At 43.5% G+C, this 72089-nt stretch overlaps 2 long non-coding RNA genes across 2 annotated transcripts; one reads left to right on the forward strand and one right to left on the reverse strand.

Moving 5' to 3' along the window:
- Positions 1-23319: 23319 nt before the first annotated feature.
- On the reverse strand, positions 23320-37011 carry LOC122225060. Its single transcript, XR_006205097.1, has 3 exons — positions 35418-37011; positions 27889-28061; positions 23320-23641 (listed from the first exon to the last, which is right to left on the reverse strand). It is a non-coding gene; the product is annotated as an uncharacterized LOC122225060 (long non-coding RNA).
- A 140-nt stretch (positions 37012-37151) lies between these two features.
- On the forward strand, positions 37152-42409 carry LOC122223732. The gene is made up of 3 exons (XR_006204444.1): positions 37152-37408; positions 39174-39300; positions 42138-42409. It is a non-coding gene; the product is annotated as an uncharacterized LOC122223732 (long non-coding RNA).
- The last annotated feature ends 29680 nt before the right edge of the window (positions 42410-72089 follow it).

Consider the following 72089-nt stretch of genomic DNA (forward strand, 5'->3'; position numbering starts at 1 on the left):
CACCCCTCATCCAGGTACTGAAAAAGACCTGTCAAATAGTCAAGTATATCCCCTGAATATTCTTGAATCCATCTTTGCAGGCACAAAGCATCTTGTCTGCATTATTGTGGTAGTCTCTAATTTGTGCCCTTGCTGTTTTTATGCCCATTAAATTCTTCCATCCCACTTTGGCCACAATTGTTATTCCTGCGAATATGATCATGCCATTTCCTTTTTAAATCCCTTCAATAGCTCCTGGCTGCCTCCAGGATAGTGGTCACGGCTCCTTGTCAAGCAGTGTTTCTTCTTTGCCTATTCTCTGCTCATCTGTGCAGCCTCATATCCTGCCAGCCTCTCCAACACGCCGGCCCTGTCGCCATCTTGAATTGTCTCCTGTTTTTCAGACCCACCATTGAGTGTATTCCTCCAAGCCTTTGATTATATTATTCTTTTTTTCTAGCCTTTTCCCCTACCTAATCTATAGGGCAGATTGCTACTTATTCTTCAAATTTTAGTTAGGCTGTCACTACTTTTCTGGATTCCTCCCAGATTTTCCAGACAGATCTAGAAAGTGCTTTCCTTTGTGCCCACATTACAAGTTCATACATGTCTGCCAAACTGCAAATCTCATTGGATTGTAACTGGTTTCTTGCATGTATGTCTTCTCTGGACTATAAATTTCTTGTGAACCAAAACAAGGCTATTTTTGTTCATCTTTAGAGCCCCAGTACATAGCCCAGTACTGGAAAGAATTGGTAATAGTTATGGAATACATAGCCCTCTATCACAAGTAACACTCTTTGGTCCAGAGACCACCCAGGCTGGAGTTATTATTTCTCATACCACCCCTTTTATTTCACATGAAAGTACTCTGAGGTTCAGAGACGGAGAGTGGCTTGCCTAAGGTCACACAGTAAGTTAGAGACAAAGGATAAAGAAGGTTTCCTGATCCCCAGTCACAGGTCCTTTCTGCTATCCTGCCATTTTACATAGATGATATTTTGGTAAGGTTATATTTTGGTAGGGCTTTGGGTTCAGTTGTATATATCAGAAATCCAAAGTAATGAAGACTAAATAAGATAAGGTTAATTTTCCTCCCACAATAGTCTTCCAATGATAAGTCTGAGGCTGGCATAGCTCCCCATGGTGACAGGCTCAGGCTCCTTCAGTCCTGTGGCTTCACCATCCCTTGGTGTTGCTCTCAGTTTCCTGGTCACCACACACTTTCATTCCAGTCAGCAGGGAAGAGAGAAAAAGGAAGGGGAAACTATATCCTCCCTTTAAGAATGTGACCACAAATTATACACAACGCTTCTCCTTACATAGAACTTGGTCATGTGGCCACCTTGGGTCCAAGAAACATACTGTCAACTCAGATGACTGTGTGCCCAGATGAAATTAAAATTGTTTGTTTGTTTTTATTTTAAATGTTTACTTGAGAGAGAGCCTGTGCACAGGCATATGCGGGCCCAAGTGGGGAAGGGGCAGAGAGGGAGAGAGACAGAATCCCAAGTAGGCTGTGCATTGTCAGTGTAGAGCCCAATGCCGGGCTTGGACTCATGAATGCAAGATCATGACCTGAGCCGAAATGCTCAACTGAGTGAGCCACCCAGGTGCCCCGAAATTAGAACTGTTTTTATTTGATACTAACAACAAGCCCATTAAAAGGTAGGATTATTTAATTTGTCCTGTTTCATGGGTCACAAAACTGCAGTCCCGAGATTTAAGGATACTGGCTTTTGTGTCAACAGATGTGTGTTTGAATCTGACTTTGCCATTTAATGATTACTGGATTTGGGGTCAACTGTGTAACCTTCCGTTGTCTTCCCAGGTGACATCTTTCTTCTTCAGAGGGTCCTTGTGAAGGCTAATTATGTGAAAGTACTTGACACTGGTCCCTGGTACAGAGTCCTCACTGCTGTTATCATAGGGAAAGCTCAAAGCCTCACCTGAGAGCAGCGGCCTCACCTGCCTGGTTCAGCTCAGCATTGTGTCCTCACACCTGCACAGTCCCTGATGCAGAGTCAGCCCTAGGTAAATGTTTGTTGGAAGGAAAAATTAAGTTAATGAGTCATAACTGGAACCTGATGGTTTAATCTCCATGCCTCATGCTGTTTCTATGCTGCCAGAATGGTAGTTCTCCCTATCATCCTTCCCTCTGAAGATAGGGTACAAAATCCCCATCGAATCTGTCTGGATTCTGCCTCAAAACCATGTATCAGCCAGTAGCACCGTAAGCTGGAACAAGGGGGAGGGCTCTAGAGCAGATTCACTGCATTTCATCTGGGCTCTGACTGAGGCAAAGAACCTTTGAGAAATCATGTCCCTCGTGTTTCCCAGAGTTGGGTGTCTGACTTACCTCCCATTATCAGCAAAGGCCACTGAAACCCAGGACTGAATTTGGCTGTCTGTCCCCCACAAACCCATTTGCATTTCCTCTTCCAATGTGTCTTCTTTTGTGAAGACCCTGCCCCCTCCTCTTCTGAGTTTTTCAGTTTGTGCCCTTCGTAAGATGGGCACAGGTGTGGTCAATCCTTGCTTCCAAAATAAATCAGCCAGCAACCAGTTATGAAATCGAAATGCTTGTTCAGCAACAGGGATGGGCAGAGGGAGAGCAGAATCTGGTGAAAATAAGAAGTGGCAAGAACACACGTTTGGCCACAGAAGCTCTGCATTGAACTCTCCACTATTCAGAGCCTGTGCTCTGAGCAAGTCATGGAAACTTGCAGAGCCTCCCAGGTGCCATCTGCATAAAGGGAATGAGATACTCTTCTCAGAATTCCTGCAGGATGAAGGAGGCAGTGTTTATGACAAAGAGTGTTTCGGAAACTGTTGGGTTCAGGACAAATAAATAGCGATTTTCCAGACAGCTAGAGATTTGGAACTACATGCAGTGTACCTTCCTCCTACCAACCACTTCTCTCTGACTATCTGATGACATTGGCTTAAAATGGATATTATTGTATTCATATATCTGAAAGGTTGTGAGAGAAATAAAGGTTAAGCTGGTTCAGTTAACTTCAGAAATTACACCCGTGGCCAAGAACACACAGAAAGAATGCTTATGATAGGAAGTGTTGACACCTAGGAGTGCTGCCCTGGAGGGTAATGAGCTCCCTGTCGCTGGAGACCCAGGCACACTGTCGAGGGAGGTCACAGAGTTCATGCCTCCCCTAGGGATTTCCACTCCAACACAGAGCCCTTGGCATCTCCAGCCTCTTTTTGTGTCTGTAAGTGTGACCCACATACCAGTGAGAGGACCTGCCCTTTAGTCTGAAAGACTGACTTTCACCCCCATCCCACAGAGGGGCTTTAGATTAACTCTAGACTTATTAAGTATGTACATTAAAATTACTAGGGTAATTCTTAAATAACAGAAATAGAGGCTATAACCTCCAAACACTAGAGAAGAAAGATATAGTATGAGGGAGAAAATGGTGCCCCAAGCATTTCTGTAACTTGAGCTTCAACGTCCAGCTACGATGCGTGACTCATTACCCCACCTGTCTCTTTTCTTCTTTCTACCCTAACACTCATTTTAGAACCCCCCTTCACATAAGAGTTCCTTTGACCTGCAACTAGAAACCATAGGGTCTGTTTTTATCTCATGAATTGAGAAGACTGTAGGTAGGCAAGCTGTGACTGGCAAGATGGCTCCATGATTCCCTTCATCTTCCTATCTTACCACACTAGCACTGCACTTCTTTGCCTTCTGGTGGCAATATTGCTGCTGAAATTTCAGACATCACATCCATGTTCAAGACAGGAAGGATAGAGAAAACATGGCACCTGCAATATTTATCTTCCCCTGCTAGAAAGGTAAAAAAAAAATTCCCAGATATCCCAGCAGAATCCAGCCAATGTCTTATTGGCTAGAACCACTCATCTGTTTAAGCTGGCTTATACCAACTTTCGAGAGTTGCTTGTTAAATTCTTAGGGACTTTGTGTGCCAGCTGTTAACCATTGGTGGCTCGGTATCAACCTTGATGGAAGTATTTGCATCATGGAAATTGGTAAATGCTACAAATTTTATTAGGGTTGTCATTCTTGTTTTTAAGAACTGCATTACTGACCAAGCCTGGCTGCATGGGAGGCTAAGAACAAAGTCAACGGATATTTGAGAGGGTTGCTATCAAAGATTTTTAAGTAATATTTCATTAGGGCTTGCCTAGTTAGGGTGTCTTCAGTGCATGTGGTTTCATTTTCCCAGTAGCTCAAGTCATAAAATAGGAGGGAAGAATCATGGATGAGTGAATTGGTGAAGCGTGGGGTTAGGGAAGGAGGTTTGGTGTACATGGCTATAACGCACCAGAGCCTGTGATCATCTTCACAGTATTTGGGGAAACCATAATCTTTCGGCAGCCTTTCTGAAACACAGTTCAACATCTGGTCAAAGCAAGGGAAGGGTAAAATGTCCCTTAAACTGTGGTTTTACTCAGAGATAGTTCTCACCAGGCATCTAGATATTAAGCTCAAAAGGAAACTCAAACAACAATCCTACTTTATGAACACACAGATCCATGGGAAAGATTTTTTTTTAAGCTAGAAGAAAAACCAAACAGATTCCTGATTTGACAAAACTAATGTAAGCATCTTTTTATACCTGAGGAGCTTCCAGGTACAAACCCTCGTCTGGTGATAGGTTCTTTGCAAACGTGAATTCATCTCATTTATGCCAATGAATGCCTAACAAGTCTGAGAGATTGAGTAGCGATGAGTGTCTTGACTTAGTGGATATAGATAAAATCACCTCCAAGTGGAACAGACTAATTGAGAGGCGGATAGATAGCCCCAGGCAGATAGCCCAGGACTAACAGGTGCCTGATCCATTCAAGTCAGGCTCAGTTCTATCTGCTTTCCAGATTCTCCGAGACTGTCATGTGTCTGTACGTCTAGGTGAAGAAATCCTGAGGGTGTTTTTTTTTCCTTTCAGTTGCTTATTTGTTTTGTCTTCTGTCTATGATCAGGATTCCTCTAGAAAAGCCATTTCCCCCCATCTGATTTGCTCTCTTATCTGAGCCTTAGGATGGACTTAGTAGCAACTCAGTAAATATTCCCTGAGTGGCATTTCTCTTCTTGTAGAACAAGACAAAGCCAGTGGAAAAATGAGCCACTCTTCTCAGCCAGCATCTTTTGAATGGAAGTGGTTAAGAGGAGAAGCTGGGATTTGAACCCAGATTTTCTGAAGCCAACACGAATACTCTTTCTCCTATGTAATGGTACCTCCCAATCAATACTACATTTACAGCCATTGTAACAAGAAGCAATTTAGTGTTCTCATGGAGACCTACTCTATTCCCGGTCACACACACACACACACACACACACACACACACACACACGACATATATCAGCTGTCAAAATGCTCCCACCACCTAAAAAGAAAAAAAAATCCAACATTTACTTGTATCTCTCATAGGATAAAAGAAAATCTATTTTATAACTCACAACAATACTTCTTAAAAATCCCCTCTCTTTAATTTTTTCACATTATATAATACCTTTAGAGCAACACTAAGTTTATTATTTATTTTGAGACAGTGAGAGAGAGAGAGAGAATGAGCAGGGGAGGGCCAGAGAGAGGGAGAGAGAGAGAATCCCAAGAAGGCTCTGCACTGTCAGCGTGGAGCCTGAAGTGGGGCTCAAACTCACGAATCATGAGATCGTGACCTGAGCCGAGATCAAGAGTCAAACGCTTAACTGACTGAGCCACCCAGGTGTCCCCAGAACCACACTATCTAAAAGAACTTTCTGTGATGCTGGAAATGTTCTATGTCCAGCTGTCCAGGACAGTAGCCACTGCCTATGTGAGCATCTGAACTGTGGCTAGGGTGACTGAGAATGCGAATTGTTACTTTTGTTTAATTTTACTTACTTTAAGTTTAGATTTTATAGGTGGTAGTGTCTGGTGGCCACTGTATGGATGGCCCAGCTGTCTGATGTCTCATCCTCACTCCTACACATTCTCAGCCACATCCCTGTCCTGTTTTTGCTGTATCTCCTCCTCCCCCACACCATCCCCTGTCTGGAGGTTTCTCGCTTCACCCACCGCTCACAGTGAAGCCTGGAAGCTGAACAGCAAATGTCTCCTTTCCCTGATTTCTCCGGTCTTCGATGTCTCCTTCCTCACAACGTTATTAAGACTTGTTTAGCGGCTTCACACCTGATCTATCATGGAGAATTTTCCGTGTGTGCTTGAGAGGAATGTGTATTCTGTTGCTTTGGGAAGGAACGTTCTATATATGTTTGTTAAGTGCATCTGGTCTAACGTGTCATTTAAGCCAGATGTTTCCTAATTGATTTTCTGTCTGGACGGTCTATCCATTGGTGCACGTGGGGCATTTACATCCCTTGCTATTGTATCACTGTCCATTTCCCTCTTTGGGTCTGTTAATATTTCTTTATATATTTAGATGCTCCTCTGTTGGGTGCAAAGATATTTACAAATGTTACATTCTGGTGTTGGATTAATCTCTTTAGGAATCTCTGTATTCAGATTCTTGATTCTGCTTAGTATGTTTGGGGACTTCTGAGCAAATACAGAACTCCTTTAAAGGGTGGGGAAAGAGGAAAAAGTTGAGTGAGAAAATTCTCCTAAATGAGAGGCAGGCATCAGAAGGAAGAATGAAATGCTAGGGATTCTCAGAAATGAATACGTCATACCTTATCACACTGCAATGATAATAATGCCAATAAATTGTACAGCATCCAGTGATTCAATTTTGCCATATATTCACTTTTTATTTTCACTGTGGATGAGGTGGTTTCAAAAAATGCAGTCGGAAGAAAGCATAAGCAGAGTGGGGAAAGTGGACACTGGAACAATCCACAGGTGGGCAGCCACTTTTCATCAGAAGTAAAGGTGGAGCCTGAGTCTGAAGGCTGCTTTAGGGCCAGAGGAAGCACAAAGAAGGTCGGTGAGAGCTGATTCTGGAGGCATGTGTGGTTTGAATCAAGTCATGATCAGTTCATTCGCCTATGGCTTAGTCATACACCTGCCCTCATTAGCCTGAATGCAGCCAGCTTCTGAGCCTAGGACACCTGCTCTTTGCTAAGTGCCATAGGGCGAATGAATGTTAGGCTGGAGAGCACAAGGAGAGCTGTCTGTGGTCAACCAGAGGTGACAGCACCATAAGCATGAATCCACTGTGAGCAGCACAGAGGGGGAGCTGCAGAGAAGCCCAGGCAAGCGGCTGCAAGAGCAAAGCGGAAGAGGGGGCCATCTTGAAGAATGATGCAGTCATTAATATTAGTAACAAGGCAACAGGGTATTTTTTCTCTCGCTTTCTACCTTCTAAAGTCCTTTGTTTCTGGATATCTTGAGGTGGGGGGGACCTATCACACATGTTCTTTTTATTTTATCTTATTTAGAGAATAAAAGAAATTTACACCAGGGTATGCCCCACCTGCAGGTGGATACTGGGGGTGGAAGAGAGAATAAAGGTGCTTAACAGAACAGCTGCAGAACTCCAGGAATTTAGAGAGCCTTGGGAGAACCAGGAAAAGGCAAGTGACAAGGGAGGAAGAAGGGATCTAGGAGCCACGGGAGGACACAGTTGTGGGGGGAGCACAGCCAGGATGCAAACCCAGGAACCTGTACTTTCAACAGAGCCAGATACAGATGCAGGATACACAGGCTGAGGAATGGGGTGAGCAACCACCAGCAAGCCTGAAGCCCTGCTTGTGCCGGCCACTCACAATTGTCCCATGCAGACGTTCTGACTGTCACTCTGCCGGGGCTTTTTTCTGTTTATTATTTTTGTGTCTCCAGGCTGCGATGTCCCTGTCAAATGGTGATGGGGTGTCAGGTCAGATTACTCCCAGTATGATGTGAAGAGACAAACACTGATAGGAGGTGCCACTTCCTTGGTTTAGATGTGCACACCAGTCACCAGCAATTAATGCTGCTCCATTGGGTCTGCCTTCCTATTGGAACAGACCTAAGTGAGCTAGGAAGGCATCGAGGAAGCACTTTTCAGGGCTAGAAACTTACAGGCCGTGCATCTCTGTGCAGGCTGCAGCCATGATCAAAGAGTGGAGGTATAGTAGAGCAGGGGGAAGGGATTTATCATCTTTCTATGGCCCAGCACCATTTGGGAGGTTCACATGCCTTGTTTGAGTTCAGCCAAGAGGCTGGTCTTTGGGTTGTGCAGACCTGATTCTGAATTCTGAATCTGCCACTTATTTTTTTTAATGTTTATTTATTCTTGAGAGACAGAGACAGCATGAGGAGGGGAGGGGCAGAGAGAGAGAGAGGGATACACAGAATCAGAAGCAGGCTCCAGGCTCTCAGCTGTCAGCACAGAGCCCGATGTGGGGCTCGAACTCACAGACCACGAGATCGTGACCTAAGCCAAAGTCGGACGCTCAACCGACTGAGCCACCCAGACGCCCCCTGAGTCTGTCACTTATTGCCGTAAGCAAGTTACTTAACTCCTGTGAGCAACCATTTCCTAATCTGTGGAACTGGAGTGGGTACAGCTACTTTACAGTTTTGTGTAGGACTAAATAACACCCCTCATTTATTGACCCAACACATATTCAGGGTATATTCATATATACATTTCCCCCTCACTGGGAAAAAAAGATAAAATTCCTACCTTCATGAACCTTATATGCTATTGAAAGGAGATAGGAAAGAAAACAAATAAATAATTATAAGATATATAAAAGACTTGGAGTTTCTGGCACAGAGCAAACACTTCACAAATGGTGTAATTTAATCTTTATATCATTCCTATGAAGCACTGTTAGCTCTGGTGAGGGATCTGAAGCTGTTTAAATAACTTGCTCAAGATCCTGTAGGCAGATCTTTGTTTAGTTTGGAACCCTGGGGGAACGAAAGGCAAGTTGGGTGCATGTGCACACAAGGATCCGCCTGCTTTTCAAGACAGTTGAAGCCATGACCTGGAAAGAAAGTGAGAAGTTCCCAAAGAAGCATTCACAAGTTGTTGGATCGACTTTGAGCATGTGGATTGGACTAGCTCATATTCATAGAGATGGCAAAGAAATGCCTGCCCTAGGTTGACCAGCTGTCCCATCTGCCTGGGCCAGCCAAATTTTCTAGGGTAGGGGACCTTCAGGGCTGAGACCAGGGCATTCCCAGGTAAACTGAAACAAGTTGGTCACTGTGGCTCAAGCCAAGGCCAGATGTCAGTTTTTAAGCCACACGGTAAGGCTGGAGTGTTTCCAAAGGCAGCAATAGGCAGAGAACACCAACCGAAAAGAAGGAGTAGAACCATGCAGTAAAGGCAAGGTATCTAAGGAAGTCTCTGTTCTGAGTCAAAGCTGCCAGTGCCTGGGTCACCTTATTTTTACCAATTTCTTTGTTGGATTCCGTTCTGGACCATGTGGGCAATGAATAGTGACCATCTGGTTAAGCATCTTGTAACCATCTCAATGAATATGGATGGTTAGTCAATAATCGCTTAAATAAATGCACCTCTTGGGCTGTTTGCTCTCGGTATCAGTAATCTATCCTTGAGCTCAGGCTCAGTCCTTTAGAATAACAGGCACCAAAACACCAGAAGAAATGCTGAACTCGATGGTTGGCGTCCCAGTCCTGCTTCTCAAGAGCCAGGTGCCCTTTGTCTCTGGGAGCTTCAGATCCCTCGTTTGCAAAATGGAGACAAATTATTACTTTCCCTATAATGAGAATGGATTCACATGAGAATCAAATTAAACAATGTGTGTGCTTTTACCTTGCAACTTTGACTTTGAGGTTCTAGGGAGGGTCTGCCGAACTTGGGCCACCTACCCTCATATCCAAGCCAAACTTTGATCTTTGTTTTCTTTCCATGAGAGCTAAATTGTATGATTATTCCGTGCCCTGTATCATTCTTTTATCTCTTATCAAACACAATGCAAAGCATTATCCAGGTACGATCTGCAGGTCACGTGCCCTCTGTCTGCAGGTGTTGGGTTTTATCCCTGAATATTAAATCAGTCAAATAGCTTTATAAGACTTATTATGACAGGGGCACTTGGGTGGCTCAGTAGGTTAGGTGTTGACTTCAGCTCAGGTCATGATCTCACAGTTTGTGAGTTTGAGCCCGCGTTGGGCTCTGAGCTGGCAGCTCAGAGCCTGGAGCCTGCTTCAGATTCTGTGTCTCTCTCTCTTTCTCTCTGCCCCTCCCCCGTTTATGTTGTCTCTCTCTCTCTCTCAGAAATAAATAAACTTAAAAAAAAAAAAGAGACTTACTATAACACACAGTGGTTCCTGCCCCTGCCCCACCCCTGTCCTCAACCTCCTCACTCCTGTTCCCCAGAGACAACCATTTTTAACTCCTCTGTGTTTTTTTGCAATTCACTTTTGTATCTAAAAATAATATCCTTATACTGCAAAACCTAACCCTCCCAGTTTCAGTCATTGTGTGTTCATTTCCTCACTATTAGACGATGGGGATTCATCCCATGATATTACCGTGATTGTGTGACCACGTTTATAGCCAAACGAGGTAGGAGGCTCTGATTTCATCTCCTTTCCTGTTTCTGCCCCCACCCCCTACCCTGGAAGTAACCATTTATTTCTCATTCAGGTCATAACTTCCCATGTTCCCATCACAGAACCTCAAACTCCCGTCTGTGTGTAAATCTCCCTTCAATGCACTCAGATACCTTGGGTTTTATCAGCCTTGTCTTCCCGGAGATGTCTGCTGAAGTGCTGCTTCAGCCCACGCCTGCCATCACACTCATCCTGGGAACCTGCCTTTCCTCCCTTCCCTGTCGGTGCACCTGTTTCTTAGCTCCCACACCTGTTTCTGGGCTCACTCCTTTATTTCAGTAAAGCCTTTTTCCAGCAGCTTCCTGAAGAAGACTGCAGGGGAGGGAAATCTTGAGAAGATTCCATAGCTGATAATTTATGATACACTCATACTTAATTGATTCTTTTGGCTGAAGGCAGAACTGGAAGTTTGTTCAGCATTGTTAGAACTTCTTCAGAATCATAAAAGAATTCTTGGGGTGGCTCAGTCAGTTAAGGGTCAGAATCTTGATTTCAGCTCAGGTCATAATCTTGAGGTTCATGAGATCAAGCCCCTCCTTAGGCTCCATACTGAGAGCTGGGGATTATCTCTCTCTCTCTCTCTCTGCCCCACCCCTGCTCTCTCTCTTTTTCAAAATAAATAAACTTTAAAGGATTTTTACATCATCTTTATCTTCTTGTGCTATTGTTGTACAATCAGATGCCATCCTCATACTTGGTCTTTTAATTATCTTTCTTTTTTTTTTTTCTCTAGAAACTTGAAGAATCTCCTTTTTTTCCTCCAGTGTTCTGAAATTCCATGTTGTTGGTCTTTTTCATCCATTAGGCTAGACAAACTGTGGACCTTTTGGTCTAGGAATTGAGTCCCTGTGGTTCTGGAAAACTTGCTTTTATTTATAGATTTTATGAATAATTTCCTCCTCTTTATTCTGTATTTTCTCCCTCCTAGAACTGCTGCTAGTGCCCATTTCTATCTTTTTTAATCTCTATTGTGACATATTTACTCACACTGATCTTTCATAGTCACTATTGAGTCTTTCATTTCTACTGTCTTGTCTTTAATTTTCCAAAGTTCGCTTTTGTTCTCTGAATGGCGCCTTGGTTTTGTTATGTGGATATACTATCATTCCTGATCTGCCTGAGCAGTTAATTTTCTTCATCGTCTTCTTTGGAAAGAGCCTCTCAAAAGGTTACTGTTTTCATCTCATTTCTTTCCTTTTCTCTTATTTTTTTGTCTCCATCTTTCCAGGCTTTCCTCAAATGTCTGGCAACATTTATCTACATATTCATATTAAGAGAGCCTGGAATCAAAACTGGGGAGCTGTGCCCCAAAGGAGTCTGCCTGAGTACCTGGTTAGGAGACCTTTTATAGTCAGAACTGCTAAAAGAAAATTAAATGGAGATCAGACTTGAAAATCTCCCACACAAACAAAACCATGTAAGCCACAGAAGCAACAACTAAAACTTGTTTATTTCATGCACATGACTGAAACTTAACCTACGTTCTTTCTTGTACATGCCTCTGATAATCATAAATGAAACTTAGGTTGTCTTCCTACAATCATACAAGGTAATCACTTTTAACCACTCCTCTGCATTTTAAAAGCCCCCATTGTAACAACCAATCACTGTAAAAGGTTGAACAATTTCCTCATTTGCCCTGTATAAACCATCCTGTAAATTTGCCTCTGAGCTTCATACTCAGAACCCATACTTTGGGTTCGAAGTATCCCTGTTTGTGAACCGTTTGTTTCTTGTGCAATAAAATATTCATATCAAGTGAAACTCTTTTGGTTTTTCTTTTGACAGTATCTTTAAATATTTCTTTTGAGCCACCCAGACTCCTGAGAAGAATCATCACATCTCCTGCTCTGAGGTATAGAATGGCCTGGCTTCCATTTCATAGGGCCCAAAAGTCGAAATAAGGGAGGGCACATGATCTAGATTCTCCCTCAAGCCCCAGGTCTCCTGAAGGCCCTTGCTCAATCTTCCATTCCATAGGCCAGAATCTCTCCTTCACCGGAGTGGAAACAACACTCATCTGCCACAGTTGGGAGAGATGGGCACTAACCCCTCCTTACACAGACTTTCAGACACCCCTCTGTTGGCAGCCCCACACTCACTCCCGTGTTTGCTTGGACTCTGTCCATGCTCTGAGCCTTTCTGGGGCGATCCACGTGCTTTCAACACTGCTTCCCTTTAGGTTTCTTGGATCCACTGAATTCCCATCTCCCAATAAGCTGTCCTTTTCTACTTTCTTTGCCCTTACAGGTTTAAGTTTTTTAAAAACAAAACAAACAGAAAAAACCCCTCATCATCAGTTGAGTGTGGTGATGGAGGAAGCAGAAGGCCATGTTCAATGGCCCTTCTTCCCCCAGAATCTCTATGAAGGTGGGAATCTTCAGCCTTGTGGGTGGCAGAGCTCCAAAGCTGTGACTGATTGCACACTCAGTTTCTGGAGAGGGGAGAGAAGCCTGCAGATAATCCAGCCCCTCAAATATAAGCCCCGCCTTATGGGAAAATCTATTTAGAATCTTCTTTTGTTTTATTTAAGTTCCAATGTAAAAAACAGGATAGACCAGTGAGCATGCTTGCAAAGAAAGGGTCATTAAACCAGAGGTTGCAAACCCTACATGCTTTTATCTCATGTGGCAAAGGGGTAATGAATCTTTGAGATGGGCAACCAGAAACTGGGGTACCCTTGTTTACAAATAATTGATAATAGCTACAGTCTGTGTATCTTGTCAAAAATCTAGGAACAGTAAAGATTACAACCAGATCAGTAAGAGAGTAATTAGTAAGAGTTTATTGCATACAGAAGAACGATTCATGAACTGGGAGTCTTCAAACCCAAAACTAATATGAAGCTCGGAAGTGATGTTACAGAATGGCTTATATAGGGAAAATGTGGAAATCGTTCAACATTTTCAGTGAGTGGTTGTTACAGTGGGGATTTCCAGAAGGCAGGGGCATGGTTAAAAATGATCATCTTGGGGGCGCCTGGGTGGCTCAGTTGGTTAAGTGTCCGACTTTAGCTCAGGTCATGATCTCACAACTAGTGAGTTCGAGCCCCGTGTAGGGCTCTGTGCTGAGAGCCTGGAGCCTGCCTTGGATTCTGTGTCTCCCTCCCTCTCTCTGCCCCTCCCCCACCTGTTTTCTCTCTCTCTCTATCTCTCAAAAATAAACATTAAAAAAAGTTTTTAAATCATCATCTTGTACCATTTTAGAAAGATGGCTTCAGTTTTGTTTATGCTTATCAGAGGTATCTACATTATATAACCTAGGTAAAGTGTCGCTCATGTCCTTGAAATAAACCAGGCTTAGTTTTGCTCAAGTGGCCTACATGGTTTTTTCTGCCTGAGAGATGTTCAAGCTTCCATGTTACTCTAACAGTCTCAGCTGCTTCCTCCAGAGGGACAAACAGCCGGTAGCTTCCAGGGGGGTGTGGGTAGGTCTTAGGCTCCATGTAGGGAGACTTCTGGAGGGTCTCCAGTTACATTTTATTTAAATTTACAGGTTTGGATTTCAAATGTACAACTCACCAGTCACACCTCTTGGAGGAAATAGTTTGGTGTCTCTGAGTCTTAGTTTCCTCCTCTTGAAAATGGAAATAAAAACACAGAACCGCACGGTTGTTGCACTGGCTAAAATGAGTTACATTCTAAGGATCTCAACACCTGCACACTGACAATGATTCATAAGTTAATTTCCAAGTCCCTCCTCTGATGGCACAACCCGGGCTAGGATGCTGCTCACTCTCACACATATCGCATTTTTGTAATCATGCTTTCCTTATTGAAAAAGGTTAGGAAAGAAGTGAGATCAATTGTCAATACAGCTCAGGTTAAGGTTTATTGTTAGCATTTGGTTTGACATTTCATGGAAATAATTCTTAAAAGAAGTAAATACATATTTCCTTGCTTTCTTAAGCAGAGGTTTGGAACACATTTTCATTCTTCGTGGCTATCCTTAGGTTCTTTGTTCAATGCCCATGTATTTTGTTTGATTTTAAAATGACTTCCTTTGCAAAATGAAAAAAAAAGTTTTTATTACAAATGTAATCTAGTCTTACTGAATAGAAATAAAAATTGCCAGTTAGGGGGAAAAAAATCCCACCAGCACAGAAACAATCAGAGCCTTCACACATATACACATACATCCCAAGAGGCTAGGAGAAAGTGACTGATAGATTACTATATAGAAATTAAGTTTCTCGATATCAAAACCCACATAAACAAAATAAAAAGAAAATAACAAACTGACACAATATTTGTGCTAACATGACAGACCATACGGTTAAAACCTTAAATACGTAATTACTCTCTGCTTTTCAATCTTGTGTCTGCAGCCATATTTGGAGCTGGAAGGCATAGGGGATGTCTTTGGTTTTACAGTGACTCTATTTCAGGGTTAGGGTATCTCTCCTCTCGAAACTGAACTGGGCTGAGTTGAATAGGGCTGGATTCGAAGTTTGTTTCTAGTTCTGCCTCACAGTGTCTCATGCAAAATTGATGCTCAGTAAATATTTGTTGAATGAATGAGCGCGTAGAGAATAGAAAGTCATTTCTTCCCTATGAAGTTCTGTTGTTATATATTGGGTTTCTGTAGCCAGTAGAACGATGTGTCCCTCTTGACCTCTATGTCAAGCCATCAGCTGTTGAATCTCCTGCTGTCATTGTATCTCCCCTCTTCCAGGGTGCTGTTTCTAATCTCTTGGCCACAGGAAATCAGAACACTTATTATGTACCAGGCGGTTTGCTTGGTAATAGGGATACAGAAACAAACACAATCCATAGCTCCTTAAATAACTCTCCATCTTGGGCGGGAAGCAGGGACATTGTTCAGCCAACTGCGATGGACTTTGATAAGCACTAGGCTGGGGGCGGGGAGGTGGTGGTCTGCGATATGAGGAAGGCCAGTCAGAAAGCTGGGGATGAATGTGGCCTGTGGGAGGGAACAGAGCTGCATACCTTCCACCAAACACCTGGATTGAAAAATGGGGGGTGGGGGCGGGCAGCGTGTGGTGAAAGCACTCTATATTCAGAGATGACCAGTTTGGCTCACAGCCGTGGTCCGAATAACAGACCAAGGGAAAAGAAACCTAACTTGCTCATCACCTCCAGTATTCCCCAGCACGTGGGCAGGCACCTCACATATGCCATCTAATGATTCTGGCAATGGCATCTTCGACAGAAGAGAAAACTAAAATGTTGAGCAATGTGATCAATGTCCACTTTAAGCAATACAGAGAGGGTTCAGGATTCACACTCAGATCTGTCTATCCCCAAAGTCCTTATGCTTTCAGGAGATCCTGGGAGACCTTTTCTCACTCAGCTCAGATGTGTCCTGAATAGATGTAGACATAAGCACAATGAAGTTAATTCTGATGTCTTTTGTTCCAACAAGAGGGCCTTGGAAGGGGCAGGTGGAGTGTCAGGCCCTGGGCTGATTGGGCCATATTCTCATCACCATGGCTATCTTTGCAGGCTCCATATTCAGGAAACCTCTCAGCGGGGTGGGTTCGACTTGGTGTTGGAAGGTCTTTTCCTGTAAGCACTCAGAGGAGCCCAATATTTAATGACTTCTCTGATCTGAAGGTGCTGCTAATCTATTATCAGCCTCAACATGACACTGGGGCTATTTGTTTGTTTTTCAGAAATTGGCCGCATTGATTTCTGCCCAACGTTAAACGTCACCCGGCTGTCTGGGAGGCACCGAGGCGAGAGAAGACAAGGGCTGATCAGAGGCAGAGAGGAATTTTCCGACATGCCAGCATTTGAGGAAATGCACAAAAGTCTGCCCCAGATATGCCTTGTCTCCTCTGGCCTGACACAGTGCCCACGGTTCCATGATGAGCATTTATAGTACTTTCAGAGTTGGGGGAACCTGCAGAGAACTTTATCCAAACACCTTGGGCAGTGGCACATGAGTCAACTGAGAACTGCTGGGGTGGGGGCAGGGCAATGCGGCTTCCTGAGGTCACCAGGCTCGGTACAGGAAACAGTTTTAGCCCTTCAGCTCCAGTGGCAGGGAGTCACTCCCTAATCATTTCTGTATGTGCCAATGGAGTCTTAGCACTTTCAACGGAATAGAATTGTGAGTTAGGAATTCTTAGAGGAGGGTATAATCTAAGGAAGGTCTTAGAGGCAAGAAAAGGAAGGGTTCATGGGCGCTTGGGTGGCTCAGTCCATTAAGTGTCGGACTTTGGCTCAGGTCATGATCTCCTAGCTTGTGAGTTCGAGTCCCAAGTAGGGCTCTGTGCTGACAACTCAGAGCCTAGACCTTGCTTTGGATTCTGTGTCTCCCCCCACCCCACCCGCCCCCTCTTCCACTTGCTTTGTCTCTCTCTCAAAAATAAATAAAAACATTTTAAAAATATATAAAATGAGTGGTTTAGGAAGAAGAAGAGCTTAGCAGAGCACCGGGTAGTTGTAAGTTCTGCTTTTAGGTTCCTGGACCCAATTCCAATGTGGGGGTGGTGTCCCCCACACAACAGCCAGCAATTCTCATTCAACTCAATCTTGATGCTATCTACCCAGAGACAGTACCAGATCCCACAGGTTGAGAGCTCAGTCCTACAAGACTGCCCCTTTACCACCTACTTCAGATGCCAGCTACAAGCCCCCTGGTGGTACCTGTGCTTCTGACCCACCCACTACAGATCCAGGGTTCCAACTACCTCCTCCTTGGGGTCTTATAATTTGCTAGAGCAGCTTACAGAACTCAAGGAAACACTCTCTTAACATTCACCAGTTTATTAAAGTATATGATAAAGGATATGAATCGACAGCCAGATGAAGGGATACATAGGGCGAGGTCTGGGGAAAGGGTGTGGTGCTCCATGCCCTCTCCAAGGACAACACTGTCCCTGCTCCTTTGAGTGTTCACCAACAAGAGAGCTCCTGGATTTCATCCTCTTGGGTTTTATAAAGGCTTCATTGCATAGTTAAGATTGACTAATTAGGGCCCTGTGGTGACTAATTATGGCCCCATAATTGTACCTCTGCCTCTGCCCCATCATCTGGTAGCCCCAGAACTTTTGCTCATGATGACACATGTGACTACACTCCACTTGACGTCTGCCATCTTCCTTGAACACAGCAGTGTTCATTCATCCATTCATTAGCAAATGTTAGCAAATGTTTACTGAGTGTCTACACATGTCAGGCACTGGGCTGGGTTCTGGGGATTCAAAGATACAAACAAAGCTCCTGACCTCACAGAGCTTACATTCCCATTGGATGTAACACACATAAATGAACAACAGCGTGATGACAGATTGTTCTCCATGCTCTGAAGGAAAGAAGCAGAACAATGTGGTAGGTACTAAGCTGTGGGAGATACTTTAGATGTGAGGGTCAGGGAAATCCTTTCTGAGGAGGTGACGTTTGAACTTGGATCTGAAAACAGGCTGTGGAACTGGCCATGCAGAGAGGCGGGAACAGCCTAGCTCAGCTAGATGAGACCACATGTATAAGACTCTAGCCATAAAAAAAGACAGAATCAGAAATGACCCAGGTAATCTCAGTCATGGATAGAAAGAAACCAGGATATCACAGGAAGGGGTCTTGGGCACCGGATGAATTAAAAACAAGACCAATCCAAGCTACAAAGTAAGTACAAAGTCCTCTAATATCTAGGTTAAGTGCAACAGTTGTCAGACTTGAATGAGCGTAAGAATAATTCAGAGTCTGTTTAAAAAGCACATTCTGGGGCTTCACCTCAAGAAATTTAGAAAACTTTTCAACAAACACCTGAGTTGGCTTTGATGCAGACCATTTTCAGAACACATTTGGAGAAGCACGGAATTAAAGAGACAAGAAGGAGGCTTATGGTTGGACACAGAAGAGGCGTGACAGGTGCAGGGTGTGGCGGAGCGGGGGAAGCAGTGAATCAGAGGAAGGGTGGAGGAAGGTGCACCATCAGCATCCTTGTCCATGCTTCTCCATGACATGCTTGTATCTGGCTTTTTTGTGCCCAGATCAGCAAGATGAGTCATAATAACAGCAAGGAATGTTAAAGAACTTGATTCTGTGAATCTTGGAATCCCCAAGGGCATCCAGAGGGAGAATTGGTACGGGATGGAGGGAAATTCTTCCTAATGGGACCCCAGTAATGGCACACTCACATTTCCCTCCACTGCATCCTCTCTGAGATTCGGGTGAGAAGATAATCCTTGGCTTTCCTAGGAGGATAAGGAGTTAAACATAATGCATTTTCAACGGGCTTGAGGTCCCACTAGACCAGCTGGATGTCATTGTTAGCATGGCGTGGGCTGCTGAGAAGCTCTTCAAAATAGGGCAAAGGCAGTGGCAAAACAATTGGCTGTGTCATTCCAAACCCATCTGAGCAAATTACATGGAAAGCAAGCAAGAGTCATTATGATTTATATAAATATATGTTGCAGATTTCATTAAGATTAGGTCAGCTTTGCAGTTATCACTTGCTGGGTTGTATGCCTGGTCCTTAATCTTCATTTGCAAATGCCGATTAGCCTCCTAAAGGACTCCCGGTGGCCAGGAGTAAACCCAACCCTCACCTCACTTTCTTCTCTCTGGGACTTCAGCCAACGAGTTGCCAACCTGGGGACACAGCCTGGAAAAGTCCTCAAAATAGATCTTCCTCAAGGTACTGAAGAGCAAAAGAGTTGCAGACATGGCAATATAAAAACCTTCTCAACTCAGTCCTTGCTAGGGCTCCAGGCAGAGCAAGGGACCAGATTGTCTCCTCTCTGCATTCCTGCCTGCAGATGGGCACTCAGCCAGGGGGACAGTCAGAGGGGTGAATGGGATGATAGTGGGTCTCTAAGTCAGCTGAGCAGTCATTCAACAATGCATTGAAATTCAGTATTAAGCCATGGGTGGCAGGCAGTGAGACAGATATCAGGGGCATGAGGACAAAAAGTTGCAGTGCTACAATCCCCTGCCCTGGAAGAACGTGTTCTTAGAGACTGGAACATAAACATGATCACAGGTTCGAAGGAGGCAAAGAAATCATCATCATCATGCCGCATGTGGCAGGGGGATCTGAGGTTTTTGCATAGTCTGGAGGTTTCCAAGTCTTCTAGAAACATCATCTTTTATTCTTCCAAATGAGGTCTTATGAGAAGCATCATGCCGTTTCTGGAATGATCTTCCCAAAAGGTCAATCTGGCCATATTGCTCCTTGGCTTTAGGCAAGGGTCTGCAAACTCTTTCTATAAAGGGCCAGAGAGTATATATTTTAGATTTTTCAGGCCAGACAGCCCTCGTTGCAACTACTGAAATCTGCCCTTATAGAGATAAAGAAGCCAAACACAAGTTAAGTGAATGGCCATGGCTGTGTTCAATAAAACTCCACTTAAAACACACAGGCAACAGGCCAGATTTGGCTTGGGGGTTGCCTTAGAGTCACAAATGTGCTCCCATCTCCTTCTTATGAGACGCAGACCTTTTCACAATCTGAACCCCTATACCCAGTTGGCCCCCACTCCATCCTCTGCTCCAGTCAAATGGAAGTTTGACAAGGGAGAAAGCAAGGCTATGGATTGGTAAGTGTTACACTACAGGACAAGGGTAATGGAAACAGGAGCTTCTCAACCAAACCTTGGGTGGCAGGAGTGTGGTACATCAGGGCGTTCTTCCTTGATGAAGTGACACCTGAGGCAAAGTCTGAAGGGGGCAGACTAAGTGGGAGTTAGCCAGTGGGCAGGGAAAAAGAAAGGATTGGGCAGAGGGAGGGAAGGAGCAAAGACCTGAGGGTAAGGAGAGTAGTTATGTTTCAGGGAAAGCCGAAGCATGTTCAAAGTTCATGGCAAGCTTCTTTGGTGCCAATGTTGCTCTCCCAGGGACTGAATCTGGTAAGTACCCCCCCCCCCCAACCACACCCTACCACCCAGAAAGCTCAGGAAGGGGCAATACTCTGAGTCATTTTGGTGGAAGCCATATAATTCCAAGCAGCCTGGATCAGAGCAGTCTGGGCTACAATGCAGGTCCTAAGCCCAGAGCCAGGAGTTCATGCATTCAACAAATACCAGGGAGCCACTGTCATGTGGAGGGAGACACAACGGTGAGACAGACAGACAGGCGGGGGCAGCTTTTCGGAAGCCGTCAAGCAGGCTACAGGGGGTGGGAGAAACTCAGGAGTGAGTTCTAGCACCAGCAGGGGCACTGAAGAGTCTATCAGAAATAAGATGGGGTGAATTAAAAATAGAGAAGCTGCGGGCATCATCGGGGCAGCAAAACCTCAATTCCAGGTGCCATCCCCTGGCACACTGGAACTCATCACTATTCTGTTCTGCTCAGCCTGGGTACCACTGATTCTTAAAGTCGGTGTTGCTTGGCATCATCTCTGGTGTTATCTGGATGTGTAGTTAAATGGCCCTGAAGACGACAACACTTACTCGGCCCATTGAGGAACTCCAGGCCCCGAAACCTTCTAGAGAGTAGCCTTCATTAGGATCGATTCTGCCGGTGACAGCATGGTGCTACCAGTCTATCCTTTGAATTGAAGGGAAAAAAAATCCCACCATAATCAAGGCCTTTTCTCTAAGATCCCTTTTTAGCTTTCTTCTTTAACCTTCAATATTCAATATTCTCTCCATGGACACCTTGCAGAGCCTCCTTCAAAGGCTTTTAGGCTCCAGGGTTAGAGTTCAGCCCTTAATTGAGACTCCTCACACCAAGATGAGATGACAAAGGCTGTCTGCCAGGGAGGATTTACATATTCAACAGTGCAGCTTCCTCTCCTGTCTGCATTCAATACCAAGGGCTGCAGAAGCCTTGATCTCCAAGTGGTCTGTGGCCAGGCAATGGAAAAATAAAACCGCTTTGTGGAGGACCCAAGGGAAGACCAAGCTGTGGCTGCCTGAGTCTTATCAAAAGAAAAATGGTTACAGCACTTAAAAAAAAAGTAATTTAGGAAAAAACTTTTAAGTATGAACATGGAATTAAAGGTGCCAAATGCGCTGAGGGTTCGAGAAACTTTATCTCCACTACATCAACCCATCAACTTTGGGGGAGACTGGCAATTAGCGCGAGGCACAGATTCAGTTTGTTCTTACGTAGACACTGTCATCTGGCGTCAGGAACAGGATGCCTCAGTACACACTGCAGTAAACACGATTCCAAATTGTGAAGAAGGGCCTCGGGGGTTCCTCATGGATGCCACCAACAGGGACCAGTCCAACCCTCACAACTGGTGGGATTACCGAGCAGCCGGGGAAGGGGTGAGGCAGAGAGAGCAGGTGTCCTCGTGTGCCCTTGATAGGTTGGCATTTCTCAAATTTGGGCTGGAAAGTATGTGCAAAAAAACTAAAACATACTAGCGTGATGTATCTATAAAAAAACCCATAAAGCCAGTTTTGTTGTCCCTAAAATGAATGTTAGTCATTTTAGGGAGTAATTTTTCTCACTTGTGAACACATACCTGCTCATTCACCTAAAACTGTAATAATTCCAGCTGGAAGAATGGCATGCTATATTCATGGGGCCACCGCCAATTTCAGGCAAATGTGAAATTCTGTTAAGGGGAGGGTAATGAGGGTATTCAAATAAGTTGCCCGGTTGGGACAGGAAGGTGAGTCAGACCTGCTGTCCCTTTTACTCTCTTAGTCCATCATACCTTCATCAGATGCCAGGTACTGGGTGTCGGCAGAACCAAAGCAGCCACCACTCCATTTGCCAAAGCTATGGCTTCAATAGCTGCTTCGTGCCAGATGACGACAAGTGAGCATTTAAGCACTGTTTTACCACTGGGTAGACTACTAGTTTTCTATTCTCTGACGGCATCCAGGGTTTTACTACCTTCAGTCCATCCAGGTTACATAACCTATCTCAGATTTCCATCCTTGGGAGTCTAACACCTACAGCCATTTCTGGTACCAGATGTTACATCCATCAGGGCTGATGGGTATATGACAGGACTTCTTTAACAATTTTTGAGAGATTTAAAACAGGGAATTATTGGAGGATCCAGAGAACCTGGCTGTGAAACTGGCCTCTGAGATTGATTTCTAGAATAACACTGTAGAGGAACTACAGTTGGCTCCTAGAGGAACTACTGCCTCTATCATAAGGAGAATGATGGAGGCCAAGAATGCACTACAGGGGCTCTTGTGCACAGGTTCATATAGAGCCTGTAAGGTCAATACCAGCAACACAATGCCTCCTAGGTTACAACCTTCCCTGCCTAGCTTAAGACTGATTCAAGTCTTGCCAGCTGTGGCTGATTGCACAACCAAAATCACATCTGAAATTGTAGCGGCAAGGCTAGGTAGGAAATGCCATTTTTAGTTTTCCAGTCTCTGCAGCACAAAAGAAAGCATACTTGAAGGAGGTGACCAGCAGATGTGGAAGGATAAATCTAGAGTATTTACTTCCCCACCACCATGACTTCCAGCTAAGTTCTCAAATTATGAATCAACTCGCTACACGTTTGGTGAGATCTTTCTGCACACAAAGCACTTTAGAGGGCCCAGAGGTGTATGAGTTGTGTCTAAATGAAGATGTTCCCTGATTTCACAAAATACGTGACTTAATGCACCAGAATGAAGTTTCTCCTTCAAAGGGGAACTCTTTGCAGAAGTTACACGATACAGTCTTTCCTCGGAACTTTTTTGGATCTCTGATGATGGCCTGAACTTCATGAGCACACACTCATATGTATGCTTGAAAGGATCACAATTTTAAAGTCATACCTGCCAGAGTACTATCTCATGCTTACTATGTACCAGGCACTGCGCATGTTCTTTACGTACATTCTTATTTCAGCTGCACAACAAATTGCACTGGAAAGTAGGTGCTATTAGCCTTTCCATTTTACTATAAGAAATACAAACTCAAAGTTAAGTGACTTTACCAAAGTTTTTGAAGTGTCATGTGAGAGATGGGAATTGAGGGCCTCGTGGCTTCAGAGACCTTTCTCTTCCTGTAACATTGCGTTCTATTTCTTAATTAAGAGGATGGAGCTTTTCTTCTTGCCTCCTAGCCCACCAGGTGCGGATCCCTGTGACTTTTGACTCTTTCCACACAGGGCATCCTTTCTTAGTGCACAAAGATGTCTTTGAGTTGGTTGCTCTTGCTGAAGAAATTCAGGTGAATGCACTCAGGGATCTGTAGCTGCCTATGGAGAAGGAGCAGGAACATTCCAAATCATGGCTTTGTTACTCTGGCATATCCCAAGCTTCTCCAGGTGGCTGCCTAGGGCGGGGAGAGTAATCAGCTATGTATACTAAACATAGAATATATAATCAATAATTACCAAGATTTATAAGGTGAGGCATTCTTATTTAAAATTTAGATATGTTACTTTGTTAGTACACCTTAGTAATATTCAGCCTCTGTTCTCACATTACATATAATTTGTTCCCTCTATGCATTCTCCTTTCTTGATACAATATAGTTTTGAGGTTGAATACATGAGCTCACTTTAGTTTAGATTCCTCAGATGCTGGCTAGTAGTGGGAACTTGACCCTCTTATGCTTCATTTTTCTCCTTAGCAAAATGATGATAATAGTAGAACCTATCACATAAGGTTATTCACAGAGTTGTTGAACAGATTAAATCTGGTGATCCACTAAAAACATGGGCATACTTTCTGGTAAATAGTAAACAGAGTAAATATGAGATATTATTAATTATACATAATTTAAAAAACTCTGTACTAGAGCTCTGAAAGTTCTCACTTTTGTGAACTCAACAAAAATTTATTGAATGTTGGGGATTGGAGAGGAATCAGATATGGGTCTCAGCCCTCTGGTTGCACCGTGTTGGGGAGGAGACAGATCTGTAAACAACAAATCAATGGAGGTAAGTCTATAGCATCCATCGTCTGACATAACTGTCATGGCTACAATCCTGGGATCAGAGTGACTGGACACTTCTATTTGGCCAAAATGTCTGCAGACACTTCAAAAAGGTGATGCTACAGATAAGTCTAGAAAGATGGCTTCCAAAAAATGGAAAGAAAAGGAATTCTAGGCAGAAAGAAAAGTAAGAACAAAAGCAAACTGGGTCACCTGGGTGGTTCACTCATTTAAGCATCTGACTCCTGATTTCAGCTCAGGTCATGATCTCACGGTTGGTGATATTGAGCCCTGCATTGCGCTATTAACATGGAGCCTGCTTGGGATTCTTTCTCTCCCTCTCTCTCTCTTTCTCTCTCCCTCTCCCCTTATCTCTCTCTCTCTCTCTCTAAATAAACATTTAAAAAAATAATAAAAGCAAACTAACATGAAGGGAACCATAGGCAGTGGGGCAAATCACAGGCATGGGGTGGGAAGCAGATAGATGTAGAGTCTGGTGGGAATACACTGTCAGCTAACACTGCTATAAACTGTATAAATCCCCATGCTCCATGTGGCCCAGTCCCTGTACAGAGTCACATTCAAAGAAAGAGTCTAGTTACCAAGAGGTAATCAGTGGCAATCAAATTTTTCCCAGTGATCTTACTTAAAAATACCAAAGGGTAGGAATACAGTTGACTCCAAGATTTCCTAATATTATTGTTTAGGTTTGCGTCGCTCTCCCCGAAGTCTCACACTCAGCACCTATGAAACATCTTGCCCCTTCCTCTGTTCCCCAAGTCTTTACATGCATGTTTCATTGCCATGTTCCTCCTTTCTCTACCTCAGCATAACCATCCCCTGGGCACCTGCTCTGCTCACATCTGCCGGCCAGTCCAGGGGGGGCAAGTATGGAGTTTCCAACCTTGGTGTGCTATAGGACAGCACAGAAGAGGCACTAACATGCTGCCAGCTCACATGGTTTTGAGGAAAAAGAGGCTACGTCTGGCTCAGTGGCTCATAGAAGGCCTCAGGAAGCAGATGGTCCATGACTTGGAATTATACTACTTGAGAGGATTTGGATAGACAGAAAAGGAAAAAGAGGCCATTTGTAGGGAGAATGATGGAGGCTAATAGATCCAACATTGATACACCATCTCTGTGCATTGGGGATGATTGCGTTCTCTTTGGCCCCAGCATGTGTGTGGTGCAGATTTTTGAGGAACCTTAGCATTTTGGAGGTGGAAGGCACTTCAGATATTCTGCTGTCCTTCCCCCTGGATTTAGAGATGAGATTAAGGCCCAGAGAGAAAAAAGAACACATAGACTTTTGCTTAAAATTCCAAAACTTGCTCTGAGAATCATTTCTTTGACCAGAGTCACAATCTAGCTTCAGGACTCCTGGGAAACTGCTATTTCTAGTGATGAGTGTGAATCTAGAGGCACATAAGCGTATCCAATAGGTAAACATGGTCTTTTGTGTTTGTGTTCTTTTTCAAAAGGATTGACTCTCTGGGGTATGTGCTTCCAGATCCACTGTGCCAGGGATGGAACTGGAGGGAAAGGCAGTGTGGAGTGAGAGTTTTCAGGATTGGGGTTGATTCTAACTCTACCTGGGCTCTGTCACTTTTGATATTGTGGGTCAGGTTACTTAGCCTCCTGGCCTCAGTTTCCCAGCCTGTAGAATGGAGTGTGCAATTGCACCTTCCTCTCTGTGTTGTTGTAGGGATCCATTGAGATGATGTTCACGCAGCCTTAGAAGAGGGACTGGCACTGAGTCTCCACTTAGTCAGTGGTAACTAATATTATTAGTTCTGTTGAACAAACACATTCTGCCGGCGCCTTGCAGCAAAGACATCCTAATATGCTCAGAGTCCATTTCAATCTTATTTATTGGGCTTATCTTTTCTTCTGAGCCATGGTCAGTATTTACAGCAAGAGGTTGCGTTGGCAGCAGTAACATTGATTGTGGGGCCACCTGTGGTCTTTCGGCTGTCCCTTCCTCAACATAGCCATGCCACACAGCCCTCAGGGGGACAGCAGGGCCCTGCCAAGTGCACCTGGCATGGAGCGTGTGGGCAGCAAGGCTGGCACAGTCCCTGTCCTGGCTGGGCAAGGTAAGCCAGCAGATGTTGGCTCCGACACAGACGTTGCCCAGGAGAGAAGCAGCCACTGGTGTCAGGATTTGCTAATTGTGTTGCCTCCTGGCACAGCATTCTCATGCAGCTCTGAAATAGCTCTTGCAGTTAGAAAAGGACCCTTCCTGCCTTTCATTTTGTGGCAATTTCTTTCCCAGGGACAAAGCCTGGCTCAGTGACGAGATCTGGTTTTCAGAAAAGGCTCTTGTGCTGTGCCCAGTTTTCCAGCTGGGCTGCTCTCTAGACTCGAAAGAAAATTGACTTGGCCAAGTTCACCTGGCAAGCCTATTCACTCAGCAGGCTCTCCCCCTACCTCCCCACTTTGGACACCAGTTTCTTCCACTAAAGCTTCTCTCTTAAAGGCAAGACTCACTGGCCATTTAGTTCCTTCCCTGCCAGAGAACTCACAAAAACACATATGCATCTTTTTATCTAATATGTTTACTATGATATTTCTCCTTCCCTATTTTAATCGAGGCTGTGTTTCACAGTGAAAAGGGATATCCTTTGCTATTAGAAATCTTGATTATGAATACTTTGCCACAGCCTAGTTTTGTGACCTTGGACAAGTGATGTAACTTCCTGGGGCTCAGTCGTCCTGTGTCTCAAGGGTGGATTGTGCATCTTACCCCTTCGTGTTGCAAAGATTAAAGGAGTTAAGTTATGTAAATTACTTGATACTGTGCCTAGAGCATCATAAGTTCTTATTAAATGTCCCTGCTATTATTTCATGTAACTAGTCGCAGAACAAATAAAGTCGCATCTCGTTTAATAGTGCAATTAATTTGTCAAGCTCCCCATATGCCCAGATTACAAAGAAGCCCAGAATTTCCTACTGGGGCCCTCTCCACTGCCCTGGAATGGTCCAAGAGTATTTAATCAGCACAAAGGAGGCAGTTCTGCTGCCTGGAGAATCCAGAACCCAGACCTGGAGAATCCAGTCAGTAGGTTGACCCCCATTTCCTACTCTTGCTTCACACAGGCTTGACTGAAAACCTGGCCCCGTGTCATCCAGTGAGTCAGTGAATTGCTGTTTGATGTCAATGCTGGTCCAGCAGTGGGTTTTCCAGAATGCAGAGGTGGAAGGCAAGGCAGTCTCCTTCCCTCATGGAGCGCAGGTCAGTAGTCTGGCATGCTGCCACAGGCTGTTCTTCAGAGACAGCCACACTTGAACTGCAGGTACCAGATGCAAGTGCTGATCCTTGTGTGGGCTGTAGCTGGTTAGTTCAGACTTACTGGTGCTGAGGGACACTGTAATGGGGGTGTATGCAGACCTAGAAACCAGATGGTCTGTGTTCTAATGCAGGTGTGTCCTATGAATGTTTGGGCAATTTATTTGACCTGGTCTGTTCTCCAGCCCCATCCATATCTGAAAAGTGGGAGTCCTGATAGTAACTCATAGGGTAGTAGGGAAGATTAAATGTTTGGATACACGCAAAGCACAGAGAACAGTGCTCAGCATATACAAAGTACACCGTAGTTGTGAGTTACATAAATGGGAGTCCTAGATCTATCGCTGCTGACCTGTGTGACCATGGGCATTCAGTCTCCAACTTTGGCTTCTGTATATGTAAAATGAAGCAGATGGAAATATAACCATATCTGAGTCAGGAGATCTGGTTTCTGGTCCCGATCTGCCCTAATTAGCTCTGGATATTGGCAAGCAATTCTATTTCATAGAACTTCAGTATCCTCACCTATAAAACAAGAGAGCAGGATTAAATCATCTCTAAAATTCTATTAGGCAAAAGATAGATGTTTCTATTATCTTAGTATATTGCTATGTACTGGTCAATATCAGTGATCCTTTAAATCCATAATGCAGTTTTTATTGTTGATATATAATTATGATTATTTCTTGGGGTTGAATCAGTTGGGAAAATAAAGTCTCATATTCTATGTGTAACAACCCTATGAGAGAATAATATTGATGGGAACCACTAACGCTGCTTTAGTGCTTACCATGTGCCAAGTTCTGTGTGAAATAAATGCTCTACTTCACTTAGTCTCACAGTAGCCTTCTGAGTTAGGGATTACTATCCTTACTTATTCCCACCGCTCAGATAAGGACACCGAGGCTCACAAGTTTAAGTAACATGCTCAGTGCTACACAAATGGCAGACGGTGGAGCTGGGATTCAAGGATGGCCCTATGTGACCCATAAGTACATGACTGTTCTGCAGACAGTTATTAATGAACCTACCTCACAGAGAAGACTCTCGGACTCATTCAGCAAATAATGTGCCCAAGTTCACTTATAAGTTAGAGGCACGGCTGAGACCAGGCTTTCTCTCGCCTCATCTGCAGCCTCCCAAACCCGCTTGCTTGTGAATCAATGAATACAAATGAGAGCTGATTTGTATTCATTTCCAGCTAACCAGCAGATTTACACTCTCTCTGTTGCACACCTCCAAGAAACACATCCTCATGCATATACCATCAGGGTTTCAGGGACCTGTTCTCTCTCTCCGATTCACTCCCTGGTCCTGGGAAACTAAGATCATAGCCCTGTCTGTGAGCATATCAGAACCAGACTCCAGCAATAGCCACAGTCAACACCAGTAGAACAGTGGTAAACACTATTGCTTTACCTGGAAGGGAAACCAGAGACGGAGGTCCCTAAGTGTGGATGACACAACCACTCAAGGTAGAACATAGCATGATCAATCTCCACCGGGAGAAGTTGTGTGAATTTGAAGGTAGGTATGTTAGCTGACTTAAAACACTGCACCATGTCAGAGGACACCCATTCTTAAATTCTTGAGTGGTGGAAATTGAGCCAGTGGACAGATGACAGAGGGATCCCACTAGGCTGCACCTGCCTGTCGATAGCCACTGCAATATCTGTTCTACCTGGGCCAGTAAGGGTAACTTTGACTTCAACAAAGAGAAATCCCCACACACGAAGAATTAAATAATGAAGTCATCGGAAGCTATGGGTGGGAGGGGTTCAGGCATGGAGCTGTTAGGAGCTCAATAATACACTGATACCCAGGTCCTTTCATCTATATTCTGCTGCCAGTATCAATAGCTTTGCCTGAGGTCTGACCTCTTATTGTTATTGTCACAAAGTGGCTGCTGGTGGCAATCAGGACTATACACTTTCGTATTCAGCTCCATGAAGGAAAGAGAAACCCCTCTTTCCAAAACACAGAATATGATCTTTCCATCTTTCCTTTCTATTTGATTGGTTCAAGTTAGGTTATGGCCTAACCCCAGGCCAATAGCAGTCACCAGGGGGAGTTCATGCACTGATTATATTAGGCTAATCAGAGGTTAACCATAGAAATTATGCCAGGATAGAGTGGCTTCCTCTGAGTCACATGGATTGCATGGCCAGTGAGTAGACACATGAATAAAATGTGGTTCCTATTGGAAAGGTGGAAGGATTGCAGGGTAGCTGACAGTGTTCATTACAGTTCCCTTCCTACAACATAACAGTATTGGAACCCTTGACTTATGCTCAATCACCATGTTTCGTTATCCTGGACCCATGAGTTAATTAGGTTCTAATCCTGTCTCCTCAGTAAGTCTCATGACTTCTGCTTGATTGGCTGGAATAGAAGCTTTCTCTCTTCCTCTCTGTAATGGTAGTTTGTGGCTAGAAGGCTCTAGATATGCTCTTGCCATTTTTTCCCACCACAAGGCAAAAGCAGCCCAAGGAAGATGTCAGGACACAGAGGATTCCTGAAAAATGGTACAGAACTCTGAGGACACCATGGACCTCTGACTCAAACTGTACCTAGAACTCACCTGAGCACTGAACCTCTCAATCACGGAGTCAACCAATTCTCACTATTTTTAAATCCAACCTCAGTTTTGCTTTCTGCTTCTTACAACATGAAGAATCCTTATTGACACAGCAGAATCGAGTTCAATTCAATGAAAATGTTTCTAATCATCAGAGCTGCTTCCAAAATAAAGCAGGCCACCTCCTGTTCTCCTCTGTCTTCCATCACTTGGAGGTGTTCATGCAGAGACTGGCCAACCATCTGTCCAGGATGCTATAAAAAGGATTTCTACATTGGTGGGAAGCTGAAAAACCACCTTCTAAGAACCCTTCCAATTCCGATATGCTAATACCCCTATTAAGCCAAGAAGAATGTGGAAGGTATGCAGAAACATGCATAGGAGAATATAAATCAAAGTTACTTGGATGAGAGTCTTTCTCTCTGAAGTAAGACTACAGAAGAAGCATGATTCAGTCATTTGTTCTTTAATTCAGTCATTTGTTCTTTGATTCACTTTTATTCAACAGATGTATATTGATCTCCGAATATGTGCTAAGCACTAAAGATTGAGAAATAAATAAAAACTAAGAGCCTGTTTTCACAGCGTTGACTTTCTAGTGGTCATGGTAGAGTGGAAAGATGTAGACTTTGATTCAGAAACACCTGAATGACAGTTATAGCCTCTACTAGACATGTAACCTTGGGCTGGCTTCTCTGATCTTCAATTTCTTAACTAGTTAAGTAGGAGCTATAACACCTACTTTTTACAGTAGCATGATGGTTAAATGAGATAATGCATACATGTAAAATACCTGGTAAAGACCAGGAACAAAGCAGTTAATAAATAGTATTTCCCTTCCACAGCTAGAGCACTAATGGCTATATTTTCAAGGGAAAACACCAACATTTCATCTTCTGCATGAATTCCAAGAAGCTCAAGTATAATAGAGAGCAGAAGGCCATGCAGAGAGAACTCTGGAAAAAGTTGATTTTAAATGGATCAGATCACCATAATTTGAAGGAGAGAATGAAAAGTGTCTAAGTTGATTCATTCATTTAACAAAAATGCATTGAGTATCTCCAATGAGTTAGCAAGTATTCTAGGTTCTTGGGACCTATAGCAGTGACCCAAACAGAAATGTTGCTTCTCTCATTGGGCTTATATTCTACTGGGAGTAGAAAGACAGGGAATAAAATATGGGGGAAATTCTCATAATGCTGCACTAAATGCCACTTTGGCCAATTTGGCACTAAATGCCAAATAAAATGGTGGTAATAACTGGTACTAAGGAAATAAAGAGGAAATAGATCCAAGGGTTCGAGTAGCCAGAGAAGCTTTGAAGGGTTATTTGGGGAATAACTCCTTAGACTGTGGATGATGATATGTAGAGCGTGGCGTCTGTATCTGAGAATCATGCAAAGAGATTGCAGGCCAGGGGCACGTTGATGAACCAAGCCAGGAAGCGTGGAGAGTAGGATCATTTTATAATTGAATGGAAGGGTTCAGCTGAGTTCAAATCCTGGCTCTACTAATTAGCAGGTCACTTTGAGCAATTTGTAAACTAGGTCATAGAGTTGAGCTAAGGGTTCATTGAGAGGAATCCTATAAAGTGCTCAATGCATAGCAAGCTTGCAATACATTACTATTATTGTTGTTTTTGTTTTGTTATCATGACATCAAGGCACGTTAACCAAGTGTCTTCATTTCCTATGGCTTTTTATAACAAATTACCAAAAATGTAGCAACTGAAAACAATGCCCACTTGTTAACTCAAAGTTTTGTGGTTCAGTAGTCTGGATGTGCTTAGCTGGGCTCTCTGCTTAGGATATCACAAGGTTGAAATGATAATGCCAACTGGGCCAGGCAGATATCTAGAGACACTATGGAAGAATCCACTTCCAAACTCATCTAGATTGTTGGGAGTGTTCAGTTCCTTTGGTTGCAGGGCTGAGGCTCCCATTTCTTTGCTGCCAGGACCACTCTCTGCTCCTAGAGGCTGCCAACATCCCTTCTCACATAGCCCCTCCATCTCCAAACCAGCCACATTGTGTCAAGTCCTTCTCACACTTTAAATCTCTCTGATTTCCTCTTATACCACAAGCCAGAGAAAACTCTGCTTTCAAAGAGCTCATGTGATTATGTTAGGCCCACCCAATCTATCTCAAAGTCAACTTTGTAACCTTAATTACATTTGCAAAATGTCTTTTGTCTTATAACCTAACATGGTGATATCTCACCATATTCACAGAGGAGGGAATTGTATGTGGGAGAAGTCATTGGGGGTCATCTTAGAAGTCTGCCTACCATACCAAGTAAAGACTTCTCAAGGAGATAATTTGTGTGACACAGAACGTGGTGGGGAAAAGAAGCAAACTGGAAGATAGGACAGCTAAGATTTGAGCAGCCATGCTGAAGTCACACTCAGTTAACACCTAGCCTTTCTCGAACATATCGCTGGACTACTGTCCTCATCCAGGACTTGAGCAGCCTATGATATTCCAAGTCAGTTATATGGGTCCACTAACCAATCCACTGAGAATGATTTGGGTTCCTATTATATCACCCTATGTTTACTTCCAATGTTACACTTCCAGTGTTAATTTCAGACATGATGAATGTGCCTTCTTCAATTCATTGAGGAAAAGATTAAATAGGACAGAGATACAGAGGGAGATGGTCACCTAGGCCCTGATGACTTCCTCCAGGCTTATGGGAACTGTTACTCAGCATCCTGTGGTTATAGTTAAACAATTCCATAATTATCTTCCTAACCTTACTAACATCATAACCTATGTTCTGTCTTTGCTCCTTGCATATCCTGATCAGTTCCTTGATGGAGCCTAGTTATCCTCTTTCTGCTGAAGTTCCCTCATCTTGCCTCTTCCAGCCCTGCTCTATTCCCTTCAACATGGGGCACCAGCAGCCTTGGCTGGGTATTGGCAAGTTTTAGCAGAATTGATGCTGTCTTGGTGGAGCATTAGCAAGATTGTGGGAGCAGGACAGGAGGTAAGTTGTAAGATGCCACTTGGTGATGAGACAGCTAATCACAGAGAACACCACTGGACAGAGGACACCACTGGACTCCACTGGCTTATTTGTAAAGAACGTGGAGAGTACTATGGCTCCTACATTACAGTCGAGGATGAAGCCAGAGAAAGAGTGCATTCTGTCTCTGTTAGTGGGTGTCTGTTTGGAATCATGGTTGGGTTACTGAAGCCTAAGAAATCCTGGGGACACGACACATGGAGATAACAACATGTGTCCCACAAAGAAATTATTTGAGGATTAAATGAGATCATGGATTTAAGTTCAGACGCAATTCCTGGACCATGGAAGACACCAGTAACTTGCTTATGAGGCCAGGAGACTTGTGCTCATTTAAAAAAGTAAATGAAATTTTTTATTCTTTTTTTAAATAATTTGCACCCATTTTTAACTGCTAATACCCTGTTGACTAAAATTTGACCTTTCTTTTTTAATGAAGTGTTTTTCTGAAAGAAAAGAGAAACAGGAAAAAATAAAGAGTATGATTTTTTTTCATCATTGCATCAAAATTTTGCAGCTGATCCCAAATAACCAGCCTGTTTCTTCCTTGCATATCTTCTTACCCCAAGCATATCTAAAGAAGTCCTTTTTTACTAGAATACTTAGGAATAGATAGACCAGTGAAACAATATAGATAGTCCAGAAATAGATTAAAGTATGTGTGAGAATTTAATATATGATAAAGGAGACATCACACATCAATAAGAAAAGGAAGGATTATTTAGCAAATGGTGCTGGGACCCCTGGGTAGCAATTTAGGAGGAAAAAATCAATTTTAGGCCCTTACTTAACATCATGCAGAGAAATCAATTCCAGATGGGTTAAATAATTAAATATAAAAATATCAAATCTCAGAAAAACTAGAGAAAAAAGAAGAGTGAATAAGAATTAAATCCCCAGAGGAGTAAGAACTTTCTAAGCTTAGACCAATAGAATAAAGCACAAAGAGGATTAACAGATTCAACCACTTACAATTTAATTTTTAAAATCCTGACACACAGACATACAAAAGCTAAAATCAGACCTGAAATAACAGTTGCAGCAAATATTAACAAAGTATTAATTTTTCCTATAAATGGCTCATATCAATCAATATAAAATAACACTACTAGCTAGCTCAATAAATGGGAGAAGGCAGAAAATTCACATATGAGGAAAATATATCTGATAAACAAATGTGGGGAAAGATACAAGCTCACTAGCAATTAAGAGAATGGTAAATTTTTAGAAATCAAGTATGGATTGTAAGACAGAATTGGCAAAATTATTTTTAAATACAAATATTCAATATTGGTAAAAGTATAAAAAATGATCACACTTATCTACTGCATGGTATGAATTTATGTAATGCTTTCACAAAACATTTTCATAATTTGTACTAAGACACTTGAAAAGACTTCAGATAATTTTTAAGGGGCATTTCAATTTTCAGAATCTAAGCTAAAAATATGTTGAAATGTTAGATCAAGAAGAGACACAGAAGACACATTAGCGAGAGGCTCTCTGCAGCATAATTCAAAATAATAATTATAAGTAACATTAACGACAAGGAGGAAATGGAGTTAATTATGATATATTCACCCATGCTTGTAGGGTGTTGGTAGGTAAATCAGTCATGGTTCTGGAAGGAAATGGGCGATGAGTTTACATTAGAATGACTTGAGGGGCACCTGGGAGGCTCAGTCCGTTGAGCGTCATGATCTCGCAGTCTGTGAGTTCGAGCCCCTCGTTGGGCTCTGTGCTGACAGCTGAGAGCCTGGAGCCTGCTTCGGATTCTGTGTCCCCCTCTCTCTCTGCCCCTCCCCCGCTCATGCTCTCTCTCTCTGCCTCTCAAAAGTGAATAAAGATTTAAAAAATTTTTTAAAAAAATAATGACTTGAGACAGGTTCAAGAAGGAAACTATTTACAAAGGCATGGACAGAGTATAGGAAAACTTATGATAAGGAGCTAGTAACAGAGCTCTTGCTACCTCTAAGTCTAATAAGGTGTGGGAAAGGGGCAAGGAAAGTAGTATGGAGAGGTCCATCTTGATAGGAGCTATGACTTCATTAAACCAAGGAACACAGTCATCCTAAAGTCAGTCTCCGTGGAGTGATCCAGGAGAATAAATATTCTAATATCATTCCCCTTCTCCCTATCAACCTTGGAAATAAAAAATAGTGAGTTAATTTACCAGCAAAATGAGTTTATTCAGGAGTAGCAGGATAATTATAATACAGGTCATGCAAAACATGCCCAACCATAGGCAAGTCTTAAGAACACTGAGTGGGCCTTACCTTTAAAGATAAAAGAAGGGAGCTGGAAGGGGCTGTTTGAAATGAAAGTCCATTGGAAGAAAGGGAGGGTTTGGGGGTGTGGCAACTTTTCATTGGCTGAGTTGTGGTGGTTCTCATTGGCTGGGTTGTAGTGGTTCTCACTGGTTGGGTTGTAGTGATTCTCATTTCCTGGGTTGTGGTGGTTCTCACTGGCACCCAAGGTGTGGCTCCCACGTGGCACCATACATGGGACCTTCATAACCATCCCCTCATATTGTCAAGCCAATTCTTCTGAGTAGTGAAGGGACTGGTAAGGTCAGTGAAGACCATGGATATAAGTCCACGACTGTACTTTCTTTGCTGTAAAGCGAGTTTCTCGGTCCACAGAGATGGTGTTTCAGATATCACAGTATGGATAAAGCATAATGTATTTTTGAACTAACAGCACTGTTGCTAAAGAGCAGTTTGAGCTGGGAAGGTTAATCCACCCTCAGAATTTGTGCCTATCCCTATTAGAACAGAGGGTTTCCCTATCTGTTAGAGGAGCGGTTCAATGATATGGTATTTTAACAGAGAGTTGGCCGCTTCTCCCTGGAATGGTGCCATATCTGGAGCCTAGAGTTGGCCTCCGGTCTTGACAAGGTAGGCACCTAGCATGGCACAGCCAGGCCAGCATGGATGAGGGGGAGTCCATGATGCTGAGACCATGCATAACCTCCATCTCTGCTGTCATGCCCACTTCATACATGGGCCCACTGAGCAAGCCCAAGGGTATGTAGGGACTGACATCCACAAGACACTTGTTCTTGTCTAGGTTTGTAAGAGCTTCCTCTGCAATGGATGCCCTCAGATAGGAATCAATGTAGGATATAAGTGTCTTCACTCTCTTTACCGATTCTAGGTTCCAGTTCATCTCTTCCTTACAGATCTCTTTGTCTCCTGTCTTCCAATCTTGTTCTTTCCCTAAAGCAGCCAGCCAACCCATTAGCCATTGCTCATGTGTCGGTGGTGTATATCCGCAGCTCAGACCATCTTTCCTTCCCCATGAATTGGACAACCAGATGTACTGCCTGAGGCTGTTCCCATTGGATTAGTCTCCTTCATTTCTTTCTTTCAGTGACATCCCAGCTTGGGGGAAATGCAGCTGCCATCCACTTCCAGTGTGTACTCTCATACTTTGCAGATCCATCATTAAACCAGGCTCATACTTTTTCTTCCTCCATTAACTGACAATAGGAAATGTCTCATGAAGCCAGAGGTGTGAGTTGAGGAAGAGGTAGCAAAGCAGTAGATGAGACTCTAGGGGAGTCTTACCATCTGTTAGTGCAGCTTATTTGTATCTCCCAGACAATCGGGGCCCCGTTCTGTATATCCCATTTATACTTTATAATGCAAGGCTGCTGTATGTGCCAATTTTATGCTTCGATGTATCAAATAACATCAAGGTCATGATGAGCAGCTCAGGTCTCATAGTCTCTTGGTGTCTGATGGCTAGACATTCAGTTTCTACCAGGGTCCAGTAAATGCTTTTCGAATAGAGAATAATTGTCACAGAAGAAGTCCTCATTACAAACACTAGGAGTCAAGCACCTTTTGGGGCTTGCCAGAGGCTTCATACAGGATCTCTGTTTGCTATACATGTTTTCAATACCATTGGGCCTGCAGCATCACAAAGCTTTGTAATGCTTTACATCACAGACTGGACTTGTTACAGAGCATTATTATGCTCTAAGCTCCACTCAAAACTGTCATCATTATGAGTTACTCAATAAACAGGTCAGAGGAGCATGACCAAATATGATGCATGTTGTCTACAACACACAAAGAGGCCTGCAAGTGCTGCACTTCTTTCTTCGCGGTGGAAGATGAAAGGCACAGCAAACAGGCTGTGATTTCAATGGCATAATGCTGATAAGCACAGACCATTGGACCCTAGAAGCTTCATCAATGTGCTAGGCATCTGAAATTTAACAGGATTTGCCCAGTATCTTCTGACATGGATATATCTTAAGGTATATGGGGTGTTTGCTCTTTCCTGCTAACCATAACCAATTAGCATAATGTCACCAATGTAACAGACCAGGGCGATATTTAGTAGGTTATGAGAATAATCATGGCCCCTCCAGACTACAGTGACAAACACCAAGAGAGCTGACATGGCTCTGGATCAAGATGGTCATATACTGCTTTATTGTACACACAGGATGATTCTGATTTTGCTTACTAATTGAGATGGGCCAAAAAGCATTTGCCAAGTCATAGCTCCATGTGCCAGGAATTGGGCTGGGTTGCTCCAGTAAAGATGATACTTCTGGGATCATAGCTGGTAGTAGCAGTACCATTTGGCTAAATTTGTGATAACCAACTGTTACACTCCATGATATAAGTGCCCTTTGTAGCAGCCAAACAGATGAGTTAAATGGGAATTGGGTAGGAATCATGACTCCTGCAGTCTCTCAAATCTTTTCTGTAAGTGCTAATTCCTGATTTATGTGTCTTGTTCTGGGGACAGTTATCAATTCACATTAGTTACAAGGCCTTTCACTTGGTCTTGACCTTCTCAACTATCATAGCACTTACTCTGACAATTCTGTATATTTATTCCCACTACATATTCCAGGATTGGGGAGAAATGACAGGTGGGTGTTTGGGCCACTGGGTCCGTGTGAGACCTTCTAGAGCCAAGATCCCATCTATTACTTCGTCTCTATAAGACCCCATCCTGAAGGGTGGACCATGGAGATATTTTGGGTCTCTGGATACTAGCATCAGTTAGGAGCCAGTATCTAATGACCATGGAAAACATAGCTATTATCCTTTTTTTTTCAGTGCATAACACCTTAGTAAGTGGCTGCAGTCCCCTTTGGAGAAATATATGAGGAAGATTCACATTATACACGTGGAGAAACATAGCAGGATCCTTCTTCAAGGAGGGCCAGTCTCACCCACGGCTGAGAGATTGTGGATATGTGAATTGGTTTTGGTTTTGGGATTAAGTAAAAAGTTGAAAATCCTCACTGCAGAGACTCAAGTCATATTTCTGGCCAGTAGTCTTAGAATTTTTACTATATATATATATAAAGCGGCACCCTAGTAGATTACTTTGTGTTTAGGGGTATTGTGGTCAATTAACCAACTTCAGAGATCCCTGAGAGTTAGAGTGTTTTTGTGACCGCTCCATCCCTGTGTCTATCCTGTTACCTGTACCCACTCTGTGTCTAATGGTGAAGAGCTGCCACCTAGCTTATGCTGTGTGGGATCCCATTAACTCCATCAAGATCAGGAAATCCAGTTCCCAAATCTCCAGCCCACAGGATACAGACAACACAACATGCTTTATGGATGCTTCTGCTCCTCTCACTAGTGAATGTGTTAATGCCTTGGTGAAGGGCATGTCTCCAGGCTCTCCTATGAGGGTATGGTTAGAGGCAGGCTACGAGATGGCACAGGGTAGACACATTGTCACATTTCCGTCTCCCTGAACCTTCAGACTCCCTTCTCTGAAACATATCAAGGAAGTTCCAGTATTTAAACCTCATTAACTCACATGCTTTGAGTCTGAGTTTCAATTATCCAATCTAGGAGACACGAGTGCCCAAGGTACATGGCTTAACCAACACATTAAGTCCCAAATCCTAGAAGGATGCTCCAGTGTTCATGAACTTGGCCCGTTAGAAATTGCTATTCTCTCCTACTTGCACAAACACCCTTATAATTCAGTCCCGCACTGCTGTCCCAGCCTTGAAATTCTTCTGGTGAATAAGTTCTTTCTTGTAGGAATAGCCTTCTGCTCCTCAATTCTTGCTCTGTTGGGTCTGGTGACAGGCCTGGAGACAGGGAGGTGTGCTGGGAATGAGCCCTGGGATAATCAACTTCAGCTTCTGATGCAGCTGCCCCTCTGATGGTAAGGCTGCTGCTGATGGTGGCTGGGGGTGGGTGGTGGGAGTCAGAGGCGGTGCATGGGTAGAACTGCCTTGTAGCCAAAGGAAGCTCAGAGGAATTTGAGAAATTCAAGGATTTAAAGTTTTAGTCTCAGTCTCATACTTGCCTGCTCATATGTACTCAACCCACAACTCGGGATCACATACTTTCTCCCATGACAGTCTTTTCTGTGGTGTAGCATTGCACCGGATGCAGAATGAGTGGTGCTACAAAGACATGTGGCCTCATCCTCACTGTAGTTGCCCTATGATAGCAGCTGAAGGGCTTCTTCAAACACAGCCTGAAAGCTTCCAGGTGTCCAGCATGTTCTCAGTTCAGTGTTTACAGCTTATAAATTCTCCTCTCCCCCAAGAATACCTTCCAGAGCCAACAGAGGAGGCCATGTGATTTCACAATATTTATGATAATTATCACCATATCCATAAGGTATCACAGGCACTTTATGTCCCCCACCTGCACATTATCCATGCTACTATTGATGAAACCCTAATCATGATGCATGTCTCCACTTACCATGGATTACCCACATCCCACCTCCCCGCGGCAAGGAGGTTATCCCTACATTAGTCAAACATATGAGCAACCCAATCCCAGGACCCAATATTGAAGGTCTCTATTCTGGGACCTCATACGATACCATTTATTGTTTTAATCAAGATCCCAACAGGAGATAAATGGCAAGCTTTAGTTAGACTAATTTGACACAAGCTTGATAAACAGACTCCTTACAAAGATGAGAGGAGAGTGCAGTACAGTCACATAGTACATTACCCCAGGGTGGAGGCAACCCCCTAAATCTGGAGGGTGGATGGAGGGATAAAGTTACTGGCACCTGGAAGGAGAAAGTCACATGGACAGGAGTTCCTTGACAGGAGCTTTGATCTTCAACTGAAAAATGAAGTCTACCTGCAGTGAACCTGCGGGAAGAGAGCAAGGAGAAAAATTAACCCAATATCATTCTACTCCTTCCTTCTGCAACCCTGCTGGGATTTCCCATTAGCCAAATGCCAACTGGATGCCAGAGGAAGGAGAAAGTGTTGATGTGTCCATACCAGCCAGATTCCCAGGACACAGAATAGGGTTAAGGGGAGTGGGTGTAGAAAGAAAGAGCAAAGGTATCTAACAGAGTGGGGGAAGGCAGTGTCTCAGTTTGCCCGAGTGACATGATTTAGATGAGTAATAGGTATTTGGGGTGAGGGGGGACTAAAATAAGTAAAATAAAATGTTAATGTTTTTATTAGGTTACCATGAGATTACAGGTGGTTTTATTGCCTACATAAACCTATTTTTTTCAAATTGCGATGGGAGCTGTGCTCTAAGCTCTTTAAAAATAGGCACCACTGCTTTCAAATAAAGCTCTTTCCCCACAGCTCCTACTATGATAATTTAGAAATAACAGGTACTTACTTAATTTTAGAAATAATGAAACATACAAAACATGCATTTAGAAACTGCAAATACCTACTTTTTAAAGGGGATACAGGAAAAAAATACTTGCTAAAATTAACAATATGCAGGGCCATAAAGCGAGTCTGACACAGCATGATTAGCTGCCACTTCTCCCTTCTGCCTTCCCTCCATTCTTCCCGCTGCTAAGGAGCCTTCTCCCATCCTGATCATCGTGTGGGACATTTTTCCTTTAGTGGGACTTTGAGAAGAGGAGATAGCGTGTCTTTAATGTCAAACCCTTTGTGCATTAAAAAATACTCACAATTAACTTTTCTTATTATCACCTTCAACAATGAAATCCTGTTTACTTCCCTATACAATGAAGACAGGAGCAAGCTTCTGTCTCCATGAATGTTTCTCCACAACTTTCTTGTTTTGCTTATAGAATTTGGAGTTTAGTCCTGGATTATTATTGTTAAATATTTTATTTATTTTTGAAATCTTTTTACATTTGCTTTTCTATTTTTTATTATTAAAAATTTTTTTAACATTTCTTCATTTTTGAGAGACACAGCATGAGTGGGGGAGGGACAGAGAGAAAGGGAGACACAGAATCCGAAGCAGGCTGCAGGCTCTGAACTGTCAGCACAGAACCTGACATGGGGCTCTAACTCACAACCTGAGATCATGACCTGAGCCGAAGTCAGACGTCTAACCAACTGAGCCACCAACGTGCCCCTTTTATTGTTTTTTTTTAATGTTTATTTATTTATATTTTAGAGAGATAGAGAGAGAGAACAAGAGAGGGGTAGAGAGAGGGGTAGAGCTGTCAGCACAGAGCCCAACGCAGGGCAAAAACCCACAAACTGAGAGGTCATGACCTGAGCCAAAGTCAGATGCTTAACTGACTGAGCCACTGAGGCGCCCTATTATTTTTTTTAATGTTTATCTTTTTTTGGCGGTGGGGAGACAGAGAGAGAGGAAGAGAGAGAATCCCAAGCAGGCTCTGCACTGTCAGCACAGAGCCTGATGCAGGGCTTGAGCTCAAGAACTGTGAGAACATGACCTGAGCTGAAATCAAGAGTCAGATGCTTAACTGACTATGATACAGTGCCCCCAGGTGCCCCTATTTACTTTTTAAAAAATACATTTGAGCCCTCTTTTGTGAGTACTTTAACAAAGGTCACTGAGAGTCATTTTGATTTTTAATTGTTTTAATCTCACAAGACCTTATCAGGAGAGGGACCATAGCCCACAGTTGCTGGAAATCCTGCAGAAACGCCGTCCTATTGATGTGGGTGAGAAAAAAGAAAAGCGCAGCTCCTGCTGACATCCAGTCAAAATGGTACCCCCCCCCCTTTTGAGTATATCTCTGACCACTTCTTTTTTTTTCCTTCTTTTTTTGTCAAGCAACAAAACCGCTAACAGTGAGGTGCTATGATAAAGGGCATGAGCTTTGGAGTCAGACTCTCCTGGATCCAAATCCAGCTGTAATATGACTAGCTGTGTGAATCATGTAAAAAAAAAAATCCTCAAGCCTCAATCTCTCCATCTTTAAAATGGGAACAATAGTACCTGCCTCAGAGGGTGCTTGTGAAGATAAATTTGATAATGCACAGAAAACACTTCTTGCAATGCTCCACACATAATACATCTTTAATAAATGCTTGTTCTTCTTCTTATTAATTGTGGTTGGAAAATGCCTCTTTCATAAACAGATATGCTGTATTATTGCACTGGGTACAACCACCCTGTACCCGTTAGATCAAGAGCCTACCAAGAAGGTCTGCATGATGTAGTTATAATGGAGAGAATGTAAGACCCAGAAGGGTAGGTGCTTGTCCTTCTGATTTTCTGATATTTCCTAAGCCTCTAGAATGGTGTCTGGCATATGGTAAGTACTGAGTAAGTATCTATAGAATAAATAAAAAGAACTTCTAAATTAGATACAACTCTGCTTGAATCCTGTCTCAACTATTTCCTAGCTTGTAACTTTGGGCGAGTCATATAACTTCTCTATCCTTTAGTTTTCTAAGCAATAATAATGAGAAAATATAATCATTTCTAACTAGCAGATCTGGTCACACACAATAGCACATGTTAAAATCCTTCATAAACTCTATATCAAGATTTGAATGCCCATGTGACAGTTGTGGTCACACAGATATATCAAAAGTCCTCCCAAAGAAGTGATTATTCTCCCTGCTCTTGGCCTACCTGTCTCTCCTCATGAGGCTTCGGCCACTGAGAACATTCCAAATCCCATCCAACCTCCTCTGCATTTATTCCCATCAAAGCCGAGCTGTCAGCTCTTGGCTTTGAGACACTATCCTCGTCTCTGATTCTGGTACCCTGGACTTGGGGCTTTGACTTGGTGTGTCTGATGTTTGAATTTATGATGCCCCAGAAAGGCTGATTTTATATGACTCTCTGGTTCTCAAAACCCTTGGCTGAGTCAGTTAGAAATTTCTGCCCTGTGGAAATAGCACCATTTCTAACCCCTTGAGCCACTGCAATCCGTCCCTCCTACATGCAAGAGTGAAGTAGATCAAAAGAGTGGGTCTAAGTTATCTTATGTTCCTAAAATTCAGACTTAGGTGAAACTAAAAGTTTTCTAGTTAGATCAAGAGGATTTGGGGAAAAGGAAGAATGTGAGGACCTTTAGGAACTTTTTTTAATTGGGTAATTACTCAATACAGCAGACAACAAAATAAGACACAAACAAGTGCTTGGTAGAGTGTGTTGGAAGGAAAATGGTAACTCTCCATGCATGTTGTAATGGGTGGAATTAGTAGCAGGCTCCTGAGGGAGAGTTAGGGTCATCCCAGAATGTTCACCAGCGATGTCTGCTTTGATGAAGACATCAGCTCACAGGCACCACAGTGGGACTGTGAACGAGAAGAAAAGGTTAGAAGGAATTAAAATTAAAAGCAGCCGAGAAAAATTAGTACACTATCAAATATCCTATCAAATGCTGCTGGAACTCCTACTCGTATAGGCTCTGTGCAGATATTGCATATACTGTTTTCAGCTCAAGGCACAACCTAAAAGCAAAGGTCCAGCAGAGCTCCATCCATCCACAAATGTCATTGTGTCCTCAGTGTGTGCCCAGGTCTGTGCTAGGTCCTCTGACAATCTCACGGTAATTATTTCTATCCTAGAATCAAAATTATTTGGGAAATGCTAGAAATAAAATGTAGAAATGATTCCAAGAGACGTGGTTCATATCAAGCATGTAACCAGCACTGCCAGGATTATTAGTGCATTGAATCTTTTAACAAATATTTTCTGAGCACCTGTGATGTGCCAGGCACTGGTCTTGGCACTGAAGATGCAGAGGTGAACAAGACATCCAACCACCCTTACAGAGCTTATATTCAAGGGCCCTGCGGTAGACAATACACAGATAATGGTAAGTGTAGGAAGAGAGAACAGAGAGCAAGGGAGTTGGCTACAGGTGCCAGGGGAGACATCTGCAGAAATCTCATTGGAACAGGAGCCTACATGAAGTGACTGAGCCATGTCATAGTCTGAAAGAAGGGTGCCCCTGATAGAGGGGACACTGAAGCACAGACCACAAGCCAGCTAGAGCATGGCACGTATGACCCACAGTGTGGAGCAAGTGTAGCTAGGACAGAATGTGCTAGAGGGAAAGAGGAGAATGATGAGTTCAGGGAGGAAGCCAGGGCCTGACTTGTAGAGTCTGAATAAGTTATGGTAAGAAACTTGGGGGTTTGGAGAAAGGGACTTGGATGAGCATGTTTGCTTATGACCCCACCCCTCTTACATTTGTGAGGCTTATCAAGAATCCTTTAGGAATCAACCTTGGAGGCTGACAGGTATACCCTAGGGCTATCAAAACCCCAGAACAAAGGATAACAAAAGACAGACATTATCCAACTTCAAGACTTACTGTAGAACTACAGTAATCAAGACAGTGTGGTATTGGGGAAAGAACAGACAGACCAATGGAACAGAATAAAGAGCCCAAAAATGGACCCATACAATTAGAGTCAACTGATTTTTGACAAAGGAGCAAAGACAGTACAATGTGGAAAGGATAGTCTTTTCAACTGAACAGATACCCCATCAAAGAGATATATAAATGACAACTGAGTGTATGAAAAGATGCTCAATGTCATAAGTCATTAGGGAATTACAAATTAAAGCAACAATGAGATACCTCTGGCATATCTATTAAAATGGCTAAAATTCAGAACATCGACAACACCAAACGCTCACAAGGATGGGGAGCAACAGGAATGCTCATTCACTGCTGATGAGAATGCAAAATAGAACAGCCACTTTGGAAGACAGTGTGGTGATTTCTTACAGAGTTAACAATAGACACTCCAGCAATTGCATTCCTAAGGATTTCCCGAAAAGAATTGAAAACTTATGTCCACATAGAAACCTGCGCACAAATGTTTATACCAGCTTTATTCATAATCATCAACTAAGCAATTGAAGCAACTATGATGTCCTTTAGCAGGTGAATGGCTACACAAATCAAGTTATAGCCATATAATGTAATATTATTCAGCAATAAAAAGAAACGAGCTATCAAGTAACAAAACTACAGGAAGAAGCCTTAAATGCACACTGCTAAGTGAAAGAAGTCAATCTAAAACAGCTATGTACTATATTATTCCACTTGTATGGCTTTCAGAATGTACGGCATTCTGGAAAAAGAAAGACTATAGCAACAGGAAAAAGATTTAGAGGAGGAGAGGCGACATGAGTAAGTGGAGCACAGGGACGTTTGGGGACAGCAAAACTATTCTGCAGGAGACTGTGACAGTGGTTACATGGCACTCCATCTTTGTCAAACCCATGGAGTTGTTCAATGGAAAGTTAACTTTGTGTTATGGACTTCAGTTAATAATAATGTATCAATATTAGTTCATTAATTTTAACAAATTTACCCCACTACTGATAGAGGAAGATGTGGGGAGAGGGTATGTATGGGATCTCCCTGTACCATATATTCAATTTTCCTACAAAATAAAATATAAAGCATATTGATAAAAATGAAAACCATCCAGAGCCCTGAGCTGCAAGTACAGTGGGGAGGCCAGAACAGATTGTGGATCATGTGGAGATGCACAGGACCGTGGTCAGAAATTTATCAGTGTGTAGGGGAACTGCACAGATCCCAATAAGCAGCCCGGGACTGACTTCAAAAGTGCATGTGACTGATTGTGAAAAGTGGATTAGAGACAAGCCAGAAATGATGGGGAGAGATGGTGGGGGTGTTTCAAGGGAGACATGGTGATTCTCAAGCTAGTGTGATGGCAATGGATGTTAGGAGGAAATGGACAGAGTTGAGACATGCTGAGGAGGTGGAATTAATGGGATTGTAGGGCAGGAGAGAGAGGGAAGACCTGGGAATGTTTCCAGCTTTTTTGGCTGAGTAGTTGGATGGTATGTATGCTGTTGATTGAGACAGGGGAGCCTGGGGGAGAAGCTGGTTTTGGAGGAAGATCATTAGAGCCCTTTGGGATCTGTTGAGACCAATGTGCTTGTAAGACTTTCAGAAAAAGATGTTGAATGGGAGATAGGTAGGTCAGAAGTTCTGCTGAGGAGCTGGGCTGAGATGTAAAGGGCCTGAGGACTTCAACATATAAGCACATCTTGGAAACATGGGCTTCTAGGTCCTAAGCTCATATTAATGGCAACTAACCTTTCTGAGCTCTTAGTATGCACCAAACATTACAAAGGATAGTCTATACTGATTGCCTTATTCAAACTTCAATCCAATCCTATGAGTTAGATGCTATTAGTATTGCCACTTAAAAGATTTTAAAAAACCCCTCAGTCTCCAAAGAAAAACAAACAAACCCACAAACAAAACAAAACAAAACAAAAACAAAAAACTAAGGCTCCGAAAGTTTAAATGACATTTCCCATATCACACACCTAGTAAGTGACAAAGACACAACTGAAAACCTAGTCCATGCACTTTTTCTTTGTACTTGAAAACCCCATGTTTCAAGTGTTAATATTTTTTTAAGTTTATTTATTTATTTTGAGAGAGAATGAGACAGTGTGAGTGGGGAGAGGGGCAGAGAGAGAAAGAGACAGAGAGAGAAAATCCCAATCAGGCTCCTCACTGTCAGCCCAGAGCCTGATGCAGGGCTCGATCTCGCAAACCTCGAGATTATGACCTGACCAGAATCAAGAGTTGGCCACCTAACCAGTTGAGTCTCCCAGATGTCCCTCAAGTGTTGATATTTTGAATATTCAAGTATGTTTTCAAGTTTAACTCAACCAGCTTCGGCGGATACATGTATCTGTCCAAACTTCTCACCCACCCAGAGACCTCAGCCTTTATCAAGATTTTCCTCAGGGAGAAATATCTGATACTTCTTTGTCACTCCAATCTCTGCATGTTTCTTTAATTTCTACAGTGTGGTACGAACGGGAAAATGGGATCACATAGTTCCAAGTCTCATTAGTCAAATTAATATCTGTACTGCAAGCAACCTGAAATTTTGGCAGCTTCAATTAAAAAAAGAAAAGGTGGGGTGCCTGGGTGGCTCAGTCGGTTGAGCGGCTGACTTCGGCTCAGGTCATGATTCATGATCTCACGGTCTGTGAGTTCGAGCCCCGCGTTGGGCTCTGTGCTGACAGTTTGGAAATAGAAAGACAACATTCAACTTAAAACATAAGATGTTTGGGGGTGGTTTTATTTATTTATTTTTTAAAGATTTCCCTGGGATGAAATCAGCCCAGAGATGAGAAGCACAAATCCAGAGACTTGGAGGCTCTGGGTTGGTTGGCCAGACACTTCTCTGCTCTAGACCTCAGTTTCCCTATGTGTCAGGAGATACAAAAGCAGTTTCTCTGGTTTTGTCAGAGGGCTGTGACAAGCCACAGGTGAGATGATGGATGTGGAAGCTCCATGAAGTGTAAAAAGTGCTAGACAAATACAAAAGTTAATTTGAATAATGATTACACTTCATATAGAGGAAAGCCACAATTATTCATAGACTGCGTATCCCAGCCCCAGAGTGAAAAGGAAACAGATGTCAGTGATTGCCAGGACAGAGCCCCTCACGTGACAGGTAAGGAAAACGGGGCAAGAAAGGGTAGGGGGGCTCACCCAAGGTCAGTGACAGAGCTGAGATTAACACCGACATTTTTCCCTCTGGTCTGCTGGTTTCCCTCTCTTTCCTTTAGCAAAGAGGCCTCTGGGCCATTTTTGGGGTCATTGCTGTCTTCTGCCAGAAAAGGATCCGAACAATCAAAAGAGAACAGTCTGTCTGCCAGTTTGGGTCTTAGTAAGATAAATGGCTTTTCCCAGGAAGAAAACTATGCTAACCTGAGGCTTATAGAGGATTAGTGGTTCCACATTTCTGAGAGTTTAGGTAAAACCACCAAAGCATCAACAAGAACAATAGCAGCTCACATTCACCTGCTCAGCATCTCACCTGACCCCCATATCTCACCTTATCCTCACTACATTCCTATGAGTAAGAAGTCACTATTGACTCCATTTTACGGATGAAAAACTAAGGCTTGCAGATGTTAGAGAAGTTGCATGGGCCACCGGCTCCAAGAGGTGAAGACAGAGATTCATGGAAGCCAGTATGACTCTCAGTTTCCAGACTGTAACCACTGGGCACATCACATTTCACTCAGTCGTAAAGTCCTCGGAGCTGCCATTTCAGGCTCCTCACGACTGGAATGTTAACTTGCTCTCGTACATAAATCCGGAGAGAAATTTGGGTCCCATCCTTTGCCTCACACAGTAATTCTGAAGTACTGTACTGAAGTACTGAAATTCTGTACTGCCTCTGTGCTGTCTTGTCGCTGAACGTTGCTCCTACTGTTTCCCCAGGCCTGGATGATCTCCTTTCCCCTACCTGGTCAAATGATACTCTTCTGTTAAGGATCCCCCAAAAGCCCCCCTATGGCAGGTCTTCCTGACCACTCAGTCCACACTGGATCCTCTTCCTCTGTTGAGTCCCTCTGGCACTTACTTTTGTACCTCCCGTGTGGCTCCTACAGGGCTCAGTTTTCTGATAACTCTTATTTTTTTCGTTTGCTGTGCAGGTCTTTAGGAGCTTTCATGTTATATCTTTAGCCACATTAGAAGCTCTTCAATGGCAATGTCAATGGCTGTTTCCCTTGGGTCCTCCACAGCGTCTACTACATGGCCAGTGGATCACCAAATGTTGCATTTTGAAATGAACTTTTTTTAAATGAATAAAATAAGAACAATAGGAGGAAGCTACTAAGAGATGACCTCCAGTTCAATGGAAGGATAACTTCCTCCATTGACAGTTTTTTTTTTTTTTCTTTTTTAACAATGGAAAGAACATTCCTTGAGAAGTCAGTATGTAGCCATCATTGGAGGTGTTTGTGCAACGGAACACTCAGGGAGATTTTGGGTGGGATTCCTGCATTGGGGAGGTGATGGAGTGAGCTTCTAAGGCTTCCAGCTGTAAGAGCCTATGATCCCATACCCGAATGAGTGAGGGAATAAATGAATTTGCAGATGTCAGTCATTCACACCTGTGCTCTCCCCACTCCCCGACCCCAGTGGCTGAGACATGCTGTTCTGCATAATTCAGTCTTTTATCTGAAAAACACTGAAGTGAAGTAAGTGGAGAGCAGATCCTATTTCCTCCATTTTCCAGATGATGAAACAGACTTATTGAGGTAAAAATAATTTGCCTGAAGTCAGAAGTTGGTTGCACACCAGAGCCAGCATTCACATCGCCATGCCAGTTCAATTTTTGCTTCAAATGCTCAGACAGCTCACCAAGGCCCCCACATCTGCTATCCTCCTTTGAATCATAGAGGGGAAGCTGGAAGAAATCCTAGAGAAATCTCAGCTTCTCCCTGTTTTGCACCCTCAGCCACAAAGCCATTTGGGTTTTGCCTCAAGCATTTCTCAGCTTGGTCCCCTTCTCTCCATAAACACTGCATTGCCTTAATGTTCTCCTGTGCAAGGGAAGGCTTTGGAATTGGGAAGGCTGGATTCACTTCTCAGCTTTGCCTCCTTGACCATGTCACTTCACCTCTCTCCACGTCAGGACAAGGGGCACAATTAGAGCCTACCTCACGGGGCCACGGTAAGTATGAAATGAACTTATATGGAAATAGGTGGATCGATGGCCCTTAGAACAGCCGCTGGCACATAATACATACTCAACACACGTTTAATGGTGCCTATTTATTGGTTGCTAGGGGATGCTTTTCCCTAACCTTGGGTAAGTTGTGTAACAACTCTGAGGCGCAGTTTCCCCATCTGTAAAATGGAGCTAATGCTAATAGTGATCCCCACCTCCCGAGGATTTTTGTGAGAAACAAGCATGTTAATGTGTATACAGAGCACTTAGAAATTGCCTGGCAAGCTGTAGGTGCTCTGCCATTGTCACTATGATTGCTTTTTCTGGAGATTGACAATTGCACACATTCAGCCTTTTTTTTTGCATATACTTCATGGTGTGCATTTTGCCCTTTGGAGGTACCTCTACAGTCAAATCATCCCACGCACACCACAACATCTGTAATTTCTTCACTACAATTTATTTTCAAGATTCTTACTTTGATTCTTTCCATCATCCCAGCACTTTTTGTGCTAGAAAGTTCCATACTCTGCTTTTTATCTTACCAGACATGATGGTGTTAATCACGTTTGTGCAACACCTCAAGACTGTGCATGAGCACTGCACACGTGTCAAAGATAGAAACAAGTCAGCGGTAGAATCTGACCAACAGTGATTCCCCCGGGAAGGAGGCAACAGAAGTGCTGATTTTGGTCTGAAATAGAGATGTGGGCCTGTGTGGGTAAGTCAGGGGTTGAAGCAGATGGCTCCGTGTTGTGATGGCCTTGGGGGTTGTTTACCAAGAGGTCCCAGTCACTGCATCGTTACACCCTAGTGTGCAACTCAGCCCCTGCCTCATGAAAGTTACTTACTAAAAGTCGATTCGCATGCCTAGAAGCGAGCTTCTCCATCTGCAGATCTGGTCAGAAGCTGTGACACAGAAAGAATAAGTTACATGTTACAGACGATGCCCCAAGAGTTGTTCAGTCCCTTTTCATTCTCCAAATGCTAACTTTTCCATGAAGACTTCTTGATTTACCCCAAACTGAAATACAAATTCATTTAATTGAATACATGGATACACTAAAATAAGTCTCCGTATGACTATCATGTCATTCCTGCAGAATATTAAGAATCCTTAAGGGCAGGGTCGATTCCTGCCTTCAGGAAATATGAGGGCAAACCTTTTACATGAATGAATAGATGAGAAATGGCATAATGAGAACCAGAACCTGGGGTCCTGTTCCTTTCTAGGAGACCACGCTGCCTTCCACAAAAATGAACCTTCGTGATCACCCCCTTAAGGCCCAGGGTTGTGTGGAATTGCACCCTGAAGATGTACATCTGAGAAAGCCATCTATGCTAATATGCTCTTTAGTTAATGGGCTACTGCAGACAGGTGATAATGATTCTGTGACAAGTAAGGTTAGAGGAATTTGGGGGGAGGGAGTGGAAAGAAGGGTCCTAACCCCATAATTCAGTGGGCCTTTTCCATGGCTCAGCTTTAAAAGAGGCAGAATTTAGATGTATGTTAAGTACCTTTACAGAAAGGAGAGGCATGGCTATAATGGGATACATTAACGGGTCCCTGCAAGAGAAAATGCCCATCGCAATGAACTTGGCCAGCTCTCAGCTAGGGAGATCCTGAATGCAAATGCACTAAAAATAAGGAAATGGGCTTCCTCTTTTGTGCTTTTACATCATCTTCCGAAAGCCACTCTACCTGTGCACCAGCCCTCCGTCTTCTGCACTCTTCCTCCTCCTCAGGAGTCCCCTCCACAGCTCCTCAAAGACAGGACCGAGTGCAGGTCCTGATTTTAGGCCCTAAACTCTCCCTGGCCCATCCGGCAGCCCTCCAGTCCCCAGCTGGTATCACTTGACCCTCACCTGCAGACTGAGTTGTCCTTTCCCCAGCATGGGCCATCACTGACCCACTCCCTAGGAAGGAGGAGAGGTGTGGTTTCAAGAATCTCCAGTTTAAACACAACTTAAGGATGCTTTGCTGCTTTTCTTGCTAACCTGCATCCCAGTTCTGGAAGCCAAGCCTCTGCTTGCTTCCTGTGTCCCAGGCCCCATATGGTGCTTGTTCCCTGTGGCCTGAGCCTTGTCTGGGTGAACACCATGTTCTCTCCTAAGACATCCTGCTTTGTAAGCTGCCATTGAACTTAAAACACTATCCCCGTCCCTACCCTTGCTGGAAACCTGTCAGTAGGCTTTCTACTTCTCTTGGACACTAAAATACTATGTAGGAAATTCAAGGTCCTGCAAGAACTGGCCTCTGCTCACCACCACATCTCATACCACACCCTTCAGTGTCCAGCTGCTCTGACCTTCTTTTAGTTCCTATAGAGCTTGCCCACCATAGGGTTTTTGCATGTCATTATCCCTCTGATGGAGCCTTACCTTGGAAATGCCAACCCAGTGAGGTGGGAAGGTGTTTTAAAGTCTAAGAAAGTAAGGCAAGGGGCGCCTTGGTGGCTCAGTTGTTTAAACGTCCAACTCTTGATTTCGGCTTAGGTTATGATTTCACCACTTGTGAGTTCGAGCCCTGTGTCTGCACACAGCGCACAGCCTGCTTGGGATTCTGTCTCCCTCTCTCTATGCCCCTCCCCCACTTGCTTACTATCTCTCAAAATAAAATAAAAACAATTTTTAAAAAAAAAAAAAAAGGGCCAAGAGCTTACAAAAGATGACATATTTTGTGTACTTTCTGCCCAGTACCAACATCTGGGCAGTGGAGGAGTGCATCTGAAGTGTGGAGGAAGGACAAGTTTAGGAAATGGAGACAGAGTAATGGACCCCTGAGACTGGAGATGGGGAGAGCAGGTCCCCAGGGTCCGATTGTCCTATCAGAAGCAGTCCTTGACCCCACCTCCATTTGGGGTTGAGGTGATATACAACGGTGCCCTCCTTTTTGGCTTTTGATATATAAAGATTGAGGGAAGCTGAGTCCAGCCACGGCAAGTGGAGACCCACACTGCCCTGTCTGCCCCACATTGCAATTACTTTAGTCAAGCTCCTGGCTTATTGGAGATTTATGAAGCTTTCTCTCTGTCTATCCCATTTAAAAGGCACTATGAAGAGAAGAGAAAGCTTTGAGCTGTAATGGAATGAGACCTTTTTTTTTTTTTTTTTTTTTTTAACCCCTCTACCGGATCTAATAGAATTTAGAAGGAAGTTATTGCTTGGTAAAGCAAAAGATGAAAAGTGTGGAATGTCCCTACTAGAAGGACCCGTCAAGCCCCTATGGTCTCCCTTATTGTGCAGAAGCCCAAAGAGGGACAGTTCAGATCTAGAGTCAGGCTGGACATTCTTGACCAGAGAGCCCTTGCTGGCAGTGGGAAGACAAGGGAGGTGATATTCTGCATCTATGAGTCCCTGAGCAGAAGCAGTCATGATTTTCCTCAGATTCCTGAAGATGTCTATACCCCACACCAGGTGAAAACTCAGCAGCTTCTGAACAAATTGTCCTTAACGTTAGAGAGTTTATAAAATGTAATCAAGACAACAAAATGTGTCCATAAGAAACAATCAGAGAAAAACACCAGACAGCCAATGGTTTGGTGTTAAAATGTGTTGCATGCACTATTAACAAGTTAAAAAGAAAGAAAATAAGGTGCTTCACGGTCACTAAGAATAATAATGACTAACGCTGATAGAGAGCTTCTCTGTGTCAGGTACCGCTTTTTTCCTTCATGTTTACTGACTAAATTCATCCTCACACAACCCTATGAGGTACGAAATTGCCACTACCTGGACATATAGGACTCCATGAAGGGCACAGGGCATGAAGGTACATATATCACACAGCCCCTACCTCTGGGGATGCGTGGCTCATTGGAGGAGGCAGGCACATAAACACTGATGATACTTACAGGGGTACAAGCTATTAGCAATTTCTAAAGATGGGTAGACTAGGGGGAGAGGTGGATGCAAATAGAAGCCCCCCAGGCAGGTGGCAGGGAGGTGTGAGTTTAGATCTATCACGTAGGACAGCCTGGCCGTACTCTGTGGGTTTAGTCTGGGCAGCCAGATGAGCCCTAATTTCAGAAGCAGATCACATCCAGCCAACTGGTGGAGCGGTCCAGGTAGTGAGCCCAACCAATGGCCTAACACCTGGGATCCGGCCATTCTGTCGTCATGCCAAAACACCTGTGTCTGCAGGCAGCAGGATTCTAGGACCAGACCAAAGGCTGGCAGTTGGGATATCTGGTTCCCAACCACACGGTCTGGGATTTGGTTGCAGATGGGGACTGAGTAAGGAAAAGCAATTTTCCAGGCTTAGAATGAGGCAAGAAAGCTGAGTACCAGACAGGACCCACCCCTGCAGCTGTGGGACCTTGGCCATGTAACCTACACCCACCTCAGTTTTCTCATCTGTGAAACAGGATACTGACATCACCTTCCATAGTGTGGTTGCAAGGTCTGAATGAAGTGGCACGTTTCACGGTGCCTGACACAAAGTAAGCACACAAAATTCTTATCATTTCACTCACAAACACCATCCATTGAGAACCTACTATGCACCATGTTCTGGTCCAGATGCTGCAGATAAGCAAGTTTCCAAACCTGTGTGGCTTCTGCCCTTATACAGCTCACCATGGACTGCTCTTCTTAAGCTGGGTATTATTGTCAGCTGAAGGTGCAGTGTTACTGTCATCTTTATTACGAGTAACTAAGGAGAGTTTGCTTTCTTCCCCATCCCCCTGTCCCCTCCATGCAACCTCCAGGAGGGCCCACATCACACTGCATGTCACCATCCTTACCTGATGCCAGGAAAGGTTTGTCATTCTTATTCATTGCCACTCATTCCGATAGTCCTAGTGCTGCCTCCTGCTTAGTCCTGCACCCTGGATCCTGACCCAGAGCAAGCCCCAGGTGTGCATGTTTGGCCTGAATAGGATCAGGCCTGGACAGGGGCCTGGATTCTTGGCCTCAGTCATTCTGGTGGGAGGTTGAGGAGGAGAATAAGGAGTGCATGTGTGGCTGGGAGAGGGGCTACTGCCCCCCAAATCTGGGGTTCACCTCTGCACTGCCGGATCCAGACCTGAGTGGGATGCATGGGGGCTCCAGGGGTAGAAGAAGACCCCAGAAGAGTGCTGAGCCCCAGCCCAGACCTGAGAATGGGACTGCACCCCAACTTCTACAGACATGAGGAAAGGAAGCTCCTGTCTTGGTACAGGAGGAGGTGTGGGCTGCAGGCCACTGTGGGGACATCGGAAGCCACAGCTGAGGTACAATATGGATCCATGCTTTATGGGGTCTGATGCCTGTGTGTTTGGGGCCTTCTTAATTTTTTTTTAAATTTGAGAGAGAGAGAGTGAGAGAGAGAGAGCATAAGCAAGGCAGAGGGGCAGGGGAAGAGAGAGAGAGAGAAAATTTTAAATAGGCTCCATGCTCATCACAGAGCCTGATATGGGGCTCGATCCCACGACTCTGGAATCATGACCTGAGCTGAAATCAAGAGTCAGATGCTCAACCGACTGAGCCACCCAAGCATCCCTGGGGACCCTTTTAAGGAAAGGGATGCAAAACAGCTTTAAAAAAGAATTTTAAATATTTTTTAAAAGATGACACATACAAAAATCACAACATTAGAGAAATAAATATTATTATCAAGTGACCATTTCTATAATGCTCCCTGTGGCTATATACTCTTCTATAAGCTCTCCATGTGATAACAATTGTATTATTCTATGGAAAACACAGAGAGATAATTAAGCTTCGCTCTAGATCAAAACAATTTATTAATAGCTTATGAAACGCTCTTGTAGCTTCACAACTTCATATTGTAATTTCATGTAAATGTTTATGATTATAGTCAAAATATGGTAAATCTTCTATCACACATGCTTTATATATGAGCTGCTATGGGTGTACTTATGTTTGTGCTACAGCTATAAATTTTCTCCCTAAAAATATGGGAATTTTGATAAACAATATTTGCCACAATTCCCTTCAAACCCCCAACCCCCAAACAGTCCATAATTGTTCGTGCTGCATTATCAAGTATATTTTTGACAAGGGAAAATTCCCTAGGGACCAGGTATTGGTAAGAGATGAATCAATCCTCCATTTACAAATCTGCATTTCTCATGAGGGGAAGAAGGGGCCATGTACTAATTTCTGGCTCAGTGCATTTCAAACCTTGCTTTCTCCCACCACCCATGTACCTCCAGCACGAGATGGCATAGTACATACTCATACCACAATAGGCCCTAGGCTCTGTCTGTGGGTCCCACTGAAAAGTGAGTTGCCATAGCAGGAAGCAATTCCTAACCAGGATGGCCAGGAATATCGTAATTATAAATAGAAATGGCCTCAACTACATGAATATAGGTCACTAACCCCAAATCAAATGTGTCCCCATCTCAATGTTCCTTTCGCCAGTGCCAAAGAGGTCTAGAGCCACTTCAAACCAACAGCCAACCAGCACTAGGGGGATAATTGTGATCAATACTTGCTATTCTGGCAAATTTTATAATAGCACATTGTTTGGGGCTGAATATTTAAGTTCCAAACATTCCAAATTTTGAAATCTAATCCTCAGTGTGATGGCATTTGAAGGCGGGGACTTTGAGAGGTAATTAGGTCACAAGGGTGGGGCCTCAGTGAATAGGATTAGTTTCCTTCTAAGAAGAGGGCAGAAAGCTAGTTAGCTCTCATTCTACCATGTGAAGAAGATACAATAAGAAGTCAACAATCTGCACTATGGAAGAGACCCTCACCAGAACCCAACCATACCGCCATCCCAGTCTTGGACTTCCTGCCTCCAGAATTCTGAGACATAAATTTCTGTTGTTTTTAAGCCACTTGCTCTATGATATTTGTTATGGCAGCCCAAATGGATTAAGACAGACTTGCTCATGTGAACACACTGATAGGACTCCCTCCAGAGCCTCCAAAGGGTCTTGGGCAGTTGGGGGTCCTGAATCTTCAGCTTCCTTTATTGCCTTTAAGATAAACCCACCTCTGGTGATGAACCCTGGGGAAGAGAGGGCTGCTTGGGATAGTCTCTGCCTTTTGTCTGCTCTGTCCCTACTTGTGCTAATCTGTCCCCATCTCTCTGGGAGAAGCAGGGAAGCTTCAAGCTCCCTGAAAGAAAGACAAGGAAAAGAGTAAGAGGGGTAAGAGAAATAGCCATTTCAGATTTCTCTGAGAAATGATGCACTTGCAATGGGCCTTCTGGCTCTGACCAAGGACCCTTCCCACCTACTCCCACCTGCTAACTATGAAGTTGATTAGCCAAGTGCCCAATTGGCCATCAGCTCTGAATTAAAGCATCACACTCGTTTCAATAGGGATGGTGGAGAGGCCTCTAAGTTGGAAGAACAAATGCACCAAGCTTTGAAAGACCTGTAGAAACATCTGCTGTCACATCCTCTGGGAATCAGAGTGTCTGCCCTTCACAATTCCATTCTTCAAGCTTGGTTCTGGGTCTTGAGTACTGATCCAGAGCTCAGGGGGAAATAGAAGCAAAAATTTGATGGAGATTCCTTTAGCCCAAAGGCACCACCCAGTACCATCCCTAAACACCATGTTTTCAAAACTTCTGGCAAAAACCTAAGTTTTCTACTGAGAACAAGAATCTGGGAAAGCAGGTAAGACTCCCCTGTTCCCTCCCAAATGCCTGTCCTCTCCAGACATGAATGAAGGCAAGAGCAGGACTGAGCAAGTCTGGGTTAGACCTTCAGGGATACTCAGTAATCAGTTGACAGTGCTTCCTGAGCAACCTATGTGTATTTCTCATTTTCAAGAAATCATATTAAACCTCAACAAAAATAGAGTCCCACAAACTTCTGATACCTCTCCCATGATAGAGACTTAGGTACATTTGCTGAAATATTGAAAGACTAAGTTATTTGAAAAAATTTTTTAATTTCCATCCTTACTTTACAGTTGCCTTATGTATTAAGTGCTTGAACCCTAAGATGAAGGCACCTATCAGGATAGAGTTCACTCAATCCAATGCCCTGTTTTTACATGGAGAATAGGGCCCAGAGAAAGAAAAAAAATGACTTGGCCAAGATCACACAGTAAGCTGGCAGCAAAAGTAGTGTAAATACCCAGATCTTCAAATTCTTGATCCAGGACTTGAACAGCATTTTACCCCCCATCTGCTTTCCCAGAAACTTAGCCAGAGTTCCTTCCAAAGACCCAGCCTCCCACACAACCTTCTGGATGAGGCTTCTGGTCTTCTGACCAGCAGAGAGCCCCTCCACCTTCTGCTGCAAGCTTAACCACCTCACCCACTTCAAAGACATCTGGTTACATATTTGCTCCCCAAGACTTGGCTTTCAGCTCTGGCAGAATTAGGAAATACATGTTCACCTGCTCAAAGCCCAGATTGCCTATGTGTATCATTAAATTCTCAACCAGAGCATCAGGCCAATGAACATTAGCCAGAAATAGCTGAGACCTGGGGAGACTCGTGGCAAGCTGGTGTCCAGGGCAGTTAGGCAGTGCAGGGGAAACTTCTGGGCCTTGAAAAGCTGGTCAGTGCTGGCATCCCTACTGATGTCTCCTTTGAGAGCATCTCCAGCTCAGCCGTCTCTTGACCCGTACATCCAGCCAGAAGGCAATGTGCATGTTTGTTGCTTTTCTCTCCTTTATTCTCAATCGTCCAGTGGAGTCCGCTAGACTCTCCTTCTGGGATCATTTCATGACCATAGTCTCCCCATCATTCAGATACCATTCACATATCACCTCCTGTGTGAGGTCTTTCACAAGCATCCCGTTATAGTGGCATTCCCCGCCCCCCCCCCCCGCCCTGCCCCAACCCCATCTCATTTACCCTCTGCCCTGTTTTGGTTTCTTTATGGCACTTCTCGTTCTCCAAAATCTCTTTATCCATTAGTGAAGAGGTAATGTGACCCTGTTGCTAAGACTTTCCTCTTTTCCTGCTAAGGCTGTCTAGGTTCAAATCTTGGCCATACCACTTATTGATGATAAAACCTCAGGAAAGTTACCTATATTTCATCTCTATGCCTCAGTTTCCCATCTATAAAAGGGGAGGAATAGCCACATATACCTCACAAGGTTGTTGTGAAGATTAAGTTAATTCACAAAGGCACTTAGTATATAGTACCTGGCACATTGCTAAGAATACAATAAATGTCAGATATTATTGCTATTATTTGGATTTTATATTGTAGTTTGACCCTTTCCACTTTAAAGTAATTTCTGTGCACCTATATCTCCCATGTCCACAAAACCACCTAGCATATTGTTTGTGTTCAATAGAAGTTTGTCAAATAAATGATTGAATAGCCTTCTTAGTGTCCCTTCTGCCACCAAGATTTTATTCCTGCATTCTGTTCTTGAATGGACCTCTCCCTGCTCCCAGTTATAATTCACTGTCCCTCCCTGTGATCTCCCATAAGACTCTGTCCAGACTTTAACCATAGAGCCTAGAATTCATTTTTTTTAACATTTATTTAATTTTGGGAGACAGAGAGAGACAGAGTACAAGCAGGGGAGGGGCAGGGAGAAGGCGAGACACAGAATCTGAAGCAGGCTCCAGGCTCTGAGCTGTTAGCACAGAGCCCAACGTGGGGCTCAAACTCATGAACTGCGAGAGCATGACCTGAGCTACAGTCGGACGCTCAGCTGACTGAGTCACCCAGGCGCCCCTGTTGGTTATATTTCTTTGATTCCCTATTCCAGCCTGAAGTGGTATTCTGTTAGTCCTAACTCTTCAGCATCAATTCAACAAATATTTGGCACGTACCAATTCTTTGTGCTCCTCTCTGTAAGGAACCAATAATCTCACTGGGGATAAGAGAGAAAAATGAGAAATATCTATAAAACAAAAGAAGTCATCATGTCGGGAGCATAAATACATTAAGCACCTACTATATACAAAGCTCTAAGTTTTTTTAAATAAAATATAAAAGCATCAGTCATGATGCTGAGACGAGTCAAAAGCAGCCTTTCTATGGGTTGACAGAGGGAGATCGATGGGGGATGGGCTAGATGGGGGATGGGTACTAAGGAGCGTACCTGTTGTGATGAGCACCGGGTGTTGTTATGTAAGTAATGAATCACCAAATTCTACTCCTGAAACTAATATTGTGGTATGTTAACTAAAATTTAAATTAAAAAATGGAGGGGGGAAACAGCCTTAAATATCATCCTACCCAAGCCTGTCCCCCATCTCATTTTACAGAGGATGAAACTGAAGTCTAGAAAGGAGGTGTGTCTTGCCTAGTCTAGAGAACGCAGTTAAGGCAGAGGCAGAGTGGCAGCCCAGATGCAATACTCTTCCTTCTGCTCCCTGCACCCTTCCAAAACAATCCAGAAATTCAGAGAACATATCCCAAATGTTCTTTGCAGGAGGGTGAACTATCAAATCTATCAAATTAATTAATGAATAGTTAAAACACAGAATTATGGGCCAAGATGCTAAACTGCACTGGGAAGTACTAGTACAGCCTGTGGTCAAAGAGGAGGTAGGACTTCACCTGGGGCGTCTCACTTACGGACGTGAACATCTAGGGTGTTCCATTTGTGGAAAGCTTTGGGAAGGCTTCCAACTTGGCCTCAGCGTGTGCAAAATCAGTCATGACTAAGACTGTGCCGAGGATCCTGAGAAGGCCTAATGCCTTACAGTTTGAAGGGACCTCATCCATGCCCTCATTTTCACTTATAACTGAGGAGGAAAACAAAACTCTCTTAAGTATCACAGAATTAACCAGTCCCTTATCCAGACCTAAACCCAGGGTTCTTAGTCAAAAACAGCACAGATAAATAGAGAATTCATAAGCTTTCAACTGGGTGTGCATTTAAAAACTCACTCTGTCAATGACTATCTGCTTCTCTTAGTAAGAGGTGGGTCCAGGTGTTCTATAACTTCTTTGACCAATGGATATGGTGGAAATGATGCTCAGCCATTTTCCAGGTCCATACCTTAAAAGTGGCAGTTTCTACTTCCTGTATCTTGGGACACTCACTCTTGGATGCAGTCACCATGTTAAGAGGAAACCCAAGCCACGTGAGGAGGCCACAAGTACGTGTTCTGACAGTCTCAGATGAAGTTCCAGACAACAGCCAGAACAATACCAGACATGTGAGTGAGGAGTCCTTTGAGGTGACTCCATCCCCTGTGCTGGCTTGAACCACATGAAAAACCCTATGCTAGAAACCCTTACCTAAGCCAAGTCAACTCTACAACTTGGAGAGATTAAGAATAAAATGATTGTTATTGCTGTAAGCCACCATGTTTTGGGATGATTCATTACCCAACAGCAGACAGCTGGAACAAATTGTATGAAGTCTCAGCTATGGCACCAGCAGGGTCACATCTTACAGAATCAGGGCAATGTCCTCCTGGATATTGTAGTACATACTCTTGATCAGCAACCAATGCATGGTGTGTTTCCCCACATCCAGGTTTCACAGGTAAAGAATCAATGGATAAAAGTAGGAGCGGCTCCTTTAATGATCTACAAGTGAAATTTTTGCTTCCTATTCTTGCAACTTCAGACTCTGCTGGTCTAAAGGTCTTAGGTACCCATCATGTAATGCTGCCTCTGGGGACAAAACAATGTTTCCATTAAACTGGAAGTCAAGACTTGCATTCAGCCACTTGGAATTTCTCATGTCAACAAGCTATGAAGAGAGTTACTAGGTGGGGTGATTGATCTTGACTATCAAGAGGAAATTGGGATATTCTTACACAATCAGGCTAAGAAGGGAGATGTCTGGAAGAAGAGATGCCCTAGAGTGCTTCTTCTACCCCTATGTCCTATGATTAAAGTCAAATGGAAAACTACAACCCAATACAGGCAAGATGGCCAGTGACCCACACCCTTCAGGAATAAACTCTGGAGTCATCCACCAGGCACAGAAACATAAGGAACCAACTTGCTTGTTGAGGGCAATGGGAATATGGAATGTATGGTAAATGGAGGTTACAAATATAAGTTACCACTACATGACCAGTTGCAGAAATAAGGACTGAAATTGTTGTGTTTCCTCCTTATTTTAATGTGAATATATTTGCATATATATTAACTATTTTTTCTTTTGCTCTCTCATTTGCCCACAATTTAACATAAAATGTGTATAACAGTGTTTAATCCTATATGTCAATATTTAAGTCACAAGGTATCAAAGGAGAAGTGTGACTTAGCTGGAAAAAGAATGGAGACCACTTGAAGATGAGTAAAGGACTTTGTGTCCTTTCTTGGGGACAGTGTTCTTGTGTTTTTGGTTGTATATAAAAGCATGTTAGGTGGAAGCAATATTCCTGCTATTATCATTACTGAGAAAAATGTTGCTGCAAGAGATATTAATGGGCACCAAGTTAACAAAGAGTAAAGTATGAGTTTATCTAGCAAGTTGGAATAAGGCTTCTGTAGGTCACACATGGAGATACCTCATGTCCATCTTTCCTTTCCAGCTGGCTGTCAGTTGACTTCAGGCCCAACACCAGATGTAGAAGCGACAGACTTCCATAAACTTTTTAAAAAATTTTTTTAATGTTTATTTATTATTCAGAGACAGAGACAGCATGAGCATAGGAGGGGCAGAGAGAGGAGAGACACAGAACCCTAAGCAGGCTCCAGACTCTGAGCTGTCAGCACAGAGCCTGACGTAGGGCTCGAACTCACAGACTGCAAGATCATGACCTGAGCTGAAGTCAGACGCTTAACCGACTGATCCACCCTGGTGCCCCCTTCCATAAACTCTTTAACTAGTTCCTACAATTGCACAAGGTCAAACCCCATAACAAATAGCTTATCCATATAATTTGTAGTGTTCCTGCTTTTTTGATCTAACCTGACCTGAGGGGCCTCAATGATCCTTTTCTCATGATGCTCCAGCCACACTGGCCTTCTTCCTGCCCCTTGAGCATAACAAGCTTATTCCCCACTGAGAACATTTTACATTTTCTGTCTCCCTCCCTAAAACATTCTCTCCCATATATCTCCACGCCTGGCTCCTTCTTGTCAAGTATTCTCAGCTCAAATGTCACCACTGTTATGATGCTCTCCCTGGCCAGAGCCTCTAAAATAAACCCCAGTCATTCTTAATCACACTATACCATTATTGTTTCCATGGCACTCATCACTCTAAAATTTTATTTTTATTTGTTTACATACCAGCTGTCTATCTTTTTGAAGCTTTTGGAGGGTAGAGATCTTGCGTATTTTGTTAACCACAGTATCCCCTTGCCCATTGCAGAGCTGAACACAGAGATTGCTGTTGTAGAATGAATGATTGACCTTGTCCAAGCTACTTTCCTCTGGAAGCTTCAGTACTGTGAGCTGTCCACAGCATGATGAGGTCTTTCTCATAGAACAGTCAGGAGGTTGGCCGAGCCTGGAGATGAAGAGTACCCTGCACAGCACCTGGCAGGGAACTGACTCTCAGAGCTTTGGTCACCTCCCTGCACGGATTCCTTGCTAAGACCATCTGAGGGACCTGAGAGCTGAGCTGGAATCACTAGGGTAGAATCAGATCTTTGAGATTCCTAGATTCCAGAAGGATACTTTTAATGTATTTTCTTCTTATTCTTTCCGTCCTTACAAGATGCCAGAGTCCCCTTCTTCCAGTAGCCCCGGGGTGCTATGTGTCTTCATCTTAAAAAACACTTTCACATCTTCCATGCCTGGTAATTCTTATTTCGTGGTCTTTTGCCTCCCTACCTACCCATGGAATCAGAAATGACCCCCAGCCTCTGCCCAGTGACCACTGAATCACACTGATGTTGGCAGCCAATTGATTTCCTTGCCTGTGCCTTACAGACACAGATGAAAAGAAGCACCATTTTCATCTAACCTGGAGGGAAAGCACATACTGAAGGCAGGTACTGATCAGAGGAATCATCTGGAAGAAGACGCAGTAGTCTTGCCCATCAATAAAGCCTAAATAGCAGAGTGAGTCCAGCTCACATATCTTATGTATGGACGTAGAAAAAATAAAATATAAAAACTTCTTAAGCAGAACTATGGCTAAAACGAGAGCCAGTCAGTGATACTATAATTCACTTTCAACTCCTAATTTGGGAAGTAATGAACTTGTCTCCACCTCCCAAGCTGCATTAGGCATTCAGTAGACTACAAAGTGGAATAAGTGACTCCATCAGAAATATCCTTCTTCTCTCAGCTCCCAGGCTACACACATGGAGCATATTTAATGGAGCCTGTGGGATGGAAACAAGGGGTTGATTTGACCACAGGGTTTGGGGAAGACAGGAGAAAATGCCCTACAGAGATACATATTGAAAGAAGTGCATGGTTTCTTTGGCCATGCTCTGCTTTGGGGAGGAAGATCTTTGTCTCCCTGTTGGAGAGGATCTTGGCCTATTCAGTCCCTTCCTTCCTTCCTTCCTTCCTTCCTTCCTTCCTTCCTTCCTACTTTCCTTCCTTTCTTCCTTCCTACTTTCCTTCCTTTCTTCCTTCTTTCCTCCCTCCCTCCCTTCCTTCCTTCCTTCCTTCATTTGCTAAGTACTTCCTGCTAAATCTATGCTAAGCATCAGGGCTTAGGTGTCCTCAGGAAGCTCACACTTTCATGGAGAGAAAGAGCCAAGTGCATAGTCAGTTCCAGTCCAACTGGGAAGGAGGAAACACCAGGTTCAATGGGAGTCCTGTGATGAGTGGCCCAATCCTATTTTGGGAAAGATAGAGTGTCAGGAAGGGTTTGGCTAAGGAGGTCTATTCAGCCAGGACTTGATGAAAAGCAGATGTTTGACAAGAGGACAGAAATTATCCTCGGCACCCCTGAGACAGAGCATTCTGATGGACAAGGCCAGCTGGACAGGTAAAATGTGAATCTGGCCCAGGTTAAAGCTATCAGGGGCTTCTGTTGCTCCTTATCCTAGAAGACCCAGTCCCTTACATGGTAGGTCAGGCCTCATCATCTGGCCCCCATGAGGGGAACCATAATGTACTTTATATCCTGCTAGTTCCTCTGAGGCTCTAACTTCTTCCACACTTCTTCCAGCTCACACCTTTCCTCTCTCTGGATCACTCTGTCCCCCAAACCTCTTTGCCTAATGCACCCTTTTCATGCTTCCTCCCTTAGCTCTTAGCTCAGAGAAGCTGGCTGGTGGGGGGGATTGAATAGTACTCTCCCAAACTGATATCCATCCAGAACATTAGAATGGAACCTTATTTGGAAGTCATTGTGCAGCTGTAATTCCTTAAGATGAGATCATACTGAATTAAGGTGGCCCTAAATCCAGTGACTGGTATTTTGTTTTGTTTTGTTTTGTTTTGTTTTGTTTTGTTTTTTAAAGAGGACAGGACACAAGAAGTACACACAGGGACAAGGGCCATGTGACAACAGAGGCAGGCATCTGAGTGATGCTCCTATGAGACAAAGAGCAGCAGAGATTGCTGGAAACTACCAGAAGCCAGAAAGAAGCCCTTTCCCTAGAACCTTCGGAGGAAGCAGGCTCTGCTAATGCCTTAATTTTGGACTTCTAGCTGCCAGAATCCTAAGAGTTTAAATCTCTGTTGTTTTAAGCCATCTACTTTTTCACAATTTGTTAGAGCGGCCACAGGAAATGAGTACACCTTCCCTCACACACATTCTCCCCTCCAGCTTCATCAGAAACACCCCACTGCCTCCCATGCACACACCCTACTCATATACTGTGCTGGAAATCTGAGCTTCTCTTTGGGATCACTCATCAGTTTGTAGTTCTTTATTTATTCGTGTGATCTTTTTATTGACATTCACCTTCCCCACTAGACTGTAAACCCTATTATGCCAGGGAGTCTTACTGAAGTCACTTTTCAATCATCAGTGTTTAGCATGATGGGGAACCTCCAAGAATGTTATATTAACTAAATAATTACTGGCCAATTCCATACAAAGGTAAGTAACTGTAAGATTAATTTTTAAAGGACCAAAAGGATAAAAGAGAAAAGAAGTATCAGGAGCAAAAGAGAGAGAAAGCAAATGGTGTGGAACCAGTAGGAAAGTCTCGGGGATGTTGGCATTTGGGTTATTTCTACAACGGATACCAACGAGGAAGCCGTCAAAGTGCTATGTCCAAAACCAGCAGCTTCTCAAACTCTCTTGACTGTGACTCAGTCAGGCATACATCTTATATCATGACTCAGTACATGTACTCATATATGGATGCCATAGGAGGAAATGAGACAGTTTTACTCCCACTTTGTGAGATGTGCCCAATATTTCTTATTCTCCTTAATTCTATGCCATGCTATTTGTCTTCCTTGTTCCCCTCTTCCCTCCTCCCCCTACTTTTTCTTCTTGTTGTCCTTCTCCTCCTCCTCCTCCTCCTTCTTCTCCTCCTCCTCCTCCTCCTTCTTTTTCTCCTCCTCCTTCTCCTTCTTCTTCTTCTTCCTATTCCTCTTCCTCTTCTTTTTCTCCTCCTTCTCCTCCTCCTCCCCTGCCGCCTTCTTCTTCTTCTTCTTCTTCTTCTTCTTCTTCTTCTTCTTCTTCTTCTTCTCCTCCTCCTCCTCCTCCTCCTCCTCCTTCTTCTTTTCCTCTTCTTCTTCTTCTTCTTCTTCTTCTTCTTCTTCTCCTCCTCCTCCTTCTTCTTCTTTTCCTCCTCCTCCTTCTCTTCCTCCTCCTTCTTCTTCTTTTCCTCCTCCTCCTTCTCTTCCTCCCCCGCCCCCTCCTTCTCCTCCTCCTCCTCTTTGTTCTCCTTCCCCTCCCCTCCCCCTCCTTCTCCTTCCCTCTCCCTCCCTCTCCCTCTCCTCCTCCCCCACCCTCCTTTTTCTTCCTCTGCCACTGGACAGAACCCATTACATTCACTTCACAGCCAACTAATGGGCTGTGCCAGTACTGTAAAGCACCACCAGGACAGGATCACAGCTCTTGTTCACAGCCATATCTCTGAAACCTGCCACAATCCCTGACACTTTCACTTGGTGAAACTTTGTTGAATAGTGAATAAATAAATGTATCAAGAGTTACATTTTGTGAAATATCCTGATGAGTTCTCTCTTTTCACATCTGAACCTGTAAGACTCCCCCTCTTTGTTCTGATCCTGCTAAAGTCTACTGTCTTAAAGCTAAGTACGGTAGATTGTATTGTATTATGTTCGGCTCTCCCTTTCGTGCCATTAACCACTCGGTAGATTCTATCAGCTAAAATGCAAACCTACTCATTTAACTCATCAATTTAAATCCCTTCTGTCTATTTCTTTGTCTTTATAACTCACATTTATCTGACACATAACATGTGTGAAGGCAGATACTATTTACAGGCTCACGTTTCCAGCCTTAACTTATTTTTTTCTTTAATCCTCTTAATTCCAGTTATACCATACAGTCATGATTCCCCTACATACACATGACACCCTTTTGTGTCCCTCATGCCTCTACTCAAGCTGTCTCCTGCACTGGGAATTCTGGAAAATCCCTTTCCCTATCCCACTTGATTAAAGAAGAAACTCCTGTACAAAGTGGGACCAGCCTCCTAGCCAATGCCAGCAGTTGCACATAACTCTTTGCAGATAGCTGCACAATTTGAACCCAGACTTCTGGGTTCAATGCGACTTCTTACATTACTTTTTAGTTGTGTTCTGCTGTTTTTTTCCTGGCCTGTGAGCTCCTTGAAGACAGAAAAGAATGGAACGTTATTAATCATCATCTTGTGTCTCTGGCACTGAGTACACAGTAAATGTTGAAGAAAAATAGGAGAATAGGAAGGAAGAAGAGAGGAGGGCTTGAATAAAGGTCCTCCACTTCCTTATCTCTGCCTTGTCTTGTGCCCATCGCTATTAAGTTCTATTCCCTTTATTGCTTATTCCAGCTTCTGAAAAATGAAATGATTATTAGATTTTTATAACAATTTATCAGTTGGTGTGTTTTCACAGAGTTAGACCTCCAGCAGATGTCTGCTTCATTGAAATTCCCACTGGTAAAAGATCTTAATTCTTTGCAGATTTTGAGATCTCTATAGAAAAAGCATCATCTGTTATTTTGAGCCTGAAAATCTCTAACCCCTTAACCCTCTTTTCCCATTGAAATGATACTTTAATAACTTGAATTTTTATCATATGAAGTTTTTCAAGAACATTACATTCTTGTTCTAGCAGAACAGGCACACTACGTCCTTGCTTTCTTTCGGTTCTAAATACCTTTCCCACCTCATGCAGCTCTTCTTGCCCAACTCTTTCCCTCCTCCTCACCTCAGCACCTTTTCAACTCAATTTCTCCTGTTCATTCCTTGTGTCTTGGCTTGGTCAAATGAGCTCTTCCAGAATCCCACAAGACCTCATCTGTTCCTTCTCCCTTTTAACCTCACTGAAAATCTGCCTTTTGTCAATTCATTTATTCAACCACTATTTATTGAAGGTCTATATTGTGCTTAGTGTAATAAAAACAGTGAATGAGACACAGTTCCCACCATTTAGGAAGGTGAATACTAGTCCAGAAGGGGTGACCAACTTGTAAATACACAGGAATAGCCCATGGTGATATGGTCCAACTTTGGAATGGAGATGGGGGAAGGGATATTGCCCAGAAAAGTGACACCCAAGGTAAGACACTGAACAGAAAAGAAGAACCTGTGACATCACAGATCCTGCGAGCACTCTTTGTTCTCTTATAAAACATGGAAGTTGTGTTCTTGAGAAAACACAACTTTGGTTGGGAAATCATGTTACAATAACAATTGTTTCTTTTAGGAAAGAAAGAATTCAGAGTAGAGAATTTCAGAGTCAAAATAACAAAGCTGTTTTTCTTCCAAAAATCCAGAGCTAAAGGTGTTTTTAATAGCTCAATGTTGGTCTTGTTATTGCAAGCTAAAAATAATAAACTCATTTAAAAATGGTTCAAAACCAAACCCCAATGCAGTTTTGTCTGCCCTTCCAGTCAAAGGTAGTCTTACTTACCACCATTGACCATTATATGAACAGTTTTGCATGTAGCATATACCTAAGTAAACTAAGAGGCCAAAGATCATAAGAGTTTAAACAAAACAAAAACTACACACACACACACACACACACACACACACACACACACACACACAAGGGAAGTTCAGCAATTATTATTTTTTACTGTGCATTTCTAATTCTCAGTTGTGTGATAACCAGTAGAGATCTACATAAGGCAAGCTGTGTATTTAATTAATGAATGAATTCATGGTTTTAAGAGCCAGCGTGCACCTTGCAGATGCCTATTGGGTGAGTTCAGGATGACAGAACCCTTTTTTCAGTTTGCATGTTTGAACTTCTCCACTCCACTGTTCATTCTCTGGATGGAACAAGCCCACCTTCTTAGAATTTTTTAAAAACAAGTTGCATCTTTCTATCTCATATTTGGGCATAAGTACCACCCAGAGTCCCGTAACTGCTGAAGACCAAGGCCCCACTCTGGCCCAGACCAGCTTGGACACCCCTCTCTTCCTTGCCATGGATTCACAGCTCCTCTGTCCCTGGGCTTCCCTCTCCCAGTTGACTCTCTTGTTTCTCTTCTTCTGGAATTTTCCTTTTATAACTTTTTATAACTATAAATCATTATGGAAACCAACAGAAATGGAGGGAGAAGCTCACAGAAGAATCCCTTATGGAAGAATATTACAAGGGTCAGAATTGACCAGGTCTCAGAACCATGGTACCCAGTTCCCAACCTCTCTGCCAAGAATATTTAGAATCCACACTGAGCTTCTGATCTCTTGGTCAGATCTCTGATCTCTTGGTAGTGTCTAAGGACATAATTAGCTCACTGTCTTTTCTCTTCTCTGCATGTGGTCCTGGATATGCCATCAAGGTGGGTCCACAGGTATGAACTAGTGTGTACTGAAGTGTTTACTCATCTTAATGAGCTCATTGGAGTTTCTGTGAGCAGACAGGGAGACACAGATGCATCTCACAGATTTACCCATTTGGCAGATATTTACTGAGCACATGCAATATACCAGGCCCTCTTGCTTCTCTTTGTTTGATTTCATTTCATGGTCATACAGGACATCAGTAGTGTTCCAAATGCTTACTCACCAGTTTAACTTCCCTTTTAGGTTAATGGAAAACTTGTGAGGAAAGAGCACATTCTCAACCATCCTAAAGTAGGGTCCATGACATATGTAATCAATGAGTTTGGGAGAACACACTTAGCCTGCCTGGCAGATATGCTCACTTGCATGGATTCTGGTCAGTTCTTAGCCAAAGGTAAACTTCTCCATTGTGGAAAGCTGCATTTTTCCAGTGTTCTTTATGACTGGGTGGGTGGAGTTCACTTTGGGAGGCCACATGTTTCAGTTAGCTCAGACTACCCCAACAAGATACAACAGTCTGGACAACCTTGGAGGCAGCAAGTCTGAGATCAGGGTACCAGCATGGCTGAGTTCTGGTGAGAGCTTTTTTCCTGGCTCAGTGGATGGCCACCTTCTCTGTGCCCTCACATGGCGGGGGCAGGGTTCTCCTTACAAGGGCACTAATCTCATCATGGGGTTACCTAGTTACCTCCCAAGGGTATAATTTCCAAATACTACCACACTGGGGGGTGGGGCTTCCACATATGAATTTTGGGGGACAAACTTCAGTCCATAGCACCACATGACTAAAAGACCTCACACCTTATTCTCTGCCCAACTCTGATTAGTAACAAAGGGACTCCTGGATGTTCTTCCTTCTGGTTCAGCTGTTTGCTTTATTTTAGTTCCTAACTCTGGCAGGGAATAGGACTTTATTTACTGAGCTGTCTTAAATGCCCACTGACCTACCCAGAGATTTGTAAAATTGTGGAAAGAGATGGAGGGGGTTCTATAGAACTGCTACATGCCTCCAGATCATTGTTTCCAAAATGGGGTGCCATGGGTCACTGGCATTTTTATGAAACATTAAAACATGTCAATGAGGAAAAAAAACACATTCTGTGGTCCAATAAGTTATGGAACACTTTTGTCTCTAGCCCCCTCTGAAAGTCACCATGCATGTGGCGTGAGCCGCCATTCCCTAGAGAAACTTGATTGAGGTGTAACCTGGGGATTCTCACTCTTCCTTCATCACAGAACCCTTTTTAGCTGAACAACAATTAACCTCATGCAGAACTGAAGCTCCCCCATTTGAGAATAGCTGTTCTAGATCATGCCCTTCATCCTCCACAATCTACTGGCACACCTTTTTATCTGGGTCCTTCCAACACTCCTCTCAAATTTCAGTTGAAAGCCCCCTTGATCAGGGGAGAAGTTCACTTTTAACAAGACCCTTTCTTCCCAGTAGCCTATAGCAGTAGCAAGCTCATTATTCTGGTATCTCAACATACAGTCTAGAAGGCCGTGACCCATTTCTTTGAAATCTTCTACCAGGTTCACTCCACACGCCTTCCTTTCTCCTCTAAATGATCATCCTTTCATGGGGGAAAGAAGAAATGTCAATATCAGCGTCTTGAGGGCCTTCAGTCTTCTTCCCCAGACATCAAACTATTAAGACTGAGGCAAGTTTCAAGCTGCTTAGGGCTGGATCAATTTCACCCACACAGCCTGAAGGAAGTGGGTAGTGATTGCTGGGTCTGATACACCTGGGCAGATGTGCAGTCAGCTCAGGAAGCCAGCTTCCCGCCAGATCAGGTGGATGGGATCTGCGTGCAGACACCCCATGCAGCTCAGCAGACTTCCAGGCCACCCCTGGAGGCACAAGCCTCCTTGAACCTGCTTTCCAAGCATGAGCTGCAGCAGCTTTGTTAGAAGGCACAGCTTTCCCTGTGGCAGGCAGAGCCCCAGACCTGCCAGTCTTCCCGCTTCAAAGCCTTTCCCGTCCCTTGCTCTTCTGAGCTGTGAGCTGCGTTCTTTCTGTGACCAGCCTCATGTCAATGGTTTTAATCCTTCCTCTGCCTCCCTGCATCCTTTTATTTTGTTTTGTTTTGTTTTGTTTTGTTTTGTTTTGTTTTGTTTTGACTGCTTTGTTGGATTATGTCTCCCACCCACTCAGGGACTGCTTCATCCTCGCTAATAAGAAGAAGAGCAGAGAGAAATCCCTAAGGCCTTTTCACCTTCTCCCCAGCAGGGCACCCAGTGTACTTTTATAGAACCCATAATTGACGAGAGCCTCCAGGCAGAAAGACAAACATTACTCATTCCCTGCAGGTCACTGGAGCTCTGTCCACACCTCCTGGGCAGCAAGATAAATGACGATCTTTTGTGGCACCTTCTAAAACTCCCACACCCTTAACTGCTAAGCAAAGTCTGATTATTCATCCTCTGCCACTGACACCTTAGCACAATGGACACACAGACACATGATTCTGAAACAACCTGACCAGCACCCACCTACCTTCTACTTACCAGCCCCCACTCATCTGATAATACAGCATTTCTTAAACTATTTGACACTTGGCACGCTGTGATAGCTTTTATGCATTGATGGAATGC

The sequence above is a fragment of the Panthera leo genome, chromosome B4, assembly GCF_018350215.1.
Source record: "Panthera leo isolate Ple1 chromosome B4, P.leo_Ple1_pat1.1, whole genome shotgun sequence".
In the NCBI taxonomy this organism is placed as follows: Eukaryota; Metazoa; Chordata; class Mammalia; order Carnivora; family Felidae; genus Panthera; species Panthera leo.